Source organism: Nicotiana tomentosiformis, chromosome 1, assembly GCF_000390325.3.
Source record: "Nicotiana tomentosiformis chromosome 1, ASM39032v3, whole genome shotgun sequence".
NCBI classification, from domain to species: domain Eukaryota; kingdom Viridiplantae; phylum Streptophyta; class Magnoliopsida; order Solanales; family Solanaceae; genus Nicotiana; species Nicotiana tomentosiformis.
In genome coordinates, this window is record NC_090812.1 from 41,599,694 (window position 1) to 41,665,539 (window position 65,846).

At 37.6% G+C, this 65,846-nt stretch overlaps 2 protein-coding genes across 2 annotated transcripts; one reads left to right on the forward strand and one right to left on the reverse strand.

Moving 5' to 3' along the window:
- The first annotated feature begins 14,566 nt into the window (after positions 1-14,566).
- On the forward strand, positions 14,567-19,225 carry LOC104088637 (uncharacterized membrane protein At1g16860-like). The gene is made up of 4 exons (XM_009593346.4): positions 14,567-15,011; positions 15,714-15,869; positions 18,480-18,691; positions 18,800-19,225. The coding sequence occupies exons 1-4, from the start codon at positions 14,682-14,684 to the stop codon at positions 18,960-18,962; spliced, it is 861 nt and encodes a 286-aa protein (XP_009591641.1). The 5' UTR covers positions 14,567-14,681; the 3' UTR covers positions 18,963-19,225.
- A 1,097-nt stretch (positions 19,226-20,322) lies between these two features.
- On the reverse strand, positions 20,323-22,440 carry LOC104088636 (ubiquitin-ribosomal protein eL40 fusion protein). Its single transcript, XM_009593344.4, has 5 exons — positions 22,282-22,440; positions 22,107-22,193; positions 21,908-22,010; positions 20,617-20,683; positions 20,323-20,532 (listed from the first exon to the last, which is right to left on the reverse strand). The coding sequence occupies exons 1-5, from the start codon at positions 22,382-22,384 to the stop codon at positions 20,506-20,508; spliced, it is 387 nt and encodes a 128-aa protein (XP_009591639.1). The 5' UTR covers positions 22,385-22,440; the 3' UTR covers positions 20,323-20,505.
- Positions 22,441-65,846: the final 43,406 nt, after the last annotated feature.

Below are 65,846 nucleotides of genomic sequence, written 5' to 3' on the forward strand. Positions count from 1 at the left end.
TGTATCAGACAAATAAATGCATCACATTTATCATTATTTTTATATAATGTTTTATCATTTTATTATAATTAATGAAGTTAAAATAGAAACGAATAATTTTCAAATATTGGAGTATTTAAGTAAGACAAAATCCATGAGATTCTTTGAATCCGAAACCAAAATGTTATCTTTTTGGACTCAAAGCACAAAAATAGGTAAAAAAAAAATATATGAGTACTATTTTATATATAACGCGGTTATTTACCGCGCTATACCTTAACGACACGTTTGTCCGTTAAGGTATAGCGCGGTCAATACATCCGCTATATATAAACTTTATTACTCCACCAATAATTGATCTGAATTTTACTGACCCACCAATAATTGAGAGTATAGCACATTCATAATAGGCGCTACATATATAGCGCCTATTATGCATGTGTTATACCTTCAATTATTGTACCCCGGACTGATTTTTTGCTTATTTAAGGAGTTTCAGCATTTGGTAAAAATTCATTCAGGATCCTTCAAGTCTTCCGAAATATTTGGTATATTAACTTATTTTGTATTTTGTCATAATGTCCGAAGAGCGAAAAATAAGGGTTTCATTATATTCGGGGGGTGAGGTTGTGGTGGAGAATAACTCAGTACGCTGTAGTTATTTTCCACAATGTCATGTTAAGTTGCCACTTATAATGGAGTACGATAGATTGGTATCGTTATTATGTAAAAAAAAAATGGGTGTGAGAAAACGTTCGGTTAATATTAAAGTAACTGGAAGATATCCGTATTTTGTTACTCCGCAAGGGGTTGCTTGTTATGCTGAGTTTAACATTGAAGACGATGAAACTCCGACAGATTTTTTGAGAACTCCGGAAGAACACCGGAAATTCCTTACGATAAATATGTTGGAAATGTACGTTAAAGCTGAAGGCGTTCGCAATATTGAGATTCCGCAAAAATAGGGATAAGCCTCAATCTTCGGGTGAGTTTTGTGGAGCAGTTTTATCCAAACAGGTTCCGTTTGAAAGAGTTTGGCCAGATCTAAACTTATCTCCACGGGCAAATGATGAGCGAGGACATAATTTCTCCCAGTTTACATAATCCACAAGCCGAGTGGTAAATTTTAATTTTCCTTTGTATTACAATTTTTTTATGTATTGTATTTGTATTAACACTCATATATTCCAAATGGGGTACCAACCAAATATGAATTTTACAAGTTATGAACCAATTGACAGTTGGAATATACCTAATTTTAGTGTGCTGGATCATAGTGGTCCATTCGGGAGTAATCATCAACAGGATAATGTGCATCATGGGATAGCAACAGATTCTGATTTGTAAGTTAAATGATAAAGTTTATATTTGATGTTTGGATGAATTTAATAAACTCATTATTTTATTGGTTGTGCAGTGAAAACGAGCAACTTGAAGGTCCTATCCTTCCTCAATTGCCCGAAGACGATATATTTAATCGGGATTTGGTAGATGCACAAAGTCAGGAAGATGATAGTGATTATGACAACAATGCTGATGAGTCTGGAGATGACGCACTCTGGCGATGATGATGAACCTGATTTGATGAGGGAGCATGATGCCACCAATGAGCATGCTCCATATATGCAGTCTTCACCACCGTTATACCGAGAGTGTATGAGTACCGTGTACCGTTTCATTCAAGGGAGATTCCCTACCTTGATCAGTTGCCCAGTATGTCGGATGTGGATGCCCTCACAAGAGATCTTGACGATATTTTGACAGCAATATGGGATGAATCTAGACTAATAGTGCTGACAAAGAATATATTTTTTGCTGATAAAGCGCGCCTAAGCAGGGCGGTGTGAATGTACAATATAAAAGAGTGTCGTAAGATCGTGGTTCATGATTCATCTCCGGAAGTATACAAGGTTATTTGTCGTAGATGGTTTCAAGGTTGTACATGGATGTTGCGTGCAAGAAAGTTGAAAACAAATATGTGGATTGTGGGGAAATACATTGGCACCCACACTTATGAAATGGACACATTTAGTGGGAATCATTTTAACTTGAATATTGACCTGATTTCTCTTTTCTTGATTCCACACATTGAATCGTCCATAAGGTACAAGATTAAAGAGTATATAACATCTTTCCACCGGGTATATGGATGTACCATTACCAAAAGAAAGGCATTTCTCGGGCATAAACGTACATTTGAGATTGTTTATGGTAACTGAGATAAGTCCTTTGTCGCTCCATCCAGGTACATGGCTGCATTGAAACACTTTAACACCTGGATTGTTGTTAAATGGAAGCTTGAGCGGAATCTGAGAATACAAGAATTCATCTTCAGATATGTGCTCTAGGCATTTAAACCAGCCATTGATGGTTTTGTGCATTGTCGGCCAGTAATATCCATAGATGACATTCATGTCTATGGAAAGTATGATATTAAGTTGTTGATCGTCGTTGTAGTAGATGTTAATGGAAGCATATTTCCCCTGGCATTTGCTATTTGTACCAATGAAAGCCAAGAGACGTGGACATTATTTTTGAACCACTTGAAGGAGCACGTTGTCAGATAGCGTTCGGGTATTTGTCTAATATCTGATCGGCATGGCGATATTTTAAGTTGTATATAGAATTTGCGTGTATGGCAAGAACCGTATGCCTACCACTGTTACTGTGTTAGGCACTTGAAGGCCAAGTTCCAGAGGGCTCATCCGAACAAGGACTTATATGATTTAATGTGAATGGCTGCAACAGATCACCAAGAGTGTAAATTCATGAGGCAAATGGTGTGGATATCATTCCAGCAGATAGTGGAGAGGTTTGTTGAAAGATCCAGAGGTGCATCGTCATTGATGGAAAGGGGTGTTGAATTTATACCACAACCAATAAAACGATTTGAGAAATTGTCACGACCCCAATTTCTCTTTGTGGGATATCGTGAAGCACCTAGTCTCTAAGACTAGGTAAGCTTAAATAATACGCGGAAACATTTAATAAGAGATTAAAACTTGAACATCCCAATAATTTCATAAAAGAGTCTACCAAAACTCAACACATAAAATTCCAAAACCTGGTGAGATATAAGGTACAAGCTTTAAGTACAGTACCGAATAATCTTATATATCACTGTCTATCAAAATATAAAGAAATAAGAGAAGAACGGAATAGAAGGGGACTCTGAGGCCTGCGATCGTGGGCAGGTGTACCTTGATGTCTCCAAGAATCAACACAACACACTAATATCGGGGTTGGTAAGATGCACCTGGATCTGCACAAAGACATGTGCAGAAGCGTAGTATGAGTACACTACAACGGTACCCAGTAAGTGCCAAGCCTAACCTCAGTAGAGTAGTGATGAGGTCAGGTCAGGGCCCTACTAGAAATAATAGGAAACAAGGCAGAACATATAATAATATAATTAAATGACTGAGAAGTGAACAATGAGAAATTACAGAAAGATAACAATACAACAAATAGAGGTAAACAACATTGGCGCTCCCGAGGTACCGCCTCGTAGTCCCAAAAGTAAATACATAACAGGGGCGCTCCCAAGGTACCGCCTCGTAGTTCCAAAAGTAAATATGCAACAGGGGTACTTCCGAGGTACCGCCTCGTAGTCCCAAAAGTAAATACACAATAGGGGGTGCTCCCGAGGTACCGCCTCGTAGTCCCAAAATAAATATGCAACAAACAACAGATGGGACAATGAAATTACAACAAGGAATCCTACAGTTAAAGACTGAATACAAGATCAGGGAAGCAGAAAATCCAACTAAGCATGTTGCACAAATTTCAAGTAAGAGATAAGACACGTAGACATGCGAAATTAGGCTAAACATGATGATTACACATGCTAGAGTAACTCAGTTAAGGAATTAAAAAGGAAACTATTTAGCAAGAACCAGATTTTTAACATTTAACCTGAGTACGCGTTTGTTACCTCACGTACACGGCCTTCACATATTGCAAATACCATAACTTTACCAAACCTAAAGGGATCCCCCTCCCTCCCACAAGGTTAGACAAGTCACTTACCTCAAATCTCGCTCAATCAATCAATAAGAATACCTTTCCCTCGACTTTTAAACTCCGATCGACTCGAATCTAGCCAAAAAAATTACATATTATAAATATAACTATAAGAAACTAATTTAAATAATAAATTAACGACTTTAGCAAAGAAATAAAAATTCGCCCCAAAAGGTCGACCTGGACCCACATCTCGAAATCGGATAAAAATCAAAAAATACGAATACCCATTAGATATCGAGTTCACCCATACCAAAATTACACAAATCCGATACAAAAATATCTATCAAAACCTCAAAATTCGGCCTAAGGATTTTTCCACCGTTTTCCCAGATTTCTCAACCCAAACTCTTAATTAAATAAAGAAATTAATGATAGATTAATGAAAATTAATCAAAAATGAGTCAAGAATCCTTACCCAAATTATTCCTCTAAAAATCTCTCAAATATTCGCCTCAATCGGAGCTCTATATCTCAAAATACGAAGAAAATGGCAAACCCTTGATTTTAAACCTTATGTCCAGCACTTCCGCTTTTGCAAGGCCTTAGCCGCTTCTGCGGAATTTTCATCGCAGGTGTGGCCATCTTGAGCTTTTGAAATCTCTCCTCACACTCCTCGGTCCACCTGAACGGAGCACCCTTCTGGGTCAATGTGGTCATAGGTGCTGCAATAGACGAGAAACCCTCTACAAATTGGTGATAATACCCCCGCCAAGCCCAGAAAACTACGAATCTCTATAGTTGAGGACGGTCTGGTCCAACTCTACACTGCTTCAATCTTCTTAGGGTCTACCTTAATCCCCTAAATCGATACTACATGACCCAAAAATGCCACTGAATCTACCCAGAATTCATACTTCAAAAATTTTGTATATAACTTCTTTTCTCTCAAGGTCTGAAGCACAGTCCTCGGGTGTTGCTCATGATCCTCCCGGCTCTGGGAGTACACCAGAATATTGTCAATGAACACAATGATGAACGAGTCAAGATAGGGCTGAAATATACTGTTTATCAAGTGCATGAATGTTGTTGGGCCGTTGGTCAGCCCAAAAGATATCACTAGGAACTCGTAATGACCATATCGAGTCTTGAAAGTAGTCTTTGGGATATCTGGCTCACGAATCTTCAAATGATGATAGCCTGAACGTAAGTCGATCCTAGAGAACACTCTGGTACCCTGAAGATGATCAAATATGTCATCAATACGTGGCAATGGATACATGTTCTTCACTGTAACCTTGTTCAACTGGCGATAATTAATACACATTCGCATAGAACCATCCTTTTTCTTTACAAACAAGACATGAGCACCCCAAGGCGACACACTTGATCGAATGAAGCCCTTATCGAGCAACTCTTGCAATTGTTCCTTTAACTTCTTCAACTCTATTGGGGCCATACGATATGGTGGAATAGAAATGGGTTGTGTGCCCCGTAACAAATCAATACTAAAGTCGATATCTCTGTCGGGCGGCATGCCCGAAAGATCGGCCGAAAATATGTCTGGATAATCCCTCACTACCGGAACTGACTCGACGATATAAGTGTCAGCACTAACATCCCTCACATATGCAAGATATGCATCATACCCCTTCTCAACCATCTGTTGAGCCTTTATAAATGAGACTACCCTGCTAGGAACATAAACTAAGGTACCTCTTCACTCTAGCTGCGATAAACCTAGCATAGGAAACGTCATCATCTTGGAGTAACAATAAAGGATAGCATGATAGGGAGACAATCAGTCCATGCCCAAAATAACATCGAAATCCACCATACTGAGCAATAATAAATCAGCTCTGGTCTCAAAACCACTAAAAACAATGAAACACGACCGGTACACACGGCCAATAATAATAGACTCTCCTATGGGTGTAGACACATAAACAGGAGAACTCAAAGAATCACGGGATACACCCAAATACGGAGCAAAATAAAATGACACATAGGAATAAGTGGAGCTTGGATCAAATATAATTAATGCATCTCTATGACAGATCGGAACAATACATATGATGACAAAATTGGATGCAACTGCCTAGTGCTGTAACTATAGCATGAGGACCAGCTGGAGCACGCGGTGCTTGAGTGGTCGGTGGAGGTGCACCCCTCCTGAGTCTGGGGAAATCCCTCAACACATGACGAGTGTCCCCACACTCAAAATAAGCTCTCGAAAGACGTGGCTATTGTGGCTAGCTCGGGCCTGTTCGACTGGATTAACCGCTGAAAACACCCCATGCAGGAGGTGAACTAGACAATGGTGATGCATAATAAGGAGCCTAGGGCCTAGGAGTAGCCGGAGTACCGCTGGCAGCTGAAAGTGTTGAATGAACAGATGGACCCACATAGCCCCTACCTTAACGAGTTGTAGCTGGGGCACGAGTACCACTATATGTGCCAGACTCTCGTGACCTCTTGGCCTCCCTCTCCTCTCTTTCTCGAGTTAACATACACTCCGATATCCTAGCAATGCCCACTACCTGCTGGTATGCGATGTACATCTCCAACTCTCGGGCCATGCTAAATCTGATATTGGGGTTGAGCCCCTCAATAAATCGACGAACCCGCTCCCGAACAGTAGCAATCAAGGCTGGTGCATGCCTAGCCAAATCACTAAACCGGACAGCATACTCTGACACGGTCATAGAACCCTGGCGCAACTTCTCAAACTCTGTGCGTCATGCATCTCTGAGACTCTCAGGGACATACTCCTTCAAGAACATATTTGAGAATTGAGTCCAAGTGAGTGAAGTTGCCTTGGCCGAACTACCTAACCTGTATGCTCGCCACCACTGATAGGTCGATCCTCTAAGCTGGAACGTAGTTAAAGAAACCCCACTAGACTCCGCAATACACACAATACGGAAGATACGGTGTCACTTCTCAAGAAAACCCTGGGAATCCTCTGATGCTAAGCCACTGAAAGTAGGAGGGTGGTACTTCTTGTACCTCTCGAGCCTGAGTTGTGCCCCTCATAAACTGATGTCCTAACCACGGGCTCAACTAGAGTTACCGGCTGCATCGGTATGACCTCTGGAACCTGATCGACCTGGACCCGCTGCTCTGGGGAATGGGCGGCGGGAGTCTGTCCTTCTCCCCCGTCCTGAGATGTGGCAGGAGCAAGTGGTATCAATCCTGCCTAAGCCAAGGTGCTGAACATACTCAGAAACTAGGGAAGAGTCTCCTGGAGGGCTGGTGCAGTAACAGGCGTCTCAGGTGCCTGCCCTCCAACTGGAGCTACTGGTGGCTCCTCTGTAGCAGCTCGTGCAGGTGCTCTGGCTGCACCACATGGACATCCTCGGCCTCTACCCCGGCCCCGGCCTCTCGCGGCTCTAGCAGGGAACGCGGGTGTCTAGTCATCTGATCCAGCTGTACGTGTCCTCACCATCTGTGAGAGAATAGAAAGACAGAAATTTAGAATCCGAAGTCGAAAATTTCGCACGATAAGGAATCAAATAAGTGAAGATTTTCCTAACAGTTTCATAACCTCCCGAAGATAATCACAGACGTCTCCGTACCGATCTGCGAGACTCTACTAAACCTGTTTGTGACTCATAACACCTATGAACCGAGTGCTCTAATACCAACTTATCACGATCCCAATTTTCCTTCATGGGATATCGTGACGGTACCTAGTCTCTAAGACTAGGTAATCCTAAACAATACGCGGAAATATTTAATAAGAGATTAAAACTTGAACACCCCAACCATTTCATAAAAAGAGTCTACAAAACTCAATACATAAACTCCCAAAACCTGGTGAGATATAAGTCACAAGCTTTAAGTACAGTACAAAATAATCATATACATCATTATCTATCAAAATATAAAGAAATAAGAGAAGAACGGAATAGAAGGGGACTCCGAGGCCTGCCGTCGCGGGCAGGTGTACCTTGAAGTTTCCAAGTAGCAACACAGCTCACTAATATCGGGGCTGGTAAGATGCACCTAGATCTGCATAAAGACATGTGCATAAGCGTAGTACGAGTATACCACAACGGTACATAGTAAGTGCCAAGCCTAACCTCAGTAGAATAGTGACGATGTCAGGTCAGGGCCCTACTGAAAATAATAGAAAACAAGGCAGAACATATAATAATATAATTACACAACAGGGGTACTACCGAGGTACCGCCTTGTAGTCCCAAAATAAATATGCAACATATAACCGATGGGACAATGAAATTACAGCAAGAAATCCTACAGTTAAAGACTGAATACAAGATCAAGGAAACCGGAAATCCAACTAAGCATATTGCACAAATTGCAGGTAAGAGATAAGATACATAGACATGCGACATTAGGCTAAACATGATGACTACACATGCTAGAGTAACTCAGTTAAGGAATTAAAAAGGAAACTACTTAGCAAAAACCAAATTTTCAACATTTAACCTGAGTACGCACTCGTCACCTCATGTACACGCCCTTCACGTATTGCAAATATCATAACAATACCAAACCTAAGGGGAGTTTCCCTACATACAAAGTTAGACAAGTCACTTACCTCAAATATCGCTCAATCAATCAATAAGAATGCCTTTCTCTCGACTTTCCAACTCCGATCAACTCGAATCTAGCCAAAACAATTACATACTATAAATATAACTATAAGAAACTAATTTAAATAATAAATCTACGAGTTTAGAAAAGAATTAAAAAAATCGCCCAAAAAAGTCGACATGGGCCCACACCTCGGAATCGGGTAAAAGTTACAAAATACGAATACCCATTCGATATCGAGTTCACCCATACCAAAGTTACCCAAATCCGATACAAAAATCTCTATCAAAACCTCAAAATTTGGCCTAAGGATTTGTTCACCTTTTTTTCAAATTTCTCAATCCTAATCCTTAATTAAATGAAGAAATTAATGATAGATTAGTAGAAATGAATCAAAAATGAGTCAAGAATCCTTACCCAAATACTTCCTCTGAAAATCTCTCTAACTTTCGCCTCAATCCGAGCTCTATATCTCAAAATATGAAAAAAAAAAAAAAATGGCAAACCCTCAATTTTAAGCCTTCTGTCCAGCACTTCTGTTTTTGCGAGGCCTTAGCCGCATCTGCGGCTCCGCACCTGCCGAATTTCCATCACAGGTGCGGCCATCACTTAGGCTATGAAAACTCTCTTCTGCGGCACCCTAAGCGCACTTGCGCTTGCTCTTCTACGAAGGGACAACCATATATGTGCTTCCGCTTCTGCGAAAGGTCTTCGCTTCTACGATCACCGGGCCTTCCAGGCCTTTCCGCTTATGCGCTTCCCCAATCGCATGTGCGATTCTGCTTTTGCGAAACTCTGACCTCATCTACGGTCCTAGATGGGTAGGCCACAAACTGCTTATGTGGCTCGATGGCCGGTTCTGCAGTGCCGCATCTGCGGCCTAATGTGCGCAGGTGCGATTGCACCAGACATTGCCAAGCTTCAGCAATGCACCAAGTCCAATTTTGTTCTGGATTCAAATCTGAATCACACCCGGGGCTCCCGGGGCCCGTACAAATATACCAACAAGTCCTAAAACATCATACGGACTTAGTCGAGCCTTTAAATCACATCAAACAACGCTAAAAATACGAATTGCATATCGATTCGAGCCTAATGAACTTTAGAACTTCTAACTTCTATATCTGATGCCGAAACTTATGAAATCAAGTCCGATTGACCTCAAATTTTGCACATATGTCACAATTAACATTACAGACCTACTCAAACTTCCGAAATCGGAATCCGGCCTCGATATCAAAAGTCCACTCTCGGTCAAACTTTTCAAAAATCATCCAATTTTCCAACTTTCGCCAATCAATGCCGAAATGACCTACGGACCTCCAAATCATCATTCAGACATGCTTCGAAGACCAAAACCACCCTATAGAGCTATTGAAACCGTTAAAACCTCATTATGAAGTCGTCTTTACATAAATCAAACTATAGTAAATTATTATGACTTAAACTTCAATTTTAGGGACTACATGTCCCGATTCACTCCGAAACCAAAAACCAAACATTCCGGCAAGTCACGTAACCACGGAACGAAATAGAGGAGGCAATAAATAGGGGTTCGAGGCTAATTCTCTCAAAATAACTAGTCATGTCATTACAGAAATATAAGAAGCAAGCACAGTGGCATACACTTTTACAGTATTGCAGCGAGCGAAATATTTTTGAAGTTTGCACTGGTCTGCATAACAACCGCGTGAATAATACACACAACATCAATAAATCCAGAATATTATGCTCTTGTGGAAAATGATCAATCTATCACTTTCCATGCTCACATGCCATGAAGTGCTTTCAACATACAGGTTTCGCAGCAACGAGGTACGTTGATAAAGAATATAGTGTTGGTGCATACGTAAACACCTATAGTGGTCAGTTGCAGCCAGTGGGTGCTGAGCATTATTGGCTGCCGGAAACATTTAAAATGATGTGTAACATGAATTATGTGCCTCAATGGCAAGTGCAAAAAAGAACGCGGATACGAAACCAGATGGATGTTGGTGATACCGTTTATGCGCGTTAATGTGGCATGTGTTCCCAATCAGGACACGACCGGTGGTAATTCAGCTCTAGGCGGCAGTTCATCCAATGTGCCAAATTATCAGGGATAAACGTAGTGTTTTATTGGAGTATTTTTATTGTACAAAATTTCTGTAAATGACTAGTTTGCAAAATTTCAGAAAAAAAAAATTATGTTTCCAATAGGATTAAATCTACTTGATATTTAGCATTAAAGATTCAATACAACAATTTAAAATATACCTCAAGAAATAAATAACAATTTTCATTCGCCATTATCGTCATTGTCTAGCACTATTTCATTGTCACTGTCTTCATCTTCTTTGTCAACATCTTGTACGCATCCTTTCAGACCGAGGGCATCATAATCTAGGCCCCAGTTGACACACATTTATCGTATTTCATTGCTTTCATCAATAGTACCACTTGCTTGATTTCTAGAACAGTATGGGACTCCTACGTCCAACGTCTATGGTAGAAACCTAGTTAGTCCCTCCCACTCGACAATTGTTGGGAAAACAGGATGATCAATGTCTCTATGAAATTTTTCATTTTCTCGGGCACGTCTCAATGTAAGCATCCATCCTCTCGGGCACGTCTGAATGTGTCAGCAGCAAGATCAATAACCCGACGGCCAAACACGTGCAAAGTTGTCGCTCCCTCGCATGTATATTGTAGCAACTTCAGTCCCAATTGTAGAACTGGTGTAAGCCAGTAGCCTGCATAACATATAAAATATTAATTACGGAACGATAATGTAACGTTATAAGTAAGTATAACAAATAACATACCAGTGCCTCATCCTCCCATCGTATGGAATATACCGACCACCAGCGCGTTGAACGGGATTCCTGACGAGAAGTCGGGTAACACTGTGATATAACCCATGTACTCATGCTCGCCTTCCATACGGTCAGGTGGTGGGTATGGCAGAATCAGGCCATACCTCTGGTCCCAAACCTCAATCTGGGCCTCTAACCAGTCCAAGTATGTCTGGTCAACCTTGCAACGATCATCCCCCTGGTAATGTGTCCTGTGCCAAGTGGTCGAAATAGGTATAAGCTGCGTGCGACCAAACTGGCGAAGGACTCATTTGGTGGCATGATGCTCGATTATATCGAGTCATATCAGTAGGACGGAAGAGCTTCACATAGCTCGATCGCGTGAGCAATTATCTAGCAATCCAGCTATGAGCACGTCGCCTTCTCCATATGAACTATTTATTAAACATAATAATCGTGAGTAAACGTAACACATATTAAGCCAGGCCAAGTAAGCTTAAGTATATATGTACATGCGTACCTTCAAGTAAATCCAACAAATCCCTGTAATAAGGGAGATGACATCGAGCCTCGACTTTACGGGCGTAGCCTCTCCTATCAACCCACCTCTAAGCTAAAGGGAGAAACGGTGGAGTTGGTGCATCCGGAGCAATCAGTGGCAGAGGTGGCTAGAACTGCAGGAATCGCTCCCAGGCCCAAACCTAATATAGATTGTGGACGTAAAATTTAAGGTATTTTTTATTATGTATGTTATAATCATGAAAAGAATTGATTATGTTTTTACCTGCAGTAGCGGTAAAAATCCGGCAATGTCTCTCTGGGTACCGATGCACGCCTGACACATCTGCCTATACAGGTAAGCTAGAACAGATGCATATGCACTCCAGATGATGTAGAAATCGCAAGTTGACTAGGTTTCCCGAAGTGTTCGGGAACAGTATGCCACAAAATATCAGCATCAGCAATAATCTCGTGTCCGGTCGATATCCTCTGGCAGTGAATCATCAGTAATCTCCGCGTGCATCGCCACCATATGCTGCCGAACAGGAGTCAACTGCAATCGACTGGCCCCATTCCATGCAGTCGGCTCCGCTGGCTGGAAACCAATGAGCCGCTGCAACATATGAAGGTAATCCATTCCCGTATAGTCTCTAAGAGCATGCAGGTAACTACATGTATACCATCAACAGGCAGCCCGAAAAGAACCTCCACGTCCTCAAGCGTGATAGTAGCCTTGCCGTTGGGTAGATGAAACGTGTGCGTCTCCGGTCGCCACCACTCTATCATAGTCGTGATCAACGCCTAATCGAACTGCAACCAGCCGATCTCTATGATCCTGTAGAAACTCGTACCCTGAAGACGTCTAACTATACGAGAATGCAATGGGTGGTCTCTAATGAACTCCCACATATCGTCTATACGTTTGGGGTGGAATGTCTGGGACAGACACTGCCCATCCCAGATGTGTGAAGACCTATGGTTGCCCTGTAGCAATAGTAGCTCTCGAGATGCAGGTCCGGGATGCACAGGGGGAACCTCCATAACGATGTCTATAAATTGAACAATATTAATTAAAATATTTTTCTGTTTAATTGTTTAACATCTTTAAATATATTGCAATGTCTTTTATATTAATATTTTATAGATAATTTTTTATACTATTACTTAGGTTGATACATTTTCTATATTATTATTTTACATGTTAGTTTCTTATATTATTTTATATGTTTGCTTCTTACTCGACTATTTCTAGGTATAATAGAATTAAATAATTAATTTTTATAACTATACATGATATAATTAATAAGTATTCATATAAAAATACTTTATTTGACAGATTTTCTATATTGTTATTTTTTATGTTATTTTCTTACATTTGTTGACTAAAATTAGAGAGGGTTTGTGTTTGAACTATCATCTTTTTTAAAGATATTTTGGGGTTAACAGAGAATTAAATGTTTAATTTCAATAACTAAAAAGATAATTAAGTAATTATTCATATAACAAATATTTAGGTTGATAAATTTTCTATACTAATATTTCATATGTTAGTTTCCAACATTTTTCTATTAAAATTATGCATGGTTTTGTTTGAACTATCATCCTTTTTAAGTTATTTTTGAATTATAACAGAATTATATATTAAAATTTCATAAGTAATCAAGATATATTCAATAATTAATCATATACAAAATACTACAAACTTAATAGTAAATAATATTAAATTTACTTCATTCATAACGATTTGTTTGTTAACTATCATATTTTGCCCAAATTTTTCGGCAACTGATTATTTTATGATTCCTATCTAATATTTGATAATTATATACTGATACATTAAATCCATAATTGAGTACGCAATGAGAGTTTGTTAAGGAGAGCACGTAGTTTTTATTCTACGCAACGGAATCTTAAAGAGCACTAAAGTAACACTATTCTAAATGGCCACGAACAAAGTCAACTACCATAAGCTAAAATTTATTATCAGTTTTATTATGCTAAATGGCACTACATAACAATTAAGGGCACAACATAATACTAAAGGGAACTAAACAACAATAAAGTCGCATATTAATATACGTACAACAATAAAATCACATATAACAATAATTATTTATAAAATAATATCTTTTTACTAATTTTTTTAGCACATAAATAAACTAATCCGGATAAAAAATAAAAAATTAATTAAATCACAAAACGATCGCAAAAAAACATAGACCACCGTAAAAAATAACTAATAAGCATTTTATATACATGAGTTTTACCAAAAAGTAAGTCGGAATACCTTAATTTAAAGTTTTTTGAAATATGAAAAATTGATGATTTGGGAGCCGAAACGAGCAATAGACGAGATGGGAGTCGAAACGAGCAATAGACAAGATTCACTACACGACAACGTCTTGGATCCGGTGTTAGCTTGATTTTTTTGGGACGAGTGGGCTCAAATGGAGGAGGGGATCGTTTTTTGCTTTTCTGCTTTTGTCTGGTCGGGGAAGGAGACGAGCCCGTTTTTTCATATAGGTATAGTGCATATATAGGAGGCGCTATAGTTTCCGCCAATTTAAAGTTCAAATTTAGCTAATGTATTGACCGCGCTATATTTTAACGGACAAACGTACCGTTTAGGTATAACGCGCTAAATAACCGCATTATATTTAAAATGATATTGACATATTTTTTTTTCACCTATTTTGTGATTTGAGTCTAGAAAGACAACATTTTTGTTCGTGACTCAGATTCTTTACCCCAAGGGGTGGGACTGGGAAGTGACAACCAAAAAGAAAAGGACAGCTGAACCCTTGCTCTGCTTAACACCTTTTTTAACCATTTCCCATTTCTTCACATTACCAAATTAGCAGAATAGCAAAAAGGAGAGGGATGAACCACAACAACCTCTCCCATTCCCACTCCAATTCAAATGTAGCTCAAAACTCCCATTGCTTCAAACTTCCTCTTCCCCCACTTGCTTTATACGTAGTGCTCTCCCTTTTCTTGTTTGGGCTTGCCGTCTCTCTTTTCATCCTTGTTGTGGTTCACAACCCTCTCTTCTTTCTTGTTTTCCTCTTCCTTTTTGCTCTCATTGCTGCTTTTCTTCTCTGGAACTCTTTCTCTTACCGCAACAACCGTACCATTCTTCAGTACCTTCGTTCTTTTCCAGATTCTAACCTCAGCATTGCAAGCCACGGTCAGCTCGTCAAGATTACTGGGGTAAGCTTCTTTTGTACCCATTTCAATCTGGGTTCTTTTTATTTATAAATATTTCTTGGCATTATCTGTGTTTTTTATTTGAAGGGTGTTTTGTTTTTTCTTTCTTTCAAGTAACTATTTCTTGTATTGAGCAATGACTAATGGTAACAAAGCTTTCAACTTTCTAAATGCTGTCCCAGTGCCTATGCGTGTGCGTTGCTGATTGCTAAATTTGGAAGTAATTCTTGATTTTTGCAATACTCCTGATTTTATAGGAGTTTGCTTGTTGAAAATATCAAGTAACTTCTACCCCGTATAATGCAAGAAAAGATTGATATGCATTTACTTCCTTGTGATGGATATCCTAACTTGAAGAGTTGGGTCCCAAAAATATCTGAAGCAAAAAAAAATAAAAATTCATATACATTTGAATTATTTTCTTCTCTTGTTAGGGTGATTTTTGGTGATGAACTGATTAATATAAGCGTAGTTAGAGTTATAGTCTACTGGAAAGTAAGATGACAATCTTGCACAGAGCTTTACTATGTGCATTATAACATATTTGACTAAAAGATCATTACTTGTTCAGTCAGTCTATATATTTATGAGCTTGTTGTGTTTATTTGGATTGATTGCCCCATAATTCCTTTCCCTTCCCTTCTCTGCATTTTTATTATTGCTTCAGACATCAGTAGATACCTTGTTCCTCTTTGATGATTTCAGCATGTCTCCTGCGGGAATGTATCTTTGGAGTCTTCTTATGAGAAGGTTGGACGATGTGTTTATACATCCACCTTGTTGTTTGAATGTGGAGAACTTGGCCTGAAACCTGTGGATGTAAAAGAATCATGTTTCGGATGGAGGCTTGCTTATTCTGAGGTATGAAACATTGCTCGTGTAATACTAAAGTATTCCACCTTTCTACCTGTTGGCGATGATGTTAATCATAGAATGAAATTCAATGTATCATGTTTTCTCTTTCGATTTGTCACAAAAGAATCCTGGCTATTCTTGGGTGACGTTCTTTTCTTCTTGGCTACAAGCTGTCTATTGATAATGCTGACAGTTTGGCGATTCTCTGATAGAAAGTTCAACATGAGCAATGACAAACATTTTCTAATTCAAGTTTTGTTACAATTCTGATGAACAAGATCTCACTGTCTATTTCTTGACTTTAACTTTGCTTCTTCGCCTCATTTTGAAACATGTTTCTTTCCTTTCAATGTAATGTTTTGACTATATATAAAAGATAGTTTCGCCCTTCACTTCCGCTATATTTCCTCGCTAGAGAATCATCTTTTCAAATGTAGGATTGTCAGCTGTCTATTTGATTTCAAATGTCAGCACAAAGTGTTTGGATAAACCATACTTCATGCAGAAACCTCAGTGTTTAGGTGCCACAAGCTACGTTAAGACAACGTGAGCAAAAATAGTGAATTGAGGTCAACCCATTTGTTAAATTAAAAAGATTCCAGTAGCAGAAGTCTAGTTAGAGCCATGAACCTATAAGTATCTAAATAACTAGCTTCACTAAAATCTCGTCAGATTAAAATGAATACTCACAACTACGAGGAAGAACAAAGAAACAGAGATTCACATCCTTAATAGGTTAGAAGCATGATCAAGTTTCTACCAACACTGCCTAATCCGAAGATGTAAAAAAGCACAGTAATAAGTTTCAGCAGGCAACATTGTCCAAGTTAGAACAATAACGTTGACGGTCTTAATGGTAGGCCTCCTGTAAAACTTTTCATTGCTCATCTTCCAATTAAAGGCATATGAGATTAAGATATTTGTCTAAAAATTGATCCATCTCCTCACCTTCTCCTCATCAAACCCACATAACACCTAAGAACTACCCAAATTGCTTAATCATCTTCCATTCCATATAGAAGAGTATACTGGTAACATTTTCTTCCACTTTCATCATCGTCCGTAATGCTTTTTATGTTGAATCTCCATCATCTGATTCTAACCCCTTCAGATTAGTTGTTGCTATATTACTTTTTTGAATATCTTCAGTCCCGCACTCTCTTCAAGGTTAGTCTCCTTGTCCTAGCAGCATGCTCTCCATCTACAATGAACATACCTCCCGAACTAGAAATTGTCGCATTTCCCTGTTAATACCTCTTTTTTAAATTATTAAGTCAAGGAAGCTCTTTCACCGTGTCATCATGTTTTTGCTGCTAGTTTTTTTCTAGAGGTGGATGTGATATATGTCTGTCGACAAGGATGGGATAATTAAAAAAAGAAAATAGACGAGAGAATCATTGTCTGAAAATGGATGTTTAAGGTTTTATAGGTTACACTGAAACCTACAAAAGTGTTTCTTTTTAGCAAAGCATATCTAGAATCTGAATTTTATAAGAGAGTAGGATCATGTCGGTAAATCTTGTGGGGAAAGAAAAGTTGAGACGCCGATCAACATTAATCTAAATATTGTACCTTTTTTTTATTTTTATATAAGGTAAAGTATAGTGCAAACATTGTACCTAGAGCAAACTCAATCTAGATTAACTTTGGTCCGGAGTATGGCGCTTACCCTGTTTACCCTGTTCACTTTTTTGCCGAAACATGAATCAAATGTAAGTTAATCCAATTAACCTAGATAGTATTTTTATAATTTGTATGAAACTTGTAGCACCCTCAGTTTAAGTGGGTGGCCTATTGACTGAAGTGCTGGAGTCACAAATTTGAAGTCCAAGGTTCGAATCTTAGTAGAGTCAATGCTAGGTGAATTCTTTTAATTTGTCAAGGCTTGGCGGCTATAGTTACTTGGTGCATGTGCTAGTGGGAGCTAGCAGGCACCGATGGATTAGTCTAGTTGCGTACAAGCTAGTCCCGACACCAAAATATATCACATAATATGCACATATATATGCACCACACACGCCCAAATATATATAAGTACAGACAAGCATACACTCACAGGTACATACGTGCGTGTGCATACACATACAGGAGCATCTTTCATTCCACTGTAAGTATATCCCGTCCTAGGTCACCAGACGCCAGTTATATGATGATTAAACATAGAAAGAGAGTGTGATGTAATCATAATTGAGGTGCTTATATGCACTAGTCTCGTAGTAAAAGACCCAAGTGGCCTGTTTTACACTTAGCAAGTATATTTACTTGGCACCACGAAGTACATTAGGGTCTATTTCAGGGTGTGCTCGAATCAGATTAAAGGAGTTTTATCTTGCCAAGAAGGGTAGAGTAGGACGAAGATTGAAAGAGACCGAATCATCATTGCATGTCTAAATCCTAGTTTCTATTTGAATGATGCTATTATGGTCTATGGATGTCAGATGTCTCAAACTTGGCTAAACATTGTCCCTTTTGTATGAACATTATATACTGCAGTAACTACACTACAGAGATACCGTCCAAAGCAATATAAAAAGCACCCTATTCGGATTGTGTTATTTTGTGCCTTCACTTGAGTTCAATACAGAGTTAATTAACAGGACGAGTTTCTCCTGGCAGAGATTCTCAACTGACTTCTACATAACTGACAAGAACTCTGGTATTAGAGCTTTTGTCAAGGCTGGACCCGACTCCAGAGTTATCCCGCTGATCATAGAGAGCAGACTGGTTACAACAACCAAAAACTGTAAGGTATTGGCTTCTCATTTGAGAAAATGGTTAAGGGACAGGAATCTTTCATCTGAAGCTCGTTTACTGCGTCTAGAAGAAGGGTAAGATATGCTTTTGCCTCGTCTTTTCTCTGTTTGCTTTTTTCTCCAATTTGTTGCTAGACATGTTTCGGGAAACTAATAACCCGAAATTCTTTGGATTTTTGGTAGATACATAAAGGAAGGTAGCTCGCTTAGTGTATTTGGGATTTTGCAAAGGAGCAGCGATACCATGGTGGTTACTCCGCCGGAGGAGCTCATTTCTACTAGCTGTCTATGGCAAAAGATGCTTCTCCCTGTTGATGTTGATGGGCTGATCCTTGGAATCCCATAGTCCTCTGATTTTGCAACCAATTCTTACTTTTAGACACGCAATAGAGGAGATATTGGTGACAAACCTTTGCAAAAACACTAACAATGCTGCATCACATTTTGGTTGTTTCCATTCGCGTGTACAGCAACTTGCCTAAAGGAAGGCTTGTTTTTGGCTCAGAAATTCAGGAGTTAGTGCTACTGTCGTTTTCAGATATTGTTCACCAAGTACATGTGAATTATCCTGTTAGACCTTGGCCCTGGTTACATTGCAAGTGTTTGATATTTGCTGTTGTCCTTGCTTTCAGTATGTGCTATGGTCAATTGAGCAACAAAAGGTCAAAAATTAATCCCCATTTCTAACAGTTTATGTACATCTTTTCCCTTGGCAAAATCAAAGGGAAGTTCTGGAGCCATTTTGCACTTTCAAGAAGCCGAAGCTCCATCGGCAACGTTCTGTATACCAATCTCATCAAGTATGACGAGTGGAGCTCGGATGCATTAGGATGCCAAGCTAACTCACGCTCACATTCGCCTGGCCCTCTTTATCTTGGGTTAGGCATGTTCCTTTCGACCAGGCCTAGAGCTTGACTCCATTTCAGAGCACCACTCAACTAAAGTTGACCCAATTCATTATTTGATAGTCGATTAATTAATTTAAAAACTAAATATAGAAGAAATAGTACTCTCCTTCCAACTTACGTGACAATTTGATTCGACACGCAAGTTTAAAATGCAATAAAAAGACTTCTAAATTTGTTAATCTTAAACATGCCTTAACAATGTGTAACAATACTATTTGTTTAAACTACTCCAAAATTAAAATGTGTTTCTATTTGATATGGACTACGGAAATAGAGATAACATAACACCCGCAGGATAACATGAACTGAATTAATAAGAAAATAGCGATAACACAAAACTCACGGTGACCAACTTCGCTAGACTCTCAAGGCTGTTAAATCGGTATCTAAGCCAACATAACATTCGTAATATGACCCTGATATGAAAATGTCAAAAACTAAAAACTTCGACACGTGGGTTAAATTAATCTTAAACAATACTAATTTTATATTTGAAATGTCGTACCGAAGTAAACTGTGACAGAATTAGTGTAATCCTTCAATTCCTCCAAGAATCAACATTACACTATAACCTAAATCCTAACTAAAGTACTAGTTTGAGTTATGGCTTTCTATTCAAACAACGTTTGGATTTTGGACAATAATGTGGCATATCCCGAAAAGCATCAAGAAAAAAATAAATAAAGCAGCATTACAGTAGCACGAGCTATGGCATCACATTCTCAAATGAACCATTATGATTATGGAATCATGCAACTGCAGGCTGCAGGCTTTCTTATCAGGAAGAACATTGTAAACTTCATCTAAACAGGCATATATTGAATGCACAAAGATATCTTATCCAATAATTAGATGTTTGAGACAAATGGGTAGTCTATCCATGACATCAAGTTGAAGCAGGACTGAAAACTGTAAAAACAACGGACTGGCAATATAACTGCAATGCACAAAATTGATCTGAACTTAAAAAAGACATCACGCCTACTTGATCTTCTTCTTTGGCCTCAGCTGCAAAGCAAGAAAAGTTCGTGAGTGCCATAATCAAAACTCGGGAAGCAAAGGAAGTGTAACATAAACCTATCATCCACAAACCTGGTTGCTGTGCCCACATTTTTTCTTCCTGCAGTTGACAGCACGAGGATGCAGGCGAGCATAGCACCTAAAACAAGTGGCCAGGTATCAGGATTAAGTAATCACCGTCAAGGTTTATAACATAAGCCGCACAAGAAAAAGTTGTGCCATAAGGTAGAGGTCTAAGAGGGGAAATAGAAACTTTAGCCTCATAATTATGGAGGTAAGAAGGGTCTCAAACTTAACCTGCTAAAAGTTTTCAAAAGCTGCACTATTGTCAAACAATGACAACTGATCCACGAAACTTAACTTCCAAAGGCTATATTAATTAAAAGTAACAACTCTATGAATCTTGAGACACATTGTTCAAGAGAATCTAACTGTCCACACTATCTTAACCAACTAAAAGGTTGACAGGAGGACAGAACTGATGATGTAGCTGGTCAAAGAATGTCAAAACTATCAATCTTTAAATGTATTATACTCGGCAACCCCAATGACATAAATTCTACACGTAAACCTTTTTTAGTTATAAAAGACAAATACAATGAGATGCACTGTCGAATCAATGGTCTAATAAGAGACAACCATTGTAATAGTCAGTTTTTTTCCTTTGCTTCTGTATCATGACATTTCTTTTCACTTGAACAGCACACATCTAGCAAAACAAAGTTCTTCAATGGCATTAATAAAACTAATACTCTCTCTGTTCCAATTTATGTGAACCTGTTTGACTGGGCACAGAGTTTAAGAAAAAATGTAGACTTTTGGAATTTGTGGTCCTAAACAAGTCAAAAAGGGATCCAGAGTATGTGTGGTGTGGCTGTAAAAGCTTCTCATTAAGGGTAAAATTGAAAGTTTAAGCTAAATCCCAAATTTAGAAAGGGGTCATTCTTTTTTGAACGGACCAAATAGGAAATAGGTTCACATAAACTGGAACGGAGGGAGTAAGAGTAGAAAAGCTACTTAGTCATAGAGAATTTGAGGTTGCTGCTGTGAGCTTTACAAGAGAGAAATCCTAATGTTCTTACTAGAGGCTGCAGCTAATAGTCATATCATAACTCAGCTCAACAGATATGCTATTTGAATAGCCTAATCAGAATTAACTTCCAAATAGGGATCAAAGTAATTTAGTCTAACATGAAAGGAAAATACAACATGATAACTTTTCATACATTTCTTATGAATTTCCAATGCATCAAATGACTTTTCATACATAGGAAACCACTATCACATAGAATACATGCATGCACTGTGGAAGACACCACAATTACTTCATACAAAAGCGAAAGGCAGTCGTAAAAAATCTTACTTGCGACAAATCATCTTATCCTGGTTGTACTTCCTAGCCAAAGCCATCAGAGAAGGCTCAATAATCCCTCCACGAAGCCTCAAAACCAAATGCAAAGTTGACTCTACAAAATTGACCCGATGATCAACACTAAAATCATAAAACAGATATAACTAACGTTACACTGTTTCCACGTACATATTAGCGTTACTATAATTACCTTTCTGGATGTTATAATCAGCAAGAGTACGTCCATCTTCGAGCTGCTTTCCGGCGAAGATCAACCGCTGCTGGTCCGGTGGAATACCTTAAAATGAAAATCAAATGACGTCAAAAACAAATTAGCGATACAGAGAACAAAGAGATGACGGAGAATAACGATCAATCGTAAGTACCTTCTTTGTCTTGAATCTTAGCTTTGACATTGTCAATGGTGTCGCTCGATTCAACCTCGAGCGTGATTGTCTTCCCGGTTAGGGTTTTCACGAAGATCTGCATTTTGCGGCGCACTCTTCTCTTACCCGCTTTGTTTTCCCTAATTGAAACCCCGGATCTCCGTTTTCCATTTTATAATCGGGCTCAAATTAGGGCGTTGCATATTGACCCCAATTGCTGAAGTTACCTTTATGAGCCCAACTCTTAACAACAATGGCCCAATCTTACTTGCAGTCCTGTCTCAGAAAGAATGACAAGTTTGGTGTATCCGAATGTTTATGTGTACACAAATGTTTAGAATATACTAGCTTTAGAGTACGCACAACGCTTCATATCAATGAATATAAAATTTGAAAAAATTACATTAAACTATGTGATGAGTTATAAAATAATTTTTTAAAGTAAAAGCTTAATAAGAACTATTGATCCTATTAGCCAACTTAATAAAGAAAAAAATTGTATCATGCAAAAGTATTCTAATGCCTTTACATAACTTCGATATATGAGTTGCGGCAATTCATATATCCACTCTGCTTGCAGTACCATCCAGACTTTCAAATAATTTTGACAATTCTGTTAGTCCTAGTTAATCAGTAGTGGCAAAATGGTTAAAAAAAAATACTTATCCACCCATATTATCCGTTAAAAATGGGTTGGGTAATGAACTTTTTTAAAAACGGATCAAATATGGATAAGAACCATATTATCCATTTAGAAAATGGATAACTAATGAGTTTAACTTTTACATATGTAAAGCCTCAAATGGGGAGTTTTCAAGCTTGGGAGACTAGGAAGTCTCCTAAAAATGATCATATTCAAGAAGTCATGGATAATATGGATATCCGTATTATCCGCCGGTTAATCCATTTTTTATCTGTATTAAATATGGATCGAATCGGATAATTTATCCATTTTTTATATTACCGTTTCGACCCGTCCATATCCGACCTGACCCGTCCATTTGCGACCCCTAGTCCTAGTATATTCCTTTGTTGTGCTATAATTGCTTGCAAAGTAATTTGTGCTCTTTCTTCTTATGTACTAGTACACGGTGCCAACAGTGACCTTCAAATTAAGGACGACCTTATAGTAAATGCTAATTAGAGAGAGATAAATTCGTACTCCTATATTGGTTTTTACACGGTGGCTAATCTCGGGATATATAGTTAAGTGCTCTTTTATACGTCAAAAATCTTTCTCAATTCTTGAACACAGTATATAAAATCACTTAACTATTACTAATCTATATGTCGACATTTGACTTGATATATAGAGTTTAAAAAAAAGAAAGAAGATTTTTGACATATAAAGTAAATATATATTAGTATAAAAACAAATAAATATAAAATTAGTCTACTGGTCATCAGCACATGATCATGTCAATTCTCACAAGAGTTTGTAAAACATAAATGTGAAGGTTAAGGAATTCTTAAAAAAGAAAAGAAAAAAGATAAGAACACTCAAACATTGAGACGCGTCAAGGTTTTTAAACGACTGATGTCATGCTATAATTCCATATATTTTGATGTTATTCACCTTAATTGTTTGTTGTTTGGAAGCTAATTTGGGCGACAATTGAGCTTAATTGAATTTATTTTACGTGTAGGAACGTTTGGATATGAAGTGGAGAAAAGTTGGACAAAATGGTACTTCGAAGCTACAAAATAAAACAATAAAAGAAGACGTTGTAAGGCAATGGAAAGTCATAGTCTTAGACAGTGCAAGGCTTTGTCCAGGGCATTGTCATTGGCGCCTCGCGAGGTAATGTTGGCGCCTCTGATGGCGCCCCGCGGGATGATGGTGACGCCTCTGACAATGTCCCGCGCCGACGATGCTTATCTGAGCAACTTTTATTTCCTCATTATGTTTGGACGTGTACCTCAACTCTACCTTATAAATACCTCCTAAACTTAGTTTTTAGGGGAGAGACATTATTGGAGAGGCAAAAGGCTATGGAACACTTGGAAGCACCGAATCACACGAGTGTTCTCTTCTATTCTTCCTTAATATGTATTTTAATGCTTTCAATTATTATCATGATTGTTAGTATGGTTATGAGTAGCTAAACTTTTCAATCTAGGGTTTGATTGAACCTATTGGAGGATGATTTTCTACTACATTTAATATAAATTTGCTTTTGATTTTTCTCTACTTGTTTAACTACGTTTTCATTGTGGTTGATTGAAAAGATCTCAATTGACTGTCCATATTTAGTGTGTATTGCTTGAAAAAGGGTACATATTCAGGTAGTTGTTGAACAACATCACTCCTAACGTATGTGAGGAATCAATACGAAGGGTTTAAAGGTGGGATTAGGAATAACGAAATCTTGGTGCGATCTTGATGAACGGTGAACTAGAGCCAGCTAGCATAGTTCGAAAGAATACGTCTAGTAAATTATGGTAGTTGCTCGGAAGAGAATTACAACATCCGAAGTACTCACGATCTATCACGATCCAAAATTCCACTATAGGCATCGTGATGGTACTTAGTCTCTAAGACTAGGTAAGCCGATTACAATTACATTTCGAGCCTCTTTTTTTTTTGAAACGTATAATTTAATACAAGTGTCGAAATCAAAAGCGGAAACAAATATAAGAACCTCCCAGAACTGATAATACTGAGTCACGAACTCTAACTAAATACATGCAATGATCTCAAGGATCGAATATACAATATTATTCGAATAAGAGTTGACAGTACAATAAAATAGAAAGACTCCAAGGGACTACGACGACCAAGCAGCTCTACCTTGAATCCTTGCGATCAACACACTAACCCTGTCCGAGTTCGATATCTCCAATACCTGACTCTGCACAAAAATGTGCAGAAGTATAGTATAAGTACACCATAGTCAGTACCCAGTAAGTATCAAGACTAACCTCGGTGGAGTAGTGACGAGGTACAATCAAGACACTCACTAGTCAAATAACCTGTGCAATATAGCAGTATACAACAGTACTGAAAAATAACTAGCAGTGATAGCAATAAAAATAAACTAGTGATATAAACAGCAAGGCAACAAGAACACCATAATTATTGCTCAAACGAATAAGAAATACCAGTACAACCAATTAATCAAGTCCTTCAAATATAAATCTTTCACATATAATTCTTTCAAATAAAAGTCACTCTGTGACACCTTATTTCATAATCATAAAACACGGGTCTCAACCCACTTTCATATTTTCGTAACATGGGTCTCATCCCCCTTTCATATTTTCATAACATGGGTCTCAGCCAACTTTTATATTTTCGTAACACGGGTCTCAGCCCACTTTCATATTTTCGTAACACGGGTCTCAGCCCACTTTCATGTTTCCACTGCACCTCTTGCCTATATTTCTATCAAAACCGCACGAACAACTCACGTGCCAATAATAAAAATCATCATGTTTAACCCCGGCACCTCGTGCCCATATTTCATATTTGTTGCGGCGTGCAACCTGATCCCATACAACATTAATCATACCTGTTGCGGCGTGAAACCGGATCCCATATAACATTAATCATACCTGTTGCGGCGTGCAACCCGATCCCATATAACATAATCCACTTTGCACTGGCCACAGGCTCACAATTTCAACATAGATCAGACTATTATCAAGTTTACTGAAACAACAAGACAAGTTGCACAAGATATAAAAATAAACACAAGGAAAATTACAACATCACATGAAAATTACCAGCGCAATAACCCCACATCACCACATAAAAATTACCAACACAATAACCCCACATCACCACATATCATCCCTGACAATAGCTACTCTTATCTCTCCTATAGCCACCCTTATCACTCCTATAATAACCTTTCTTATCCCTACGCCCTGACAATATCAATAGCCACCCTTATCGCTCCTATAATAGCCTCCCTTATCGCTCTGTTTAATAGTCTCCCTTATCACTATGCCTAGACAATATTCAACATACATAACAGCGGTGAAATACCACCATTACGCCCACATAATGTCAATAATGGAATGCCACTCTTATACGCCGCATAACAGTAACCCAAATCACACAACAATTCACACAAAATATTATCACAACATCATCAACTTGTATTTACAAATTGCCCGTAGGCCACAACCATTCCAAAGGTACAACAAAGTCAATTAATTTCACAACAGATAGTATACGGCTCAACACAGTGTATATAAAATTTCAAAAACAACCACAAGGATGGGAAAATAACTCATCATAGGACAACGCCTTCTTTAATCCAAATTTTAGATAAATATATAAACTTCTCAATTTTAACTTATTTAATTAATTATTTACAGATAAAAAATCCATAATGTGATTATTTCCAAGAAATATCAAATCAGCAAACACACGGAATTCTCATAAAAATCCAAGTGGCAATCACACTAAATTATCATATAAAATACAAACTCGACAAACAAGGAATGAGGCATGACAAATCAAGGATTTACTAAGTTCCAACAATTTTCTAATTTAATACATAAGGGCGTCTACGAGTTTCAACCGATATAATTTGCACATATAAACCAAGTACGTACTCGTCACCTCACGTATATGGTTTTCAATTACACAATTTTCACATAAGACTCAATGCCTAAGGGGTAATTCCCCCACTCAAGGTTAGGCAAGATACTTATATTTTTTAAGTTAGGTTGATATTTCAAAATATCCTTCTTGCTTGAATTGACCTCCGGATAACTCAAATCTATCCAAATTAATTGTATAACTTCATTAAAATTCATCAAAAACAATTCCGGGTAATATAACATCGACTCAAAATTTTACATTAAAAAGTCAATCAAAAGTCAACGCGGGGCCCGTCTCTCGGAACCTGAATGAATTTTTATGAAATCCGAACACCCATTCCGATACGAGTTCAACCATACCAATTTTATCAAATTCCGATAAAGAATCGACCTCCAAATTTAAAATTTTCGTTTTTGAAAGATTTTGCAAAAATCTCAATTTCTTCCATCAAAACTTGAATTAAACGATGAATATAACCATAGATTCATGAAATATAATCACAAGGGAGTCAAGAACACTTACCCCAAGTTGTGTGGTAAAATTTGCATTTGAAAATCGCCCAAACCGAGCTCCCCAACTCTATGTAGCGCCACAGGTGGCGTGGGTGCGCTGCCTGTGGCGCCGTTTCCAAAACTTCAGAATGTTACATCCCGCATTTTCGTACGTTAAAGTTTCATCGTAAGTTAATCAACGTAAGTTCGGGAATGAGATTATTTTGAGATTATAAGCATTATGTTATTTCAAACAAGTGATGAGTAAATTCAGGAAGGTGAGAGGGTAAGCAAATCGAAGAAAATGAATTGTGTCAAAATTTGACATTTTGAGATAAATATACGGTCCAAGCTACAATACCTCGTATTTATGGACTAGTGTCACACAAGGTACCATATGACCATGTTAGCAATGCGTATAAAATGTGTTAAAAGTGAGTAGTATTTTATATAATTTGAGATAATTCTTAATTGTGTGGGTATTAATCCCCGTGTAAGTAGCTAGAATGACTAATCACTACTTAGTAGGTGGACGTGGATACACCTAAAGAAGGGGTTCTCTTATGATTATCTAGCTGGAGGCTTGACAAAACATTTTGATCAAAAGTATAACACATGTGTGATCAAAAAGTCCCACGTAATCATGTCACTTTTGGAGACAAAGTGAAACTATTTCCTTTTCTCTACTACTACTACAATATTAGTAGAAATCACTTAATTGAAAAGGGGATGATGCTTGAGAATTTCTTGAGTAGCAAAGCAAAGTAACGATCTTAAACAAAGATTTCATACGAAATTTTACTGCGTAATAGCAACGGGATTTTGCGATTCTAAGAGAGTACGGTGCAATCTTTCCCAAGAATATCATACGAATTTTTTCCTACTCCAGGTATGTTAAGGTTAAGCCCTTCCTTCATTTTGATATGATCTCGAAACTATATATGTTTGATAACGAGACATAAAGAGAAGTTCGTATTCATGAATCTATTCATATTATCCTAGTCTCAAAAGTTACAGTATGCTCCCTTATCGGGACTTTATATTCAGTTAAGTATTATTTTCTTCCAGTATTACAGTATTTTCACTACCATCGAGCTATAATCAATGGGCAGGCCCCTATTGGGCAACCTCTGATCAAATGGTAAGTTATATACCGAGCCTATTGTGGCCGAGCGCCTATGAGCGAGCCCAGCATGGCCGAGATACAGAGCCTAGTATGGCCGAGCGCCTATGAGCGATCCTACTACGGCAGAGCAATTACACGTTCCGAGCCTTATAGGGCCGGTCATCTATTTTATTTACTATATTGAGAGAGTTGAGTCGGTATCAGCAGGTAAGTATATCTCCAGATTATCTTTGACTCCCAGTTACTTTCAGTTATTATATTATCAGTTCAGTTTGAGCTTTTAATTATTTTATTGCCTTGCATACTCGGTACGTTATTTCGTACTGACGTCCCTTTTTCTGGGGACGCTGCATTTCATGCGTGCAGGTTCAGACAGACAAATGGGTAGACCTCCTCAGTAGGTGTTGCCCGAATTCAGCTTTATCAGTAAGCTCCACGTCCTTCGGAGTTGCCGGGTCTAGAGGTTTTGTGTACATCTTGTGTATATATGTATATAGATTATGGGTAGGTCGGGGCCTTGTTCCGATCACGGTACATCCCTCAGTAGAGGCTTGTAAACATAACCTGTTAGTTAGTGCAGTATGTTGGGCTTGTAGGCCTTGTATGTATATTTTGTTGGTTTGTCAGCTGTAGTAGTTATGACGACCTTGCCGGCCCAGCTTTATATTGATGTTTAGTCAGCGTTGGTTTCCATTCATATTTATATTTTGCTTCGCAAATTGTCTTGCAATATGGCTCATGGCCAAGGTATGACATTATATGTTCAGATTCCCTTAGTCGCAAGTTGGTACGCAAGGATAGGTGAGGCACCGGGTACCGGTCTCGCGCCCCAGGTTCGGGGCATGACAAAAGTGGTATCAGAGCAGTTTTGTCCTAGGGAGTCTATAAGCCATGTCTAGTAAGGTCTTATTTATAGATGTGTTATGCACCACATTATATAAGCAGGGGACTACATGGAATTTAGGAGTTGGTTACCCTTCTTTCAAAACTAAATCATGCTATAGAACTGAGTTATAGGAAATTTGAGTTAAACGTATGTGTTGGCATTTGCATGCACAGATGACGGTGACTAGGAAGACTACGGCTAGTCAGAGGAAAGATACAGTAGTAGGTGAGGGGACCAGCAGGGTACCCCCAGTAGATGGGGCCCAATCGGAGGCCCAATGAGAGACCCCTACCTAGCCTTACCGGCTCCTCCACCACCTGAAGAGATTCCTAGGGAGACCGCACATCCAGTTCCCCCTCTGCTTCCATCGGATCAGAACTTGAGGAGTGCGGTGCATTTGTTGACACAGTTAGTAGCTACCCAGTAATAGGCTAAGGCATCCGGTAGTGCAGGATCTTCTGAGGGGTTTGGGAGTTCAAGGGTCCGAGAGTTTATTACTTTGAGTCCCCGAGAGTTCACGGGGACAGATCAGAGGGAGGACCCACAGGATTTCATAGATCAGCTTCACAGGATCTTTCGGGTTATACATGCCACGGAGAAAGAGGCAGCTGAGCTCGCAACTTTTCAACTCTGAGATATAGCCATCCTTTGGTACGTGTGATGGGAGAGGTCCAAGGGATGTGATGTACCTCCAACTATTTGGGAGAATTTTTCGGATGCCTTCCTTGACCAGTACTTACCACGGGAGATCCAACAGGCTCGAGTCGGTTAGTTTCTAGCCCTCAAGCAGGGCAATATAAGTGTTCGAGAGTATAGTATCCGTTTTGACTCATTGGCTAGATATGCACCATCCATAGTTGCTACTATGCGGGACATGATTCACAGGTTTATAGCAAGGTTGGCCCCAGAGTTGACCGAGGCATGTGCCACCGCTGTATTGCAGGATAGTATGGATATCTCCCGAATTCAGGCATTCGCCCATAATATAGAAAGGGGTAGGAGTCGGTAGCAGGATACAGAGAGGACTGAGTTAGGACATCATAAGAGAATGAGATTTGCCAGGTCTCAGGAGCAGTCTCAGGGTAGTTATAGGCCCCAGTACTTCAAACGACCACCTAGGCCTCCGCCACCTCAGTTACAGGGTTACCGGTATGACCGATATACTCAGTCAGGCCCAGGTGAGAGCTCACGGGCATCGAGTTTGCAGCGACAACGAGGTTTAGGGCAGACATGGTCATTTCCGCCGCGGTGTGACATTTGTGGTAGAGGACACTTGGGCCAATGCCGAGCCGGTTTCGATGCTTATTATACATGTAGACGTCCGGGGCATATGATGCGAGATTGCCCAAATAGAGATTCTGGGGGTATGGTACAACCAGCGAATTCAGCAACAAGATCATCTATGTCTGTGCATCCTTCAGGGCGCGAGTCTCAGTCTACGGCGGGTAGAGGTCGAGGCAGAGCTAGAGGTTCCAGTTGAGGTTGTAACCAGAATCGTAGCTATGCTTTAGCAGGTCGACAGGACCGGGAATCTTCACCAGACGTTGTGATAGGTATGTTGACCATTTGCTCTCACGATGCTTATGCCTTGATAGACCCAGGATCTACTTTATCTTGTATTACCCTATTTGTCGCGGGGAAGTTTGATATAGTGCCTGAAATACTAAGTGATCCTTTTGGGGTATCTTCACCGGTCGGAGAATCTATTATTGCTAGACGGGTTTACCGAGGTTGTATGGTGACATTTTGTAGTCATCAGACCTCAGCCGACCTAGTTGAGCTAGAGATGTTGGATTTTGATGCTATCATGGGCATGGACTGGTTGGCAGCTTGCTATGCCACAATTGATTGTCGAGTAAAGACAGACAGATTTCATTTTACGGATGAGCCAGTCCTTGAATAGGTAGGTAATACAGCGACACCCAAAGGTAGGTTTATTTCCTATCTGAAGGAGAGGAAAATGATCGCAAAATGGTGCATTTATCATATTGTGCGAGTTAGAGATGCAAATGCTGAGATACCTACACTCCAGTCTATTCCAGTAGTCAAAGAGTACGCATATGCATTTCCAGATGAACTTCCAGGTATTCCTCCAGAGCGAGAGATTGATTTTGCCATCGATTTGCTTCTGGAAACTCAACCAATATACATCCCTCCATATAAAATGGCACCTTCCGAATTGAAGGAGTTGAAGGAGCAGTTAAAAGATTTGCTGGAGAAAGGTTTCATCAGGCCCAGTACCTCACCTTGGGGTGCACCAGTACTGTTTGTACGGAAGAAAGACGGCTCGCTAAGGATGTGTATCGATTATCGGCAGCTGAACAAGGTAACTATTAAGAATAAGTATCCACTTCCAAGGATAGATGACTTGTTTGATCAGTTATAGGGAGCTAGATTCTTTTCAAAGATAGATTTGAGGTTGGGGTACCACCAGGTCAGAGTTCGGGAGAAAGATATTCCCAAGACAGCCTTTAGGACCCGATATGGCCACTTCGAGTTCCTTGTCATGTCCTTCGGGTTGACGAATGCACCTGCCGTATTCATAGACTTGATGAATAGCCTATTCCGACCATTTTTAGATCTGTTTGTGATAGTATTTATTGATGATATTCTAGTTTATTCATATTCAGAGGATGAGCATGCGGACCACCTGCGAGCGGTACTCCAAACCCTTCGTGATAGTAAATTATATGCCGAGTTTTCGAAATGTGAGTTCTGGTTTAAGTCTGTAGCATTCTTGGGGTACATTGTATCCGATGGAGGTATAAAGGTAGACACTCAGAAGATTGAGGCTGTGAAATCCTGGCCTAGACCTACAAATCCGATAGAGGTTCGTAGCTTTTTAGGCTTATCAGGATACTACCGGAGGTTCGTAGAGGGTTTTTCATCCCTTTCGGCACCATTGACGAAGTTGATGCAAAAAGAAACTAAGTTTCAGTGGACAGAGGCTTGCGAGCAGAGTTTCCAAGAGCTTAAGAACATGTTGACCTCAGCACCAGTTCTAACACTTACAGAGGGTCCAAATGGTTATGCCATGTATTGTGATGCTTCAGGTGTCGGGTTAGGATGTGTCCTAATGCAACATGGGAAGGTAGTTGCATATTCCTCAAGGCATTTAAGGAAGCACGAACGGAATTATCCGACCCACGACCTCGAGTTAGCCGCAATTGTCCATGCACTTAAGATATGGCGGCATTATTTATATGGCGTTCATGTTGATATATTTATAGATCATAAAAGCTTGCAATATATCTTCAAGCAAAAAGAGTTGAATTTGTTTAGAGGCGATGGCTTGAGTTATTGAAAGATTACGATGTTAACATTCTCTACCATCTAGGCAAAGCCAATGTGGTAGCAGATACCTTAAGTCGCCGATCTATGGGTAGCTTAGCACCTGTAGAGGCCGAGAAAAGAAAATTAACTAGAGAGATTCATCAATTGGCTTGTTTGGGGGTTTGATTAGTAGACTCTGGCAATGGTGGAGTTGTACTCCAAAATACTGCAAAATCATCTCTCATAGCTGAAGTAAAGAAGAGGCAGTACGAGGACCCAGAGTTGGTCGAGTTGAGAGAGCGAGTTCCGCAGCAGAAGAAGTCATTGTTAGAGCTCAAGGGAGATGGGGTTCTTAAATACAAGGGTCGTTTGTGTGTTCCAGATATGGAAGGGCTACGAGACAGGATTATGTCAGAGGCACATTATTCATGGTACTCCATTCATCCTGGGTCGACGAAGATGTATCATGACATTAAGGATGAGTACTGGTGGAATGATATGAAGAAGAACATTGTTGAGTTTGTCGCTCAGTGTCCTAGTTGCCAGCAGGTGAAGGTAGAGCACCAGAAGCCCGGAGGGCTAATGCAGACTATAGAGATCCTGACGTGGAAATGGGAGGCGATAAACATGGACTTTATCATGGGTTTACCTCGTTCTCTTCGTAAGTTCGATTCCATATGGGTGATAGTCGATAGGCTCACGAAATCAGCTCATTTCCTACCGGTCAGATCTACTTATACAACAGAAGACTATGCAAAGTTATATGTTAAGGAGATAGTGTGGCTACACGGAGTACTAGTATCTATTATATCTGACAGTGGGGACCAATTTACAACACATTTTTGGAGGTCATTTCAGAAAGGTCTAGGGAGTCAGGTAAATTTCAGCACAACTTTTCATCCACAAACTGATGGACAAGCCGAGTGCACAATTCAGACGCTCGAGGATATGTTACGAGCATATGTGTTAGATTTTAAAAGAAGTTGGGATGAACATTTACCTCTTATCGAGTTTGCATATAATAACAGTTACCACTCCAGTATCCAGATGGCTCCGTACGAGGCTTTATATGGGCGTAAGTGCAGATCTTCTATAGGGTGGTTTGATCTTAGAGAATTTGGGTTACATGGGCCAGACCTGGTTCAGCAAGCCGTAGAGAAAGTAAAGCTTATCCGGGAGCGACTATTGACAGCCCAGAGTCGTCATAAGCATATTCTGACATGCGGCGACGAGACTTAGAGTTCGGAGTTAATGACTAGGTATTCTTAAAGGTGTCACCTATGAAGGGCATGATGAGGTTTGGCAAGAAAGGCAAGCTTAGCTCACGGTATATTGGGCCTTATAGGATCATTCAGAGAGTGGGCCAAGTGGCTTATGAGTTAGAATTGCCCTCGGAATTGGAGTATGTCCATCCGATTTTTCACGTATCTATGTTACGAAAGTGCATTGGTGATCCTACTCGAGTGGTGCCCACAGATGATGTACAAATTATGGAGGACTTGTCATACGAGAAAATTCCAGTTACCATCCTAGACTGACAAATCCGCAAGCTACGAAATAAGGAGGTAGCCTCCGTGAAGGTTTTATGGAGAAGCAAGAATGTGGAAGAGATGACGTGGGAAACGGAGGAGGAAATGAAGTCTAAATACCCCCACCTATTTCAAACTGAAGATATGGCTCGAGGTGGAATACCTCAACACAGCTCTATTCAGGCCAGTAGGTCATCAGGTAAGCTCTTATTTTTGACATTCAGAATTTATGATGGACAACTGTATGAGGCCAAGTATTGCTATTTATAGACATTGTCCATGTGTGGCATGTATAGTATATTTTCTGGCTGCGTACAAGTTGGTTTTAGTCTAGTGTACGGAGGAGACTCTTGCAAAAATTTTCCCAAAGTATCTAAGAGTAAACATTCGAGGACGAATGTTTCTAAGGAGGAAGGATGTTACATCCCGCATTTTCGTACGTTAAAGTTTCGTCGTAATTTAATCAACGTAAGTTCGGGAATGAGATTATTTTGAGATTATAAGCATTATGTTATTTTAAATAAGTGATTAGTAAATTCAGGAAGGTGAGAGGGTAAGCAAATCGAAGAAAATAAATTACGTCAAAGTTTGACATTTTGAGATAAAATACGGTCCAAGCTACAATACCCCGTATTTATGGACTAGTGTCACACAAGGTACCATATGACCATGTTAGCAATGTGTATAAAGTGTGTTAAAAGTGGGTAGTATTTTAAGTAATTTGAGATAATTCTTAATTGTGTGGGCATTAATCCACATGTAAGTAGCTAGAATGACTAATCACTAATGAGTAGGTGGACGTGGATACACCTAAAGAAGGGGTTCTCTTATGATTATCTAGCTGGAGGCTTGAAAAAACATTTCGATTAAAAGTATAACACATGTGTGATCAAAAAGTCCCACGTAATCATGCCACTTTTGGAGACAAAGTGAAACTATTTCCTTTTCTCTACTACTACTACTACAATATTAGTAGAAATCATTTAATTGAAAAGGGGATGATGCTTGAGAATATCTTGAGCAGCAAAGCAAAGTAACGATCTTAAGCAAAGATTTCATACGAAATTATACTACGTAATAGCAACGGAATTTTGTGATTCTAAGAGAGAACGGTGCAATCTTTACCAAGAATATCATACAGATTTTTTCCTACTCCAGGTATGCTAAGGTTAAGCCCTTCCTTCATTTTTGCATGATCTCGTAAATACATATGTTTGACAACGAGACATAAAGAGAAGTTCGTATTCATGAATATTTTCACATTATCCTAGTCTCAGAAGTTACAGTATGCTCACTTATCGGGATTTTATATTCAGTTAAGTATTGTTTTCTTCTAGTTAAGAGAGCAGAGGGTCTCTCTCTCTCTCTCTCTCTCTCTCTCTCTCTCTCTCTCTCTCTCTCTCTCTCTCTCTCTATATATATATATATATATATATATATATATATATATATATATATATATATATATATATATACGGTATTACAATATTTTCACCACCATCGAGCTATAATCGATGGGCAGGCCCCTATTGGGCAACCTCTAATCAGATGGTAAGTTATATACCGAGCCTACTGTGGCCGAGCGCCTATGAGCGAGCCTAGCATGGCCGAGATACAGAGCCTAGTATGGCCGAGCGCCTATGAGCGATCCTACTACGACAGAGCAGTTACACGTTCCGAGCCTTAAAGGGCCGGACATTTATTTTATTTACTATATTGAGAGAGTTGAGTCGGTATCAGCAGGTAAGTATATCTCCAGATCATCTTTGACTCCTAGTTACTTTCAGTTATTATATTATCAGTTCAGTTTCAGCTTTCAATTATTTTATTGCCTTGTATACTCGGTACGTTATTTCGTACTGACGTCCCTTTTTTTGGGGACGCTGCATTTCATGCGTGCAGGTTCAGACAAACAAATAGGTAGACCTCCTCAGTAGGTATTGCCTGAATTCAGCTTTATCGGTAAGCTCCGCGTCCTTCGGAGTTGCCGGGTCTAGAGGTTTTGTGTACATCTTGTGTATATATATATAGATTATGGGTAGGTCGGAGCCCTGTTCCGATCACTGTACAACCATCAGTAGAGGCTTGTAAACATAACCTGTTAGTTAGTGCAGTATGTTGGGCTTGTAGGCCTTGTATGTATATTTTGTTGGTTTGTCAGCTGTAGTAGTTATGATGAACTTGCCGACCCAACTTTATATTGATGTTTAGTCAACGTTGGTTTCCATTCAGATTTATATTTTGCTTCGCAAATTGTCTTGCAATATGGCCCATGGCCAAAGTATGACATTATATGTTCAGATTCCCTTAGTCGCAAGTTGGTACGCAAGGATAGGTGAGGCACCGGGTGCCGATCTCGCCTCCCAGGTTCGGGGCATGACACAGAAGTCCAGGGATAGCGCCCCACGCTACCCTGGATGCTGACGACGACGGGAAATATTTCCTGACACGGAAATGGGCATAACTCTCTCATACGATATCCGAATTCGTCGATTCTTTTTGCTATGTCTCCAAAATTTCAATGCGGATCTAATTCTTCAATCAAAACTGAATTTGGAGCTCATTTGCTTAATGTAATACCACTTATTCTTGAAGAAATAAAGTCGAAACATTCTAGAAATATCCAAATTAAATTTCGTTAACCATCCGAAATCCACCCCGAGGCCTTCGGGACCTCAACCAAATATAACCAACAAGTCCTAAAATATCATACAAACTTAGTTTATGCCTCAAATCACATCAAACAACACTAAAACACGAGTCACACCCCAATTGAAGCTTAAAATAAAACTATCGAATTCCAACTTCTACATTCGATGCCGAAGCCGATCAAATCAAGTCCGATTGACTTCAAATTTTGTACACCAGTCATAAATGACATAACGAACCTATTCAAATTTCCATAATCGGATTCCAACCTCGATATCAAAAGTCAACTCCCGGTCAAACTTTCTAAAAATCCTCCATTTTCCAACTTTCGCCAAAATGCGTCGATTTATCCTACGGACTTCCAAATCCAAATCTGGACATACGCCTAAGTCCAAAATTACCATACAAAACTATTGACATCATCAAAATCCCATTCTGGAGTCATTTACTCAAAAGTCAATCTCCCGTTAACTCTTTTCATTTAAGCTTCCAAAATAAGGATTGTTCTTCCAATTTAATTTTGAACCTTCCAAAACCAAACTCGGCCACACACGTGAGTCATAATACACATTACGAAACTGTTCAGGACCTTAAGTCACTGAACGAGACGCTAATTCATAAAACGACAGCTCGGGTCGTTACATTCTCCCCTTTTAAACAAACGTTGGTCCTCGAACGTGCCAGTAATATTTTTGAGGACATTAAATTACTGAGTGTATTCGTACACACATACTCGCGGGTGTATCTATGTCACCGCAAATTTAACATGGGTTCGACAACATCATCTCAGTTGAGATTATTTCTTTCATACACATTTATACACTTTAAAACCAATTTCTTACACTACAAACATTTTCAAAAGACCTAATGTTCACATCAACATACGGTATTAGTCTCAACCAGTTGTAGCAACTCGTGCCTACGCACACGTCATACGTATTCCCATAATCACATCTCTAATCATAATAGTTGTTCATAATTAATTCCAGCATCGTCAATTAACCTCACATTATCCAAAACTTCGTTTCAAATTTTCACAACACTGATAGCAAAACCTGAGACATGAAGACCTCATAATTATTTACCCGAATTAACGAGTCACATTTAGCGCCACCTGGCACTCACCTCGTGGGCTAAAAATTAATAATTACAGCACGAAATGGCTAAATATGCACAGAAAAACACATACAAGAATTATCAAATAAGCCTAACAGGCATGACTCCCTATTAGTACTATAGTATAAATTTAATTTCACAAGGGAGAATTTAAACACATAATTTTTTATCGCAAGGATCTCGTCCTTATATAACTTCTATCGCGGCTTGTAGCCTGGTTTAAACATTTCACATCATATTAAAATGTGAGGATCCCGTCCTCAGCTCTGAGTCACAAGTAATATGCACATCGTGCCAATCGAAATCCTTCCATTTCTTTTTTTCTTATTTTAATAAATTTCCGATAAACAATTTCACAACACATAATAAACACCCATACCGATAGGCCATATAAATCATAATTTGAAAACAATTATCCCAGAATCACATCAAACTCACTATAATGAGTAACAGAAAGTCACTTTTAGCCTCATAGCTCTTAATAGTGATAAAAAAAGAATGATAGACATTGTTATCGCCATACAATCTCCCAACAGGGGTAAACACAAAAGTAGATTACAAAATTATGAAGCTCGCCCATAAATGGAGCATGATAGGAGGACTCACCTCGATACACAGAACCAGATCAAATTAAGGAAAATATTCCTTTATAACAAATCAAGATCGTACCAGTAACGACAACATCTGGTGTATCGGCCTTAGCCAATTCATAGCAATTATATCAACGGGCTGGGCCTCCCCCTCTAGAGCGGCCTCTACCCTCCTGTCCTCCACCCCTAACTGGTTGTGCACGTGGAATACTAACTAGAATAAAACATGTAGCCTAAGTGTTTTATGACATTTGCCTCTCCCAAGTCTGGGACAATCTCTCATGATATTTCTAGTATCACCACACTCATAACAACCCCTCTAAGGTCGCAACTGCTCGTACTGAGTATGTGCCAGATAACTGGAATAACCACTGTAGACCTCATATCGGTGGTATACTAAAAGTATTAACTGGAGCACTACAAGTACTCTGAATTGCGGATTGGGCTGACCGACTGCCCGAGCCTCCGCCATGATGAGTGCTAGATGCAGAGTAGAATCCACTGAATCTTCCAGAATTTCGAGACCTCTTGGCCTCCTCAGACTCCCTTTCCTCATTCCTAACACATTCTAACATTCTGGCAATCTCTACCACTTGCTGAAATGGAGTTATCAGACTGCAATTCTCGAGCTATGCATATTTTAATATCATAATCGATCACCTCAATGAATCTGCGGACTCGCTCTCTAACTGTAGGAACCAAAACAGGTGCATGACGGGCTAACTTACTGAACCTGATGACATATTCTGACACTGTCATGGTGCCCTGACGCAACCGTTCAAACTCTGTGCGCCACACATCCCGGAGAGTCTAGGGAACAAATTCTTTCAAAAACATCTTTGCAAATTGAGCCCAAGTTGGTGGTACTGCATCGGCTGGTCTACCTTCTTCATAAACTTGCCACCATTGATATGCTGCTCCTAACAACTGAAATGTAGTAAAGGCAACTCAACTCACTTCCACAATACCCATGGTGCGGAGAATACAGTGACACTTTTTCTAAAAATCCCTGTGCATCCTCAACAGTTGTGCCACTGAAGGTAGGTGGACTATACCTCCTAAATCTCTCAAGTCTTTTTTGTTCTTCTTCTGATGCCTCTGGCTTGACCTCAGGCTGAACTGGAATAACAGGCTGTATCGGTACTATACTCGGAACCTGACCAATGTGAACCCGCCGCTCTGGAGTACAGGCGGTAGGAGTCTGAGCTCCTCCCCCAATATGTGAAATATTTGGTAAAACGGAGATCAATCCCGTAGTTAATGTACCAAACATGTTCAGGAACTGTGCTAAGGTCTCCTGAAGTCCGGGGGTAACAACATGTGTCTCTGGTGTTTGTCCCCCAACTGGAGCTAATGGCGGCTCCTCAACTGCTACTCTGATAGGTGCTCTAGCTGCGACACGTGCTCTTCCTCGGCCTCTACCTCGGCCCCGACCTCTTGCAGCCCTAGCAGAATACGTGGGTGTCTGCTTAACTGATCCAGTAGCACGTGTCCTCACCATCTGTGAGAGAATAGAGATACAAAGGCTCAAACTCCAGAATCAACAAATCTGCACGACATGAATGAAAGAAGTGAAAATTTCTTAATAGTTCTGTAGCCTCTCGAAGATAAGTACAGACGTTTCCGTACCGATCCACAAGACTCTACTAGACTCGTTCGTGACTCGTAGAACCTATGAACCTAGAGATCTGATACCAACTTGTCACGACCCAAAATCCCACCATATGCATCGTGATGGCAGTTAGTCTCTAAGACTAGGTAAGCCGATTACAATTACATTTCAAGCCTTTTTAAAAAAAAATATATAATTTAATACAAGTGTCGAAATCAAAAGCGGAAAACAAATATAAGGACCTCCCGAGATTGGTAATACTGAGTCACGAACTCTAACTGAATACATGCAATAATCTCAAGGATCGAATATACAATACTGTTCGAATAAGAGCTAACAGTATAATAAAATGGAAAAATTCCAAGGGACTGCGATGACCAAGCAGCTCTACCTTGAATCCTTTGCGATCAACACACTAACCCTGCCCGAGTCCGATATCTCCAATACCTGGTTCTGCATAAAAATGTGCAGAAGTGTAGTATGAGTACACCACAGTCGGTACCTGTAGACATGTAATTTTTGACCCTCACTGAAATTTTACACATCTTAGTGCTTATATATTTCTTTTAGGTCTAATATTGCTATTTTTGACTATTTTTAACTTTTTTGCTTTATTTTCTCTTAACATAAAAACTACAAAAATATTTTCTTTAGTTTCAACTAATTAGTATTTTTATCTGGCAATTTATCTTTAAAGAAAGTCAAAGAAAAAGAAAAAAAAATATTTACAATTTTAATGGCTTTGAATTTATCTGTGAAATAGTTTAACAGCATAATTACGTCATCCTCATCTTAATTTTTACTTTTAACTTGTTTCTTTCATAAAATAGTATGATAATTTGGTATTCTTGTTTTTTATTTACTAATCTTAGTACACGCGTGTAGATGTATATTTACAGCTAGTTGGTTTTTGTTTTTCCATTTCTTTAATTGAATAAGAAAGAAAGCAAAAAGTGAACTTAACACTCCCCCCACTCACGTTTTTGGATTGACAATTCTTGTCCTCTTCTTAACTCCCTGCCACGTCACACCACTGCACATTCCATTTCATTTTTACATTGCATACAAAGACATGGCATTTTTACTGATAGGGACCACACTGTATTGGCGAGGAAATTTTCTTTTCGTTTTCTCCAAGCAATTAAGGATTGAATTTTCACTATTATATATAGGATAGCAATAGAGAGTGAGAGAAGGAGATAGAGAACAGAGGCGAAAATAAAATCCCTAGCGCCGCTCCCTCACCCCCTTTCTTCTCGACAAAAGCCCCATGATTATTGAAACCTCGCAAAAAGCCCGTAAATCACTTCTATTCAACTACGCCTGAACCCAATAAATATCAATTTCTCCATCACCATTAATCCTCCTCCATCGCTACTCCATAAGAGTTTTCAGATCATGGATTGAGCTTGAAGAAGTCGAGAATCGGTTTGAGGCACTGATTGAGATTTGCGGTCATCTGTTCTAGCCCTTAGTCAGAGGTTCGATATTTTCATTTCAAATGTTTGGTTTGAGCTCAAATCCTATGTTTAATTGAGTTTCAGGAACGAAAAGCAACTGAGGTCCAATTTTTTAACTCTTTCTTTCTATTTTCTTCTAAACTTGAAGTGTTATTTGTGGCGATATGATTCTGATTCATGTTAATCATTTGTTGTTTGGTTGATTTTGCTCATATTAGTTGGTTTAGATTTACATGAACTATATGTTGCTGAACAAAATCTAGCTAAAGAAAAATTATCTAAATTAGAACTTGGGCGCAGATTAAGGCAAATGGCTGTGGGGTTGATCAGACAAATATGATTTGGGTTCAAACGTGCATAATAAAGTTTTGACTTAGTTTAATTAGAGAAAGAAAACTGTTTCTTTTGTGTTGGTAAAGTTAAAGAATGTTTGAATATTGAATGGATTTTACATCGTTTTATCTCTTTTAATGAATGAATCGCTAGGAGCATGTTTAGACCGGCCACACTTGGGTAGGCAAACCTTAAGTCTTTTATTTTATTTTTATTTGAGGTGAGATATCGTTCCCTTTAGTTTATACTTGGTAAAATACTCCGTAGATTTTGTATATATTTTTATCCGGGGTATGCCCCGTAGTGAATGTAATTGGAAACTGTGATGGACATTGTGGAGTGAGCATAGTATAGACTTTTAGTATTTTCCTCTTATTTTATTTTCTTTTATTTAGGTGGGGACGACCTCGAGCCTTTTGTGTGTTTATTTTTTTCCGTGTGTTTTTACCTCAATTTGAGTATTCTTTAAAGCCAACTGGATCAAGTATGCAACCGTGACTTTCACGGGATTCGGGGAATGCCTAACACCTTCTTCCCGAGTCAAATGAACCCCCTTACTCTAAATCTCTGGTGCAGACTATGTTTTAGAGTCTACATGTGTTTTCAAAAGGAAAAATCAATTTTAAACGGTGACTTGGCACACCGAAACCAAATGTCAGACTCTGAAAATCTTTGAAACACGAATTTTGTCACTTTCAAATTGAAAACCCTTTCGAGCTTTATAATCACTTTATTATCTTTTAAAGGGTTGTTAAGGTAAAAATGGGGTGTGACATTACCCAGTAAGCATCAAGACTAAACTCGGGGGAGTAGTGACACGGTACAATCAAGACACTCAATAGTCAAATAACCTGTGCAACATAGCAGTATACAATAGTACTGAAAACCAACTAGTAGTGATAGCAAAAAAAATCAATCAGTGACATAAACAACAAGGCAACAAGAACACTATAATTATTGCTCAAACGAATAAGGAACACAAGTACAACCAATTAATCAATTCCTTCAAATATAAATCTTTCACTTATAATTCTTTTAAATAAAAGTCACTCTGTGACACTTCATTTCATAATCATAAAACACGGGTCTGAGGCCACTTTCATATTTTCGTAACACGGGTCTCAGCTCACTTTCATATTTTCGTAACACGGGTCTCAGCCAACTTTCATAATTTCGTCACGGGTCTCAGACCACTTTTATATTTTCGTAACACGGGTCTCAACCCACTTTTATGTTTCCACGGCACATCATGCCCATATTTCTATCAAAACCGCACGGACAACTCACGTGCCAATAATAAAAATCATCATGTTTAACCGCGGCACCTCGTGCCCACATTTCATATTTGTTGCGCCGTGCAACCCGATCTCATACAACATTAATCATACCTGTTGCGGCGTGAAACCCGATCCCATATAACATTAATCATACCTATTGCGGCGTGCAACCTGATCCTATATAACATAATCCACTCGGCACTAGCCACATGCTCACAATTTCAACATAGATCAGACTATTATCAAGTTTACCGAAACAATAAGACAAGTTGCACAAGATATAAAAATAAACACAAGGAAAATTACAACATCAAATGAAAATTACCAACGCAATAACCCCACATCACCACATAAAAATTACCAACACAATAATCTCACATCTATCACATATCATCCATGACAATAGCCACCCTTATCTCTCTTATAGCCACCCTTATCACTCTTATAATAGACTCCCTTATCCCTCCGCCCTGACAATATCAATAGCCTCCCTTATCGCTCCGTTTAATAGTCTCCCTTATCACTCCGCTTAGACAATATCCCAACACACATAATAATAGTGAAATGCCACCCTTATACGCCGCATAACAGTAACCCAAATCACACAACAATTCACACAGAATATTATCACAACAGCACAACATCATCAACTCGTATTTACAAATTGTCTGTAAGCCACAACCATTCCAAAGGTACAACAAAGTCAATTAATTTCACAACAAATAGTCCACGGCTCAACATAATATATATAAAATCTCAAAAACAACCACAAGGATGGGAAAATAACTCATCATAGGACAACGCCTTCTTTAATCCAAATTTTAGATAAATATATAAACGCCTCAATTTTAACTTATTTAATTAATTATTTGCAGATAAAAAATTCATAATGTGATTATTTCCAAGAAATATCAAATCAGCAAACACACGGAATTCTCATAAAAATCCAAGTGGCAATCACACCAAATTATCATATAAAATACAAACTCGACAAACAAGGAATGGGGCATGACAAATCAAGGATTTACTAAGTTCCAACAATTTTCCAATTTAATATATATGGGAGTCTACGAGTTTCAACCGATATAATTTGCACATATAAACCAAGTACGTACTCGTCACCTCGCGTACATGATTTTCAATTACACAATTTTCACATAAGACTCATTGCCTAAGGGGTAATTCTCCACTCAAGGTTAGGTAAGATACTTACCTTTTTGAAATTAGGCCGATTTTTCAAAATAGCTTTCTTGCTTGAATTGACCTCCGGACAACTCAAATCTATCCAAATTAATTGTATAACTTCATTAAAATTCATTGGAAATAATTTCGGGTAATATAACGTCGACTTAAAATTTCACATTAAAAGTCAATCAAAAGTCAACGCGGGGACCGCCTCTCGGAACCCGATAGAATTCACACGAAATCAGAACACCCATTCCGATACGAGTTCAACCATACCAATTTTATCAAATTCCGAAAACGAATCGACCTCCAAATCTAAAATATTTGTTTTTTGAAAGGTTTTTTTAAAATCTCAATTTCTTCCATCAAAATTCGAATTAAACGATGAATATAACCATAGATTCATGAAATATAATCACAAGGGACTCAAGAACACTTACCCCAAGTTGTTTGATGAAATTTGCATTTGAAAATCGCCCAAACCGAGCTCCCCAACTCTATTTTTGTAAAAAATGACAGAAAACCCCCATTTATAGAGCCTCTGATGTTTGTAGCGCCACATGTGGCGTGGGGCGCTGCCTGTGGCGCCGTTTCCAGAACTCCAGAAGTCCAGGGATAGCGCCCCACGCTACCCTGGATGCTGACGGAAAATATTTCCCGACACGGAAATGAGAATAACTCTCTCATACGATGTTCGAATTCGACGATTCTTTTTGTTATGTCTCCGAAATTTCAATACGGATCTAATACTTCAATCAAAATTGAATTTGGAGCTCATTTATTTTTAATGCTATACCACTTATTCTCGAAGAAACGACGTCTAAACATTCTAGAAATATCCAAATTAAATTTTGTTAACCATCTGAAATCCACCCGAGGACCTCGGGACTTCAACCAAATATAGCAACAAGTCCTAAAACATCATACAAACTTAGTCGATGCCTCAAATCACATCAAACAATACTAAAACACGAATCACACCCCAATTGAAGCTTAAATGAAACTATCGAATTCCAACTTCTACATTCGATGCCGAAACCGATCAAATCAAGTCCGATTAACTTCAAATTTTGCACACCAGTCATAAATGACATAGTGAAACTATTCAAATTTACATAATCGGATTCCAACCCCGATATCAAAAGTCAACTCCCGGTCAAACTTTCTAAAAATCCTCCATTTTTCAACTTTCGCCAAAATGGGTCAAATTGTCCTGCGGACTTTCAAATCCAAATCCGGACATACGCCTAAGTCCGAAATCACCATACGAAGCTATTGACATCATCAAAATCTTATTCCAGAGTCATTTACTCAAAAGTCAAACTCCAGTTAACTCTTTTCATTTAAGCTTCCAAAATAAGGATTGTTCTTCCAATTTAATTCCGAACCTTCCAAAACCAAACTCGACCGCACACGCAAGTCATAATACACATTACGAAGACAATCGGGACCTTAAGTCACTGAACGAGATGCTAATTCACAAAACGACAAGTTGGGTCATTACACGATCGGTAGAGAATATTTAGGCGAAATTGTAGGAGACGTAGTGGGAATAATTCCGACAATTGGGGAAATCATAACTCTAGACCTCCTTAGTATTTTCTCCAACCCTTAATATCTTTAGTTGTTAATTCACTCCTTTAATTTATTAGTTAATTAGTTAGACATAAGATTTTTAATATTTATAACTTAGGAATTATTCGAGCTTGTCTTCTTAGTGATACTTAACAGTTACAGCAAAACCTTAGTTCTCTGTGGGATTCGACTCCGGACTTTTAGATCGGATTATATTTGCAACGCCTGCTTATCCTTTTTAGGACTAGAGTTGGGCGTGATTAAATTTTGACGCAATTGCCGGCGAACTAACAGTGTAGCTATAGGTGTAAATATTGCTAGGGTTCAAGTTTGATCATTAGTCTTATTTTATTTGTGATATGATAAACATGGCATCTTAGAATTATGGGATCTTGGATGTTAATTGTTCTACTTTTGATCCTCCTACATTGTGGAGGAAACCACCCATGAAAAAATTAACAAAATATTTCTGAGAGTGAGTTATCTGCACCAATTCAATCCGATGTGTGGAATGTGTGTGATGTGTGTGGTGGTCAAGATGGTCACTTTTATGGTTGTGCTTATACTTCTTATCCACCCCAACCCCTTTTCTATTTTTTCGTGCGAGGTTAACAGGAACAAAGAACACGGGGAAGCTGACCTGAAGGAGATCAAAGATATGATAAAGTACTCATGGAACAAAATAATGAGAAACAACTACAAGTACAAAGGCAATGGGATACTATCAAAAGGCAAGAGTCGACTATTCGCAACTTGGAGGCTCAAATGAGTCAACTGGTTGAACTTTTTAATACTCAATAAGCCAATATTGTGGATAGTAGCAAAACAATAACGTGAAGTAGATACAAAAATTGATGTGCTAATGGAGGAGGTCAAAGTAAAATATCAACAACCTAGCCAACTACAATTTGAGGATGCCGATGTTGAAGAAGTGAGACTAGAGTCAGCCAAGGACATTGAGGATACAAATTTTCTTGACTCTAGTATCATTGATGCTGAGGATGTTGAAAGTCTTGAAGTTCATGTGTTTGAGTGCATTGGATATCACTCCAAATACTTTTTCACATTGTGTTTGGATGATGATATGGAAATAGAGTCATCCGAGCCAATTGAGGAGTCAAGGAATGAGGATCACGGTTCCTACATTCTGGAATTTTTCTTGCTTAAAAGTCAGGATTACACACCTCATGTAAAGGCCAAGAAATGCAGAATACTGCTTTATTTTCTTGGACTAGTTAGATTTGTTCCACCACCCCTCGAGTACAATCATAAGCTTTAATCAAAACTTGGGGTTCAATTCATAAGCTCGAGGTGGAGGCAAAAAGTAGTTCACGTTGTGCCGCGACCTTAACTAAGGCGCTTGTTGGGAGGCAACCAAACTTTACTGTTTTCTTTTATTTTTATTTTTTTTAATTATTCTTTTATTGTGTTATTTTTGTAGATAGTTTTTATTATAATTTATATTGTTGGAGCATGGAAAGAAAAGCTATTGGAAGAATGCAACATCAAGCGAGATTATTGGAACTAAGTGTGGGGTGCTTGCACAAAGAAAAATGTCCGGGAGAAGTATGAGTACCCCACAAGCTGCTAATGCTTCGGCCATGGGCCTTCCAGGGAGTTTTTTAACCCCATTATTATTTTTATTTATTTGCGTTGGGGACAATGCATAATTTTAAGTGTGGTGTGAGGAGATTGTCTGGGTGACGTTCTATGTTATTTTAGTTGTATTAGTTTAATTGATGATTTTTAGCAAAAAAAATTGGATTTTTTCCAACGATGGATCTCCTAGACAGTTTTCTTGAGAGATTTAAGTCTAAACAAAAAATACAAAAAAAATGAGAAAATAGAAAAATTCAAAAACATATCTTTTATTTTTCTTAGGTAGTAATAATCTCCCGTGGTTTTTCTTCGTGTCTCGATTCTTTTCCATGAGATGTAAATTGAACCGGATAGTAGTAGTTTTTTTTGTTTTGTTTTTATTTTGTTTCTAGAGTAGTACTTAGGAAATAAAGGAGAAGAAATGATGTGATTCGCACCTTTTGACTTGTTTGATTATTGCATACTTAGGTTCTGGCATGTGTTTCACCTTCCATTAGCTTTAAATATATGATGATGCTTTGAAAAAAAATGAATAGCATGTGGTATGACTCCTATGTTTCGGTTGCTTGAATTATGTTCACTTTGTTCTTCATGCTTAATATATCTCTTGGCTTTGTGAATACTTGTTTGATTGAGAGAGGAATGAGACCGTCCTTAGTGAGTCATGTGCCATGTATAAAGTGAGTTCTTTGTATAGTCCATGTTATTGCATTTGAGTCTAGAATTTATCCGGAATGTGAACTGAAGCGAAATCCTAGGTGTTGCTCGATTTGAAAAGTGATGTTAGGCTTTCTTTGATCTTTTCGAGTTTTGTTGCTGATCACAAATAAAATCATCCCTAGATACCCTTTTGAGCCTAAAAGCCTTTCTTTTGGCACCCGCATTATAATCCTACCCCCTTTTGTTCTTAATTGATTTATTTTGATCCTTATACCTGTTAAAATACTTGAATTATAAAGAGAGCACTAGAAAGAAGTAATGAGGAAACTTGGGGTAACTTTTGAGTGGAACCAATAGAAGAAAGAAATGTGCACTTGCATTTTAATAAAACTCCACTAGCGGCAAGGCAAAAATATAAAAAGAAAAGAAAAACAAAAAAGAGAAGAAAAATAAATAAATAAATAAATAAATAAATAAATAAATAAAGGTTTCTTATTTTTGCTGGTGGATGTGATATGAAGTAGTGCGTAAAGAAGAAGAAGAAATATTCTGGGGTGAGTTATCTTGTGATAATTGAAGTGGATTGAAGAAATTTTAGCGCTAAAAGCTAAATACGTGATGTGTTAAAGTGCTTAGGAGGGTTAGCCATTATATCCTAAATATATCCTACCCGTCCCTTAGCCCACATTACAACCATAATAAAGCCCTAGTAGATTTTGGACCGAGCGTGCGTATATTAGTAGAGGTTTACATAACGGGCAAGCCTATGGTGCGTTTTGTGTTCATGTGACTTCTTTGAGAGAGTGAATGATTTTCTTCATATGTGTGAGTCCTTAAAATATATTCGATCATGTGATTTGTATGTGTGGACTGCTTACTCTTTTATTTATATTGTGAGGTCACATGAGTTCACAAGGGATATGTAACATTATTAGACTTCTATGTTAGATTAAGTATTCAAGCCTCGGGTGCATTGTGACTGTGAGCACCTAATTTTTGACTATATTTAAATTTTTACCACCTTATACTATGCAATTACTTTTTGAAATTTAATATATATTTTTTTTTAGCTTTGTTACAGTTTTTTTATATAGGGTAAGAATTAAAAATAATTTAAAAGATCAAATTATTACTATTAGTATTATTTGTATTTTTTATCTTTATTTTTAAATAATTTTTTTTAAAAAAAACAAAAAAATTAAATATATTTTTTAATTTTCGAATGGGAATAAAATAATAGAAAAATTAAAGTATGGAATAAAAAAGTAAAAGTAAAAGTAGGTGGAAATTATTTTGAAAAAAAAAAGAAAGTGGAAAATTTAAAAATAAAAGTAAAAGAATGTGGAAATTTACAAAATGAAAAGTAAAAGAAAGTTGGAATTAAAAAATAAAATTAAAGGTAGCCAAATTTGTTTCTAAAAAAAAGTAAAAGAAAGTAGAAATTAAAAAAAAGAAAAGTAAGATAAGTGAAAATTAAAAAAAAAAGAAAAGTAAAATAAGTGAAAACAAAAAGAAAAGTAAAAAGTGGAAAATTAAAAAAAAAAAGAAAATTAAGGGAAAGTGGGGAATTATTTTTGTTAAAAAGAAGAAAAATGGGAAGTGGGAATTCTTTTTAACTAGAAAATAATAAAATAAATAAATAAAGAAATAATAATAAAAAAATCTGAAAAAATTCCGAATATTTTCCTATAAATAGAAGAGAAATTTGAGAAGAAAAGGGAGGAGAAGGAAGTAAAAAATAGAGGAGAGAATTGAGAAAAAAAAAATTCTTCTTCTGCTCTAAGTGAATTTTTACTCGTTTCATTATTTCTTTCGAAAATTCAAACAATTCATCACCCTGTTTAAGACCCAAAAATATCTCAAATTCATGCCTAAAAATACCTTGTGAAGCTTCATTGATAGTCACCTCTCTCACGCGAAAAACTAACAGCCTCACGAGATACAGTCGAGTTTCGGTCCGGGCTCGAATTTTAGAAGGTTCGTCGCTAGATTTTCTGCTCATCTGCCGATTTGCCCTTGGTTTGATGTATTTGCTCGGCTCAGAATTGTTTTGCATTAATCAAGTTCCGAAGGAAATTTTTTACTTAAAGGTTCATTGCTTATCCTCCCTTTGTTAATTATTTCATTGTTTTGTGTGATGTTCTTATAGAGGTTCATGGGATAATTTTTTGTGTTGTTTTATTTATACACATTATCATGTTGTAGTTTCTTTTTACATGTTTCAAGCAATTTTTCAACAGATTATTTGAATAAGATTTCATCTTAATGAGATTTGCTATTTAAAATTAAGAATGAAGATCTTGCCATATTAATGGGCCATGCGTTGGAGTTCAAGTAAGTGAACCAGAAATGAGTTACCACATTTAATAGAAAAAGAAAGAATTAGACATAGGTTAGATTGAGTATAAATCTGTCAGTCCCAATAATTTTGTCACTAGACTAATAATTAGCTAATTCTTCCATAATGGATAAATGCCTCTTAATTTCAAAGATAGAGTAGTAAGTTGTAAATATTTCTAAGTGTGGATGACTTTTCAATACTTTAAATAACTAATATATTTTTCGACTTCCAAATAATTTTCTATCCATAAACTCTTGGTCTTACAATAATTTCAAATTAGTTTAGGAAAATAATACAAGTGCGCGTTCACATGACTTGACCAATCAACTTCGAATAATAATAAATGTGTTATTGATTGTGTACACGTACGCGTGACATGATTCTTGACGCCAAACAAAAATGAGTACATGTACGCGTGACTTATTTCAAGATAATTTTTATAAATCTAATCAAGCAATAAAAGCGGACATAGGTAAAACATGAGAACCAATAAAACATAGGTTATCCAAAAATAATATAAGCCAAATGTAGTCAATAAAGCGACCGTGCTAGAACCTCAGGACTCGGGGAATGCCTTACACCTTCTCCCCGGTCAACAGAATTCCTTACCCGGATTTTATTTTCGCAGACCAATAATAATAGAGTCAAACCTTCCTTTGACTAGGGATTCAAATAAATGGTGACTTGGAACACCCAAAAAATTAATTACAAGTGTCGACTGTGTAAATAAAATAATCCCTACTCAACTTTGTCACTTTAATTGAAAAAACTCTTTAACCCACAACAATCCATAACACATATATCCTTTGGGGCAAAAAGAGGTGTAATAGCTCTGGCGACTCTGCTGGGGACAAGAACCCAGAACCTCTGGTTCAGGGTTCAGAATTCGAGCTTGTAATATGAGCTATATGTGGCTTTCTTGATTGTTGATATTACTGTATTTGTGGGCCTAATGTGCTAATTGTCGATCATTTACCGCTTTGATATTATTTGAACTATATAAACGGCCTTTTTACGGCTCCCTTCTGAGTCTTCTGAATTTATGGGGCATACGTGCGCGTGGCCCACTTTTCTATTAGAGGTCATACCAAATAGAACGAGGCTGGATCAGTAATTAGGCCGGGTATCGTGCTCCTGGTACGTTGCCCCCACCTCGGCCCGAGTTGTCCGCTTGGGTAAGCCAGGTCTAAAATACTTCGCCCAGAATTTTAAACCTACAATAACATATCCCCATGTAGGATCTCTAGTAGGAACATTAGTTTGCATTATGTGCATTTGACTTTGGGGACTCAACATAGAGGTTAGGTCCGTCTAGGACAGGTGTACCCAAAAATAAAAGACCATCATGATGCATCCTACGTGCTATTTGTGTATTTTGTTTGATCTGATTTGCATGTTGATCGACTGCTAGAATAAACGCAAAAAATTGAGAAAAGGCAGAACTGAGAAGTAGGAGAGAGAAAATTCATCCGGTTTCCAAAAATTTCGGTATTTGAAAAATCTAGAAACTCTGCCGAAATTTTGAAAAAAAGAAAGAAAAAGAAAAGTCATTTCAAAATGAGTCAAAAAAATCATGTTTTCCCTTTTGTGTCAAAACCTACCAAACTACGCAGGTCTGATTCTCTCCGGATATGAGATACGTAGGCAAACCTCGTCGGTTCCAGCCCCAATTTTCAAAAAAAAAAAAATTCAAAAATAGTTTCCCTTTCCTTGATTCCCTCTCTAGAATTCTTTCCTTAGAAAATCCAAAAAAAAATAAATTAAATCTAAAAATATTTTCCTTGTTTTTCGAAATCTTTCATTCGAAAAAAAAAAGAACAAAAATAATTTTCAAATCAAAATCCAAAATATTTTCTTCCTTCTTTAGAATTCCTTCTTTTTAAAAAAAAAAATCAAAATTCCATAAAAAGAAAAAAAACTAAAAAAAAATATTTAAAAGTATTTATTTTAAAAAAAAAGAAAAGAAAAAGAAATATGGGTCAGTCTATTCCCGATCTCCCGAACTACGCAAGATCTGATTCATGCGGCGTCATGATACATAGGCAATCCCCATCGGATTCGATCATTGACATAAAATAAAGCTGAGTGAAAAAAAAAAGAAAAGAAAGGGAAAAAAAAAGAAAAAGAAAGAAAAGAGTGACAAAAATAACAAGGAAAACAAAAAAAAAAAAAAAGAAAGCAAGAGTGAAAAATCCAAAAAGAGAACTCTGTTGTCCAATTTGAAAAAAAATATCACGAAAAGTTTCTGTGAATATGTTGTCAAATAGCTCGAGCAATCCGCCAGGGTAAAGCCTCCAATGGACGAAGGATAAATAGTTACGGTCACCCTACAGGCCCAAGAGGCGAACTACTTTTGAAACATGATGTCCGATATGGGTAAACCGTTCGCTGAGGCTATCAAAATTGGAGAGATGGTCGAAAATGGTTTGAAAACGGGCCGAATCTTGAGTCAAGCTTCCTTTAAGGCCACACCACAAGCCGTTCAGATTGGTTCGGGGTTTGATGAACAGAAACAGGAGTGAAGAGGGAGCCATGATGGCTTCTAGCTCGAGGGGGAGCCGCATGTCATTCAACCAATCATATGTACAGTCTAAAACCTCACAACATTATTACCTTCATCATGATGTTGTATACGTCGTGGCACCGCCTTACTATGCAGTGATGAACGCGCAACCTTACCCACGTCCACAACATTATACACAAAACCGATCTCCACCTCCTAGAAATGCGCGTCCCTACCAAGCTCCATATAATCCCCAACAAAATATTCCCCAATATCAGTTCACCCTTATTGGTGAATCATACTCGAGCTTGTTCCAAAAGCTAGTCAGGCTAGGTCTGCTGTAGCTAGTGGCCCCAAACCAACCAAACCCCGAGTCCCCCTCGCACCGAGCTAATGCTAGATGTGAATACCACTCTAGAGTAGTGGGACATGATATTGAAGACTGTTGGACTCTTAAAAGAGCAGTGGAAGACCTCATCGAGGTCCAGACAATAGAGCTTAGGGATGAAGAGGACCCTAATATGATGAACAATCCTCCAATGGGCCAGTAGTCGGAATGATTTGTGAAATGAGAAATTTGATTCAGCACTGAAGGCCATTAATGCCATTGCCGAGACAGAAGAAAAGCCAAAAGATGGTCGTCAAGCCAGAAAGTTTCCCATTATACGGGAGTCTCAGTAGCCAGTCTTACTATCCTTTCTGCGTCCGGAATATCTCAGGGTGTGATCCGCATGTTTTACTTTATTGTCTTACTTTCTGATGTAAACCCTTCTATCTTTAAAATTAAAAAAAAAAAATCAAATCAAATTAATATTTCATCGTCCTTGTCTCTTTTCTTGACTTTGTCACTCCTCTTATTCTTTTTTCAGTTATGTTAAACGTAGATTTTAATGACATGACATGCTTGCGGACTTCATGCATAGATCCTAAAACACTGTTAGACTTCGAAATAATGAATCAAGAATCAAAATACAATGAAGATAAGTTTAAGAAAATAAAACAAAGAATAAGAACAACTAAAGGAAAATTGGCTCCAAGTTGGAAAGGTCCATATATTATAGCGAAAGTACTGCCAAAAGGGAGTGTTGTACCTCGGAAGCATCGAAGGAAATATCTCTGAAACAACTATCAATGCAGGTGCAGTCAAAAGGTACTATGTTGGATCCTCTATATAGCATTAATGTTCTCCGGTTGGGATGAAAAAGGCTTTCATTCTCACTACCCAAATACTATCAACCCTTTGCAAACCCTTTGAACCGGTTACTATTCTTTGATCACCCTCTTTGGAACCTCAAAGTGTTATTGAAAAAGAAAAAAAAAGAGAAAAAACAAAACAAAAAAAAAGACAAAAATAAAATGAAAAATGAAAAAAAGAGGAAAAAGAAAGAGAAAACAAAACAAAACATAAGAAAAAGAAAAAGAAAATAAAATAAAAAAAGTGTTCATTGAACTATGTTTGACTTGATTCCGAAAGGATACGTAGGCAGCCTCTCTCTAGGGTTCAGTCACACCAAAACAAAAATTCACATTTCTCCAAAAGTTGAAACTGGGGCAGATGTTACAATGGTTCGGCGATGGTTTCGCCTGAAAGGTTCCAAAGTTGTAACTCAATCCAAATCTTTTTTACCCAAATCCTTTTCAAGTCCTTCCGATCAATCAACGAGAATGTTCAAAAATTGGAGGATACATTCACTTGGATCTGATACAACAAAATGAGAAAAGTAAACTGAGAGAGTCTTATTGGTGAAAACCCTCACGGGCACTGCAAGGCGATGGTGAGTAAAGAAACCATAATGAGAGTCTTGTTAGTGAAAACTCGCAAAGAGTACTATAAGGCGATGGCGAGAAGAGAAATGAGAGAGGTCAGTTGGTGAAAACCCGCAAAGGGCGCCACCGATCGAAAAGAGGATCCTCACACCCATTGGCATTGACACAGTCCTAGGCAAGGTTTCTCGTTTTCAAGGCAAAAGTTGTGATGAATTTCTGAGAGTCGTACAGTGTACACAGATCGGTCATCTAGTCCAAAAGGCACGTCATGTTCATTGAAGTCCGCATATACTCCAGATAAGTCCTTCTTTCCTTCCCCCGAAAGGGATATCTCTTGTCTAAATTCATTGTCCATTCCATTATTTGTTGTTCTTTGAAACCCTTTCGGTCTAACTCTGTTCCAAAACTAAGGCAAAGAAGGGATAGCAAGACTGATTTACAGGGCTTTCATTTGATACAAGCTAATATTCAAGAGGTACCCAGGCTTGGCAGGGGCATCAAGTCAACCGCGATTGGCCATGGTGGCTGATGATTTGAAATCAAAAACTCTCGAAAGGAGGAAATCAAATTGAAAGTGCCTATAAGGCAAAATGAAGTTGAATAGGTTAAGTCCCAAGTGGCTAACCGTTTTGGCAAAGTTTGAAAAGCCAGAGGTTCCTCAATGCTCTAAAATTGAAAGTTTTGGAGAAAAGAAGTCGAAAGTGAAATGCCACAAAGGCAAAATAAAGTTGAAAAGGTTAAGTCCCATGCGACCAACTGTCATGTAAACGTTTGAAAATTCAAAGGCTCTCCGGGGCCAGAAATGCAAGTGGTATTCACGAAACAACTAGTGGCAGGTTGAAATATCATCAAAAGAAGATGGGCACAAAGCCAAGCTGCCAAAGACATCAAGGCCACAAACCGACCGCTACTTTTAAAACTCACAATTTTTCTTTGTTTGCAGCAGGAACAAAGCAGTGCAGAATGGCGACTCCTAGAAGACGAATATCACCAAAGGTAAGTTTCCTTAAAATCTCCACTTTCCTTTATTTTTATCATGCATCATTACTGTTCATAACTCTCATTTTCGTAGCTTAACCCAGGTAGAATCTTTTCGCCTAGGGGGATCCAGTTCATAGTTCCAGGTAGAAGTACTCTTCACTCAGGTTATTTTACGTAGCTTAACTAGGTAGAACTTTTTCGCCTAGGGGGATCCAGCTCATAGTTCTGGGTAGAAGTACTCTTTGCTCAGGTTGTTTTACGTAGCTTAACCCAGGTAGAACCTTTTCGCCTAGGGGGATCCAGCTCATAGTTCCGGGTAGAAGTACTCTTCGCTCAGGTTGTTTTATGTAGCTTAACCCAGGTATAATCTTTTCGCCTAGGGGGATCCGGCTCATAGTTTCGGGTAGAAGTACTCTTCGCTCAGGTTATTTTTTGTAGCTTATCCCAGGTAGAACCTTTTCGCCTAGGGGGATCCAGCTCATAGTTCAGGGTAGAAGTACTCTTCGCTCAGGTTGTTTTTCGTAGCTTAACCCAGGTAGAATCTTTTCTCCTAGGGGGATCCAGCTCATAGTTTCGGGTAGAAGTACTCTCCGCTCAGGTTGTTTTACCTAGCTTAACCCAGGTAGAACCTTTTCACCTAGGGGGATCCAGCTCATAGTTCCGGGTAGAAGTACTCTTTGCTCAGGTTGTTTTACGTAGCTTAACCCAGGTAGAAACTTTTCGCCTAGGGGAATCCAGCTCATATTTCGAGTAGAAGTACTCTTCGCCCAGGCTCGCTTTTCGCAGTTTAACCCACGTAGAACCTTTTCCCCCAGGGGATTCGTTTTCATTTCAGTAATACAGGGCACCAACTCCTGGTTACATTTCTTTTCCATAATACAGGGTGCCATCCTGTGGTTACATTTCCTTTCAGTAATACATGACGCCATCCCATAATTATATTATTTTCAGTAATACAAGGTACCAACCCCTGGTTACATTTCCTCACTAGTATTAGGATATACTAATCCCTTTTTGCTTTTCCAACATAGGGTCTCCACTCCCTAGTTTCTTTCATTTTAGACATAAAGTCTCCATTCCCTAGTCTCTGTTTTATTTCGGGGTACACCATTCCCGACCTTTTATTGCTTTCAATAAAGAAGTAGTTTAGAATTTTGTTACAATAACTCACGAAATTTGCCTAGTGCAAACTGGGGCAGAAAAATTTCGTTTGTTTGTTTGTTTTAGTGTCTGAGTAGGTTTTACCTCGAGGCACAGGGTTCGAGATGACCAAAAGAAGAAGTCTCAATTCAGAATAAAAGAAAAGAAAAAATAGGTGAATCAGAAATGCAAAAGCAATTGAAAAGATGTGGAATGCTCAAGACATGACTGTAGCCACGAGCATTGGAATCCTGTTTTGATTAGAAGAAGCTATAGAACAATGAACGTGCACCTACAACTAGCAAGCATCAAGGTTTATATCAGAGTCTGCATTAAGAACCAGTCAAGACTCAAGATCAAGTTTCAGAAGACTCATAGATAGGAATCTTGTAACTCATAGCTAATAGGCTTGTTTAGTTTCTTTTTTTATAATAGCAGGGCCGCAAATCGGAGCCTCGACAGAACCTCACTCGACTTCTCAACTCATCATTCCACCATTCTCCTTGAACTATACGTGACCTGATTCCCTTATAACCCGAGATATGTAGGCTGTCCAAAATCAGGACTCGGTTGCACCCTATCTTTTATTTCTTTTCCTTTTGAATAACAGTTTGGTCAAAAATTAGTCACATGGATCACCTAGTCTTTACCTGAAAACTCTACATGTTTCCAAGCAAAGAGGGGCAGCTGTGAGCACCTAATTTTTTACTATATTTGAATTTTTACCACCTTTTACTATGTAATTACTTTAAAAAATTTAATATATATATATATATATATATATATTTTAACTTTGTTATAGTTTTTTTTTATAGAGGGTAAGAATTAAAAATAATTTAAAAGGTCAAATTATTACTAAAGGTAGCTGAATTTTTTTTTAAAAAAAGTAAAAGAAAGTAGAAATTAAAAAAAAAAAAAAGAAAAGTAAGATAAATGAAAAAAAAAAAAGTAAAATAAGTGAAAAATAAAAAAAAGAAAAGTAAAAAGTGGGAAATTAAAAAAAAAGAAAAGTAAGGGAAAGTGGGGAATTATTTTTTTAAAAAATAAGAAAAATGGAAAGTGGGAATTCTTTTTAATTAAAAAATAATAAAATAAAAATAATAAAAAAATAAATCTGAAAAAATTCCGAATTTTTTCCTATAAATAGAAGAGAAATGTGAGGAGAAAAGGGAGGAGAAGGAAGGAAAAAATAGAGGAGGGAATTGAGAAGAAAAAAATCTTCTTTTGCGCTAAGTGAATTTTTACTCATTTCGTTATTTCTTTCGAAAATTCAAACAATTCATCACCCTGTTTAAGACCCAAAAATGCCTCAAATTTAAGCCTAAAAATACCTTGTGAAGCTTCATTGATAGTCACCTCTCTCACGCCAAAAATCAGCAGCCTCACGAGGTACAGTCGAGTTTCGGTCCGGGCTCGAATTTTAGAAGGTTCATCGCTAGATTTTCTGCTCATCTGCCGATTTGCCCTTGGTTTGGTGTATTTGCTCGGCTCAGAATTGTTTTGCATTAATCAAGTTCTGAAGGAAATTTTTTGCTTAAAGGTTCATTGCTTATCCTCCCTTTGTTAATTATTTCATTATTTCGTGTGATGTTCTTATAGAGGTTCATGTGATAATTTTTTGTGTTATTTTATTTATACACATTATCATGTTGTAGTTTCTTTTTACATGTTTCAAGCGATTTTTCAATAGATTATTTGAATAAGATTCATCTTAATGAGATTTGCTATTTAGAATTAAGAATAAAGATCTTGCCATATTAATGGGTCATGCGTTGGAGTTCAAGTAAGTGAACCAGAAATGAGTTACCACATTTAATAGGAAAGAAAGAATTAGACATGGGTTGGATTGAGTATAAATCTGTCACGCCCAATAATTTTGTCACTAGACTAATAATTAGATCATTCTTCCATAATGGATAAATGCCTCTTAATTTCAAAGATAGAGTAGTAAGTTGTAAATATTTCTAAGTGTGGATGATTTTTCAATACTTTAAATAACTAATATATTTACCGACTTCCAAATAATTTCCTATCCATAAACTATTGGTCTTACAATAATTTCAAATTAGTTTAGGAAAATAATACTAGTGCGCGTTCACATGACTTGACCAATCAACTTCGAATAATAATAAATGTGTAATTGATTGTATACACGTATGTGTGACATGATTCTTGATGCCAAACAAAAATGAGTGCACCTACGCGTGACTTATTTCAAGATAATTTTTATAAATCTAATCAAGCAATAAAAGCGGACATAGGTAAAACTTGAGAACCAATAAAACACAGGTTATCCAAAAATAATATAAGCCAAATGTAGTCAATAAAGCGACCGTGCTAGAACCACGGGACTCGGGGAATGCCTTACACCTTCTTCCCGGTCAACAGAATTTTTTACCCGGACTTTATTTTTGCAAACCAATAATAATAGAGTCAAACCTTCCTTTGACTAGGGATTCAAATAAATGGTGACTTGGAACACCCAAAAAATCAATTTCAAGTGGCGACTCTATAAATAAAATAATTCCTACTCAAATTTGTCACTTTAATTGAAAAAACTCTTTAACCCACAACAATTCATAACACATATCTTTTGGGGCAAAAAGAGGTGTGACAGTGACATTGAGTTAATGTTCAAGGCTAATTTGTTATACTCATGTTGTTCACGTGTTGGATATGTTAAAATTGGGCATAAGTATGGGAAGTGTATTTTGACTATATATGCTAAAGCATAATTATTGCTATCAACCATGGTCATAGCTATAGTATGTTTTGACTACATATGCTAAAGCATATTATTGCTATCAACCATGGTCATAGCTATAGTGTATTTTGAATGTGTGGCTTATGGGGTAGTTAAAGAGGAAGTGTGTAGTTGGTTGACTCGAGGGCGAGCAACATTTAAGTGTGAGTGTTGATGTCGTGTTATAATTTCATATATTTTGATGTTATTCACCTTACTTGTTTGTTGTTTGGATGCCGATTTATACGACAATTGAGCTTAATTGAGTTTATTTTACGTGTAGGAACGTTTGGATATGAAGTGGAGAAAATGTGCACGAAATGGTATCTCGAAGCTACAAAATAGAGCAATAAAAGAAGACGTTACAAGGCAATGAAAAGTCACAGCCTTAGACAGTGCAAGGCTTTATCGAGGGCATTGTCATTGGCGCCTCACGAAGTAATTTTCGTGCCTCTGATGGCGGCCCGGGAGTAATGGTGACGTCTCTGACAATGTCCCACGCCGACGATGCTTATCCGAGCCACTTTTATTTTCTCATTATGTTTGGATGTGTACACCTCAACCCTACCTTATAAATACCTCTCTTCCGTTCTTCTTTAATCTGTATTTTAATGTTTTCAATTATTATCATGATTGTTAGTGTGGTTATGAGTAGCTAAACTCTCCAATCTAGGGTTTGATGGAACCTATTGGAGGATGATTTTCTACTACGTTTAATATAAATTTATTTTTGATTTTTCTCTACTTGTTTAACTACGTTTTCATTGTGGTTGATTGAAGAGCTCTCAATTGATTATGCCTATTTAGTGCGTATTGCTTGGAAAAGGGTACATATTTATGTAGTTGTTGAACAACATCACTCCTAACGTATGTGAGGAATCAATACGGAGAGTTAAGGATTCCGATAATTGGGAAAATTATAACTCTAAACCTCCCTAATCTTTTCTCCAACCCTTAGTATCTTTAGTTGTTAATTCACTCCTTTAATTTATTAGTTAATTAATTAGACATAGGAATTTTAATATTTATAACTTAGGAATTGTTCGAGTTTATCTTCTTAGTGATACTTAACAGTTACAGCAAAATCTTTATTCTTCGCGGGATTCGACTTCGGACTTTTAGATTGAATTATATTTGCGGCGAACGCTTATCCTTTTTAGGATTAGAATTGGGCTTGATCAACGACCTAAAAAAAGAAAAATGTGGACGGTGCGATATAAAATGAAAGGAAAGAATGTCAGTTTTGGTTTTTCACTTTTTCTTATGCGCATGGGATGAGGGAAACATCTCTTGCGTAGATGACTAACTTAAAACATTGTGGAACAGTGGATTTGCCAATAATCTACCAATGATGATAGTGGTACAGGAAAAACGAACGAGCTTAAGGCTTACCCATAAAGAGAAAATAGTCATACATAGGGTGTGTTCGGTAGAAGGAAAATGTTTCCATGGAAAATGAGTGGTTTTATCACTTATTTTCCTTTGTTTGATTGGTGAGTGAAACACTTTTTTCGTAAAATATTTTTTTCTGTTTGGTTAGAGAGTATAAAATATTTTTAGGAAAATAATTTTTTATACTACTCTCCTATCAACCCACCTTCCCCAAAATCCCCATGCTTCTCGTATTCCTCCTCCCCCCTTCCCACCCTCACTTTTTAAAATTCACACAAACTCAAAGAACTAATGTGCTACTTTACTTTTTCACACAAGAACAACGTTAAAATTTGAGCTTGATAACTAAAAAAAATACTTTATTTTGTTGAAAAAGAAAGTATTTTTTCTACAATATGAAAGAAAATTACTAATTTGTTGAATGGAAGAAAATACTTTTTCTACTGAAAATACTGAGTTTTTTGAAATGAGAAAATATTTTTTCTACATCATGAAAAGAAAGTACTCGTTTTGTTTAAATGAAAAAAAATATTTTTAAACATCAGGAAAGAAAATACTTAGTTTGTTGAAATGAAAGAAAATACTTTTTGTACAGCATAAAAAGAAAGTACTCTTTTTGTTGAAATGAAAGAAAATACCTTTTTTACATCATGAAGAAAGTACTCGCTTTGTTGGAAAAAATACTTTTTCTATTTTAGGAAAAAAAAATACTTAAATTGTTGAAATGAAATAAACTATTTTTTCTACATCATAAAAAGAAAATACTCATTTTGTTGAAATAAAAGAAACTACTTTTTCTACATTATGAAAAGAAAGTACTCATTTTGTTGAAATGAAAGAAATTACTTTTTCCACATAATGAAAAGCAAGTACTCATTTTTTGAAAAAAAAATACATTTTCTATTCCATGAAAAGAAAATACTTAGTTTGTTGAAATGAAAGAAAATATTTTTTCTACATCATGAAAAGAAAGTACTCGTTTTATTGAAATGAAAGAAATTACTTTTTCTATTCCAGGAAAAGAAAATACTTAGTTTGTGAAAATGAAAAAAAAATACTTAGTCTACATCATAAAAAGAAAGTACTCTATTTTAAGAAGAAAAAAAAGAAAAAGAAAAAAGAAAGTACTTGTTTTATTGAAATGAAAGAAAATACTTTTTTCTACATCATGAAAAAAAACTACTCGTTTTGTTGAAATGAAAGAAAATACTTTTTTCTACATCATGAATGTTTTTTTTACTACATCATGAAAAGAATATACTAATTTTGTTGAAATTAAAAAAAGTACTCTATTTACAATATGAAAAGAAAGTACTCTCAATAATAGTTCTATTTAGGGTGGGTGGTGGGAGAGATTGGGGTGGGTGGGGTGTGGTCGGGGGTAGGGGGTTGGAGTGGTTTGGGGGTGGGGTGGGTGAGGGTGGGTTGGTGCGCATGAGGAATAAGGTAGAGAAGATTGAAAAAGAGTTTTGGAAAATGTTTTCCCTCCTTTCGATAGGGAAAATATTTTTCTCCAATTACACGAAAATATTTTACAAAATATTTAGGCCAACCAAATATGAAAAAATTGAAAAATATTTTCATTAGTTCCAAACACCAACCATAGTTAAATCATGGGAAATTACCAAAAGTGTAGCAGCAGTGTATCTAAACAGGCAGGCCGAAATAACAACAGTAGCACGAGGGCTACCAGATTGTGGTCTAATTACAAGGAGGAGGTGTCACGAAATTAAACAAAAAACAACTCCAACACCTATTTATAGAAATGGGCTTCAATATTTGGTGATAACGTTAGGCAATGGACTTTAGTCATGGCTAAGAAAAGAAAGCACATGTTCAGTCATTCATGCCTAAACTGTAGCAGACGACAGAAACAGCATTCAAAATGAGGAAGAAATATCAGACAAAAACATACTACATTCGATGACACTTGAAAGACTAAAAGAAACTACTGTAGTGAATTATGTTTTTTGGCAACATGGGGGTTGAATGTATAAGTTTCCCATTTGTAGCCCCTATTCCTATCCAATTTCAAAAGAATGGTGACAATTCAGGGGTTCCAAGATAAGCTTTGTCAAGATACATTGTAACATATTAGTAGTATGCATGTTTATGTACTACACCGGCCAGAAACAATGTGATATATATATATATAGTAGTCAATATATGTTGGAGTTTATTTCATCATGTTCAATTTTCTTTATTTAGCATTCGCCCAAGTTAAAGAGAAAAAAGAATTGATGTACTCTAAAATAAGGATAGCGTAATTCTGTCGACGCACGGTATCAAGCCCATGCATCTTATACTGAACCTAACAAAGTAACATTGAACATAGGCTTCATCACCCAATTCTACCTTTGTCCTTTCGATTTCATAGAAGCATATATTAATTTATCACTACATAAGTTAGACAGGTCAATTTCAGTTACTTTTTGGTATAGCACGGCCATGGGTGTTCCTATATTTTACTGCTAAGTGCTTATGACTTAGCATATACTACCAATCATTGTTTTGACCACTCCACAGATATACTCTATTATTATGAGCTAGTTATTTATTTGTTCAGTTGTCCATAGTTAAATTTTCCACCTTAAAAAAACAAAAAATAATCCACCTTACTGCTACGTTGTTGGAATTTAGATCCACCGCGTGTCTAGATCTCTAGATTAATCCATTAGAAGGACAAGTTGAGTTTCATTTCCTACGTGAATTAAAGAACTACTACAAGTTACTTTGGAAGCTTTTCTAATTAATTAATTTGAACTGATAGGTTAAGAAATAAAATAAAATAAGAGTTCTCATACATAATAATATTTCCAATTTAGTACTTCATCGTATAAAAAGAAGACACGGTACTTCGAAAATCTTTTACAACGTAGACCAGAAGATTCTGAATATTTTCCTATTAGTCATTTGTTTAACAAATCTTTAATGATGGTTACATGATTTGATCTCTTCTCACATTAAAAACTTTCAGTCCCAAATTCCATTGGCAATTGGACAATGGATATCAGGATTACTTCTAAGATTTCTAGACCTAAGAAAATTGCAAGTGTCATATTAATTCTCCAAGCCACGTAATAGGAGTAATTTATATATTATTTAATATGAGATTTAGATGGTTCGGCCATGTGAAGACGAGAGACGCAGATGCTCCGATAAGAAGGTGTGAGAGGTTGGCCCTGGAGGGCCTAAGGAGAGGTAGAGGCAGTTGGCTGAAGAAGTATTGGGAGAGGTGATTGGGCAAGATATAGCGTTGCTCCAACTTACTGAGGACATGACCATGGATAAGAAGGTGTGGAGGTTGAAAATAAAGGTAGAGGGTTAGGACAGGTAGCCGAGCATTGTCCTTATCTGTTACAGTAGCTTTAGTACACGATTTAGTGTTATTTGTGTATTTTTGTATCCCTTGACTTTTGTGATTACTTGTTGTTGTTTTCGTGTGGGCTTTTTGATTGCAGTACCTAGTGTATTTAGTTTTGTATTTTTGCTTCGATTTTCTATTTGTTGTGCTTGTTATTGCTCTTCCTTTTACCTTTCTTAAGCCGAGGGTCTTCCCCAAACAGTCTCAGTGCTTTCTTGAAGGTACAGGTAAGGTCTGCGTACACAATATTCTCCCCAAACCCCACTTATGGGATTACAAAAACTTGTTGTATTTAATATCAACAAAAAACTTGCATTTTTCGAGAAGTTTTAACTTGTAAAAAAGAAGATTGTAGGTTTTCTAAATTGCACTTTAAATCTTAAGTTCGCCTTTTTGTGTTTTCTTTTCGCTCTTCCGCCGGTAATATAAGCAAAGATAAGTTTTATGGGTGGAAAAAGAATAGTATAGACGATGTACCAAGAAAAATTGGTAAATTCATTTCAAGAGTACTAGGGTGAATTAACGACAAGAAGGCCTATTTGCAAATCTTATTCTTTAAAATAAAAATTGACCATATGACAAGGCACATATATTATGTCGCCAACCTCAGACAAGTAGCATTTTAGTTCGTGCCAGTTAGATATAACACCTTATTTTATGGGGGAAAAAAAGATGGAACATTCAAATATTAGACAAAAACCACTTGCTTGGAAACATTAAGAACTAGGTACACATCAAAGACTTCATTTTCAGTCTTACCAGATTATATATGGTGTATATGAAAATGAAGAGATGCCACTGCTTCTTACCTACCCTTACAAGTCATCCAAGACTTAACAGCCTAACCAACTTATATTTGGGGATTTATTAATTTAAGTTTTTTAAGTCTCTTACCAAAGTTTGACCTCCTAATTTTTTTTTACTTAGTTGACTCCTCAGTCTAAGGGAGCAAAAATCATCCACAAACTCCACCTAATGACCTAATATTTGCTTCGTCTATATGTACTAAGACATGAATTATGTCCTTAATTAACAACACAAAACAGAAAAGAAACTTTTTGTTCTTGTTAGGCAAACTAATGAAATACCCAACAAGCATCTATAATTTTAGCTAGGCTTGCTCGGACTTTACTGGCGCACCAAACTTCCTTCTCCTTTCCTTCTGATTAAATACTAGTTCGCTCAATTTATGATTGTTCTTCTCCGCTGTGGACGTATGTCTTATTATATTAACCGAACCCTTTATTTTCAGTTATTGTTATTAAGAGCATATTTTGTTATTATCGTATATAATATCCGGCACCGTCCGGAGACAAACTTGATTGCCAAATCCTTCTATGCAGGAGTGGCTGAGCACATTCATTTTCGTTTATTTGAAGTGAGAAGTTTATAAAGTAGGGATTTTAACTATTCAAACC

What these genes read in the sequence shown, in the direction of transcription:
- LOC104088636 (XM_009593344.4), bottom strand. Translation starts at nt 22,384, where the DNA reads ATGCAGATCTTCGTGAAAACCCTAACCGGGAAGACAATCACGCTCGAG. An exon ending in TAAGATTCAAGACAAAGAAG is followed by an intron (nt 22,194 to 22,281) that starts GTACTTACGATT and finishes TTTCATTTTAAG; the next exon opens with GTATTCCACCGGACCAGCAG. An exon ending in AATGTGGGCACAGCAACCAG is followed by an intron (nt 20,533 to 20,616) that starts GTTTGTGGATGA and finishes CTTGCTTTGCAG; the next exon opens with CTGAGGCCAAAGAAGAAGAT.
- LOC104088637 (XM_009593346.4), top strand. Translation starts at nt 14,682, where the DNA reads ATGAACCACAACAACCTCTCCCATTCCCACTCCAATTCAAATGTAGCT. An exon ending in AGCTCGTCAAGATTACTGGG is followed by an intron (nt 15,012 to 15,713) that starts GTAAGCTTCTTT and finishes TGATGATTTCAG; the next exon opens with CATGTCTCCTGCGGGAATGT. An exon ending in TTACTGCGTCTAGAAGAAGG is followed by an intron (nt 18,692 to 18,799) that starts GTAAGATATGCT and finishes GATTTTTGGTAG; the next exon opens with ATACATAAAGGAAGGTAGCT.